Source organism: Gobius niger (genome assembly GCF_951799975.1).
Source record: "Gobius niger genome assembly, chromosome: 14".
Taxonomy (NCBI): domain Eukaryota; kingdom Metazoa; phylum Chordata; class Actinopteri; order Gobiiformes; family Gobiidae; genus Gobius; species Gobius niger.
The window spans coordinates 18078110-18150198 of record NC_136865.1 but is presented as its reverse complement, the minus strand read 5'-3'; the positions used below and the strand labels follow the sequence as shown (position 1 = coordinate 18150198).

Sequence of the window (72089 nt, the reverse complement as noted above, 5' to 3'; positions counted from 1 at the left end):
TGAAACTGAAGATACAAACGTTGTTTACCACCACCGCTTTGTGACCATGTCTGTGAAAGGCGCTATATAAATAAAGATCTTCTTCTTCTCAGTAGGTACGGTGCACTTTTGTGTTGTCAACAAGACCAAAGATGGCCAATGATGAAATTCTGCCAGGGTATGTAAACCTTTGAGCACAACTGTATGTCAATGTAAATGCAAATATCTGTTTAGATGTTAAATCAAACTGCACATTTATATGTTTTTATTCCACAGTAGTTATAACAAATTGTCTCTTCGCGATGTGATGTTAGTCTTTTCCGGGAGTTGTAAAGTATTCATAAAATCTATTAACTTCAAAGATTCTTCAAATGTGTGCTTAAAAAATGAACATCAAAGTGAAGACGCCGTAACTTTTCTGAACATTTTTGACAATGTTTCATTACCGGCGGGCAGGTCTATAATCTATTTCCTCTGAGACTTCTTCTTTAGTCGAGATCACACAATTATGAGAGCTCTCATTCTGACGCTTCGACGGAAAATTAATTAATAAATAAACACTGCATTTTTAACATTCATCAACATGCGGTAAGAATAGCTCTAATTATCACAGGTGAATTAACACTTTCATTTTTGTGTCAAAAAATTAATTGTATCCCTTAACAGCTATTCCCAGGGGAAGCTAAGGAAGAGGATGGGGAAGGTAAAAAGGAGAGGAAACACAGCCGCGCGGACCACCAGGAGTGCTAATTGCTGCTTTCAAAGCCTTGCGTCAGTGTTAGCGCTTTTGTACGAGAGAGGAGAGTGTCCCACAGAGAAAACCCATAGGTACGACCCTGTTACAAACACACCCATGTCAAGTCCTGATCCACGAGACCTGGCGCTGCTGAAGTTCTCTTTGTCTTCACTTAACCAGGCTGTATTTAAATCAGCGGCAGCCTGAGGTGAGGCGTTTGACGGAGAAACTTGGATTCAATGAGATACGATTACAACTTATTCAATAACAGTTTCCTTCTGGCTTTTGGACACTGAATCAAGCTCTCTGGACTTCATGTTGTATGGACTTGATTTATTGTTTTAACACTCTCTCAGAATACCTCCCACACATCCTGATTGTCCAAGTTTATTGAATGCATGTTTCAGCTGCATGTACCGCGTTGTCAGGTGGAGGAGTGAGAAATGCATTTTGCTGATTTAGACTCTTGCTTCTGCGATAGCGATCAATAGAAATGAGCCCTATTTAGATACTGACAGGGTTTGCGGCCTTTTTCTTGTACAAATGCTATGTTTTTGGCCAATGGTTGCAAAAGAAATTTACTCTGCTATGATTGAAAGAAATTGCCCCACCTTTAATGTATTGTTTGTTTATATTTAGGGTGACTTGGCTTTTTTTTCGTCCCCGCTGTTTTAGATCAATATTACATTTTCTAACCAGGAAGCAGTATACATGCCTTTCAGTCATGTGACTTTTACAGTTATGGTGGCCATTTTGAATACCGAAGTAGTAAGTAACAATATCTCTACTCAGGATATAAATGAAAGACAACTGATTGACAGTGGCATTTTTATGTACTTGCAATCATTGCTCGAGAAGGAAACAGTAAAAACACGGCCCCAGAGATGCACGTTTATGTGAAAAAAACAGTGAGTCAGGGTTTAAGCTGCTCAAGACGTTAGCATGCTACCGGTTAGCATTTAGCTTCAACAGCTCAGCTCTAACCAATCCGAGAGAAAGCCCTGAACCACAGTCCAAACATCTAGCCTTGGATACAACATGTGACAGAGGTCAGAGCTGAGCTGTTACTGTAGTATAATTGACAGTTGCTAACCGGTAGCATGCTAACGTCTTGAGCAACTCATACACTGACTCAGATGTCATTGGAAACGCATGTATATAGTGATAAAGATGTGTTTGAGGTTATTTACTGCTAAAAACATATTACCCCCTGTTTAACCTCTTAAAGTGCAGTTTCTCCAGTTCAGCTTTACCCAAATCTAAAAGTTTAGGGTCTTTAGGCCAGTGTCTTAAAAGCTAAGACCTACAAAACTCATTCAAACTTTTTACTTGCATAGTTGTCGCGTTGTAGTCACTTTTTTGACATGTCTTTTCATTGCTTTTTTGTTTATTTTTTGTCACTTTTCTGTTGCTCTTTTGTGGCGTATTTGTCACTTTTTCGTCACTTCTTTGTCACATTTTTGTCAGTTTGTTTGTCAAGCTTTTATTTGGGTAAAGCCAAACTGGAGAAAATGTGCTCTGTTCATGTGGGGGTTAAGAGGTTAAGAAACTGCTTTGGGACAAACTCTTTAAACGCTTTACTGTCAAGAAATAGTAGCTCGTCTACTGCTCATATCTATAATGAAAGAATGAATGAGATATTAGCCAAAGTGCATGGCTAATTCACATCTCCTGTCTGAGCGCACATTATCTGTGAGTGACACGCTGAGTAAGGCCCTGGGTGGGTGTCTTCAAGTCTCGTCCCTGTTTTGCCTGTTACTGTCTGAGTGAATATCCGTGTTTCTCTATGTGACTGAGTGACAGAGAGAGTTGGAGTGTGTGTGGTCATCCCTGCGGTGGATGGAGCTGCATTAGCGAGGCCATTAGCACGTTTAGCGCTGTGTAATGCCCGAGTGTTAGTGACACAGATGGGTCCCCTCTCTACTTAGGCTCTGCGGCTGACGGACAGCGCTGACATGCCAGGTGACAGGGCTGCCAAAGTGTAGCCGACGGCTCAAGAGACCGCATTGCATTGGCTTTGGTGGTCTTCAGTCTAGTTTTAAGTTAAGAAAGTTAGATACTCAAGCAGTGAGGGAAGGAGGCGTAGCTCATTAAAATTAAACACACTCTCGAAACTACACCAAAAACATTTGTAGAATTAAATGAATCGAGTTTAGATATAACAGTTTAATGGTTGGTGCCCTCTCCCCCCAGAACCTGAGTGTCTCTGCTCCGCCCCTGCATCCGCGACGCACTTCAACTCAGAAGAGTCTTCCCATATGCACCTTCCCTTCTTTCCTTTTTCACTTGCCGCTGTGAGCACAGGTACCAGAGAACAGTTCATGATGCAAAAGTTTTGCCAGGACATCTGAACTTAAGTCTGCAAATTAATTTACTCTGTTTGTATTAGGGGTGGGCCACATCGTATCGCATATCATTATTGTGATATCATTTTTTATATCGTTGTGGACATGATATAATTTATGTTAGGCTCAGCTCCATCAGAGCAGCATAAACACTGACTGTAGAACACGAGGACAGGTGCTTAAAAAGTAAAATGAGTAGGTCATATTTGCAAGGAAAATAGTATGCCATGAATAAAAAGAAAAGAAGAAAATATCACTGAATTAGTCTTCCCAATAGACGTAAGGCTGGGATTTTGAAGTAATTTGTCTGTTGTCAATCATATCATCAAATATATCGTTACCGTGATATTTCTTTTTTATATCGAGATTTTGATTTTAGGCCCTATCACCCTGCCCTAGTTTGTATGAACGGGCCGTGGGATGTCCACTTAAATAAAGGACTTTTAATTGTAAGTCAGTGTCTCAGAACTTCTCTCTTTTCCTGTCTTTAACAAGTATGATACCTGATCTTTGAAGAGCACCTGCGACTACATTTTTGATGCACTCTTTTTTTTTTCTGTTTTTGGGCGGCGCGTAAATTCTCCTCATGCAGCACAGGGAGTTCTATCATTGGTCACATTGGCCACATTTCTATTGCTCTTCTTTCTCATCGTTCTCATTGAATTATTATTTTGTCAGCTGCATAATAAAACAGCGGCATAAATACTGTATAATGCCATTCAATCACATTGGCCTCAGTGTGGTGCCCCTCAGAGACTTGATGCCCGACACACAGCGCTTTATGAACATATATGGAGCTGCGGTACTGTATTCAAGTGTCTAAGACCCGCTCAAGTTGCTGAATGGGTTGTCAACATCCATAATATAGATAACAGGATTTATGTGGAGAAAAAAAACTTCCTGTGTACTTTTGAGTGGTTAGCAGCAAGAAACCAGATTCATGTTTGTATCAAATGTCTATTACTGCCTAATGGGCCTAATGTTGGAGGTTTTACACCCTCTTTATTTTCCCAGATAACATCCCCCAAATATGTGGAGTTGAATTCACAAAAGTATCTTTAAAACATGCAGAATCACAAAAAGCTGCGTTTAGTGAGTCTGCGTTGAGTTTGTCTCCAAAATGGGACACAGATGCTGATCGTTAACTGTGAAAAAGTAATGCCAAGACTCACTCGATTCAGGTTTAGCCACAACCCTGAATGTTTTTCTTTACTTTTTTAAATATATATCTTGCACTCAAACTAATGACTTGTGTTGTAATCAAAAGTGAAAAGGGAACATTGGCTCTTGTGCCTCCCTTTGTCCCCTGTGCTCTGACCGCCTCACTGCCATCTTTACTCCGTGAGTGTAAATCCGCTCGTGAATGGGGTGAAGTAGTCCTCAATCTTGGCTCGATACACTGCATACAGCCAGTTAACCATAAATGAGGTCGTTTGATGAGCCAAGTTTGGACACAGGAGCGTAATGGCAGCCTTAAAGAGGAGACCTGCAGAATGGATGGCTGGACATCAGTCACTTTAATCACCTGTTTCATTATTCAGTGGACGGGTGCCACCTGGTCACACATGAAGGCTGTCAGTGTGGCCCGTAGACCTCAGGAAGTGCGGCTTTAGCAGAGTCCAGTCTGCAGCACTTCTCTATTTCAGGAAAAGCAACTGGCACATTTGTCTCACTGTGCGGCTGTGGGCTCTTTTTGAAAGATAGGAAATAAGAGAAATTGATTGTATCTGCATTCGTCCGATTCATCTTTGGAAATTAGGTCATTTTTTTTTTTCTAATCTAATCCGCTAGAGATTGCTCGTTATGATGAAAAACCAAAGAAAGTATGTTGGAGAAGCAGCAGTTTTACAATGTGTGCTGTGAGCATCTCTGATTGAATGATTGTGGCCAGTGCAGGTGCCTGTCCTATAGCTCTGAATGTGCTTCATACTAGTTTACCAGCTAAAGTACAGGGAACGTATCTCTTTTGAATTGTGTGATCTAATTTTGACTCTAGAATTGATTTAGTCTGTAAACATTTGAAAAGATTGTAAAGGTCAGAGGAGAGGAAAGGTGTGGAATGATCTATTCCCCTGCATTTCAATGCAGCTCTATGGTCCACTTTTCACAGGCACAACACAGAGACGATAAGGCAGAATAAGCTGTCAGCAGGCCGCTTCAGCAGCCCCTCTATATTCTTCACATTACTACAGAAGGAACAATGTGTCTGCGGTGGCAGGTGGCCATAGTTCATAATGTGCTGATGCTGACCAAGTGTCAGTTTGATCCATGGGAGCGGAGAGTGGGACAGGGCTGTATCTCCTGAATCCATAAGCAGCGACTGTGTGCTGCTCCTATGGGGGCAGTGCAGACATGATACAGATGAGAGCGGCAACTATCTGCCTAATGGCACCATAGACACAGCACAGAACTTGTGAAAGGGCAGGACAGGTGAAGGGTGGGGGCTGCATTTGCAAGAACCACAAACACAGATATGAACTCTTCAGTGGCATTATTTATCTGCAGAGAAGTGACATCTGTTTTACAGCCTGCCCCTTCAGTTTGAGGGCTTCTTTGTGTCAGGCACTTGGGTTGACTTTTGTTGAGCTTCTAACCTGTTTAGTTGATTGAGGTCATCCACATGTGCAATATGTGATATGAATGACTTTCCGTTGGAAGTGGTTTGTAAAAATGTTGAGACACAGCCGACCCTGTACAGACGGGTTGCTTTTGGCCAGAGGTGCCGCTCTGTATCCACCCCTCTGACATGTTAAATGCAGACCACAGCAGGCTAAACCCAGACTTACTTTTTCCCGCTGACGTGAATAAATTGAACTTGGGGAGGGACATTGTTGGGACACAGTTGTTTACCCGCTCACACTTTTCTTCCTCGAGGCGGGATCTGCAGCGGTGAGCCGAGAAAATGTGATCAAAGCCACAGAGCTCAGCGACGACACAGCGCCACATCTTCAGCAAAAAAATAAAAAAATGACTTCGACATTTTATCAGATCTGAGTGCATTTACATATTCAACTAACTGTCAGCCCCAGGCATTTGTTTGTAATATATTAAGTGATGAGTAAAATATTTACTGTGACAATACAGTGGTGTCACAGGAACACTGTGAACGGTGCCAGGCAGTATATTTTTTACAAGGTATGTGTGGATTTAATAAAATGTTGTAATGATTGTACTTTATGTCCCCTGTGTGTTGTAGACTCAATATCTTGTCAATGGACTCATAAAGGACATGAGTGTTTTAAGATAATTAGGGAGAGGACTGTCAGCGAGGCCGTATATCACATTCTTATAGAGGTGGAGTGAGCATAATGTACTCAAGTAAGTTCTGTACACAGTAATAATACACATACAAAGTACAAAAGTCACCTTTTTTTAATTCTTTTGTTGTTGATGATATTAGCATGCATTCTTTTACCATTTGCATTTACTTCCTGCTAATTAATGCTGACTCTACATTATAAAAAACACCATAATTTTCCAGTCATCACGATTTTCTATGAATTACCCTCAAGATGTTCTACTACTTCTATCTACACTGTTTAAATCACTACTCTTTCTACTTGAGTATTTGGAAAGAATATTGGAATGACACAGTTTGTATTTTATTTATGAACCCATCATTACAATTTAAATGTGATCATGTTAATAAAGAACATGTTGTTGCAATTCCATAATAGTAAATCCGTAATAGTGCAGCCCCAGTTTATTTCTCCTCAGTTTTGTGCTAACGCGAGCCCTTGATCTCTCCCTCTCTCCTTCCCTCTCTCCTTTGGTCTTCCTGTAGGATTTATTGCACGGGGCAGGCGGACAGCGCAGAAACCTCCCTGTATGGAGCGATCTGTCATCTCAACATTATCAGCCAAACACACTGCCTTCCATATTGTGCTACAAGGGCCCGGGCAAATTGCTATTTTTATTGGACATGATAAAGGAAATGCTACCTTATGTTCACATTTTTTACTGCCCCATGTTAGCGCGGGACATGCAGCGATCCACTACATCGGAGACTAGTTTGTGCCGAGCGTGTGACGTGCACTTGTGCGTGTGTGTGTGTGTGTGTGTGTGTGTGAGAGTGTGTGTGTTGCTGGGCGGAGGGGCTAAAAGAGACAAAAGCGAAAAGGCTGTAGTAAAAATGTCAAGCCTTAAACCCTTTTGCAATGGTATATTCAAGAGAGTCTTACAAACTTGTCACCTTATAAGCCACACATTGTGAACAAATACACAGTCGAGTCTGGCATTTGCTGTTTGTACAGTGCATAATACTGTCAACGTGCAGAATAATAGAGTAGCGAGTAGAGATAGTATTGAGAATAGTTAGGACCAACACATTGCAAAGGTTTGCAAATTTAAACAATGTTCACCTTAGATATACCATCAAGAATATGGCCCTGGTGCTATGGAAACATATTTTACAATTTTATGAAAAGTGTTGTATTTCAATTCGATGACAACATGATGTATTTATTATGTAGAACGACAAAAATGATTAAGTATAATTAACCATACTCTTATAAAGACACACATAGAATGTATTCGAATAAGATGAAAATCATTCCAAATAACCCAGTCTAGTTTCTAAAAGGAACTTTTTATTGGGAATTTTCTGATTCTGCTTTCTTTATTATCAGGTCTTGACATCAACAATATAGTCTGGTTCACTATGTTTCCACTGATGTGGGATTTTCGTGGAGAGTATGCAAACTATATATTTTTGGAAACCTTTTGGTATAAACAATGAGAAAAAACAATGTTTCCATTTGCCCTTGTCATTTAGTAAAATTATGCAATCCACATCCATTGTCCATTTTTCCATTAGAGTAAATGGGGAGTTGTGGTCATCACTACGGTAACTCCACGAAACATATGACAAGGGTTTCATTGACTTTTTTGATTGGAACGACCAAATGGAATTCTCTGCCAAATTTCGTAAATTTCCGGCACACTAACTTTTTAACTCGCCAGATGTCATTACCGCTATTATCGCACCTTTTATTTATTTAATTTTTTTTTACATATCAGAGCAAATGGAAACATTGTTTTTCTGATTGCTTGTTTAAAAACATTTTCAAAAATGTATAGTTTTGATACCATAAAAGTCCAGCAAAATTACATAGTGAACCTGACAAATATCCAGTCCAAGACATTCTTCTGATAAACTAAATGTATATTATTTTGTGTTTGAAGTGCGGCAATATACACATTTTTTTTATGCAGTACTTGTAATGTGCTTAGTTTTTTTTAGTGACCTTAAATTTCGTGGTATTTTACAATTAAAATAAATCCAACGGAATAACTAACAAATAGCAAAACACTGGTCGATCTCTCTCCTTCACAAGACACTTTAGCCAGTTGACTTCCTCTTCATCAGTCAGTTTTGTGTAAACCTTAGAAAATTAAACGTGGTTCATGTAGTTCCATGTTACACCATAATTCTGTTGTATTTCATATATTAAGCTACATATAATCATAAGGCTTTAATTATGATAAAGATTAGAAAAATGCCATAACTCATTTGGAGTTAGTATAAACATTAAGGGGGTCATTTACCAAGCTTTTGCTCATGTGCAAAACGAGTAGCATGTGCTAAAGTGGATCAGCAGCAGAGTAATTTATGCTTTTTTCTTCTTTTTTTTTGTCACGCAGCATTGCTTCATTTACATATCAGATTTGGGGCCTAAAACTGCATTACAGGCATTCGGTGCAACATGCCCACAGACAGCCAAATGCCATTTCCCAGGTGGTACCAGCTACTACTACCTGTCTTGATAAATGACCCCCTAAGTGGCTGTTAATATTAGGAAAAAAGACCAGCACGATGGTTAGTCAGCATAAAGAGTTAATGTCATGTCCATATTTTTATGCTTTATTTCATCTTATTGCTTTTGCCCTTGATTCCTTTCATTCCGAGAGAGACAAAAAGCTGGATCAAAGACTCGCGCTCTTACCCGTGATCCTGCGCAGGCGTCCTCTTGTTGACTTCCTTGTTTTCTCTCCTTCAATCCTTCCCTCAGCAAAACCCTGGGCGAGCCTGACAGCCAGCGCCGCACCGAACTGACAAGGCCTTCAAACCGCGGCCAAGAAAGCGAGCATTAATTAAGTCATTGCCGGACTGTAATTTCCTCGAGAAGTAAAAAAAAAAGAAAAAAGAAAAAATTCCCTCACACGCGAAAAGGTTACCAAGACCTTTACTGTGTCAAAATTACCATGCGTCATGAATATTAATGCGCCTAATGAAGACAACCTTTGCTTCATCAAGAATGTTCCAGAAGCAGGTGCCAAGCTGATAAACTCACTCGGGTCCGATGTGAGTGTGTGCGGGTTACTCTTTTCTCCATCTATCTCTCTCCTCTTTTCTCCGTTTTATGTCAGATGCTCCGAGAGTCAGATATTTAAATCAACACATCTGAATTTTATTATCAAATATCTGACGTTTGAATGCATTGCCTCTTTCACTTTCACATTCTTGTTTCTCATGACGTGGGTGAGATTTAAAATATCTGTTAAGGCTTTTTTCATTTCATAGTAACAGGTTGATCAAAAATTGCGCTCTCTTAGTCCACTTTTTGTATAATAACTGTGAAATGATTTTGAGCAAAATTAAGAAATAGCATCGTCAAAATGCAGTGTTCCACCTCACATTGCCTTAGCTTTGTCACTACACATGAACCAGCAGATTGTCATACCTATTTATACATTTCCTTCAGTGCTTTTAATTTTCAGAATCTTTCTAAAATAGTAAAACAAACACAAGTATTAATTAAATGCTTTTTATTATAGTCTGAAAAATTGTATTATTATATTTTATATTACTGAACATTGGGATATTTGTTTAATTCAAAAAATAGACTGTACTGAGCATATGGCTGCTAATTAGCCACTAAATGCACAAGTTTTCTGTTCAATAGATTGTAAACTGTTTTACCTGTTTGTGAAGCATTCCTCTGTCACCAAATATTGCTTGTTTCTCTAAGGACTCACAAATTGATTTAGCTTAAAGGGAATTAAGTATTTAGCCTAAAGGGAATTAAGTATTTTCCTCCCCCTACATGTTCCAGTATTATCCTAAGGTGTAGAATGAACCCAGACCTATTCACCGCAACTGCTTCTAAAATCCTGCACTGTCACTCAAAAAAATGTTACTTTGCCATCATGCACAAGCTTAATATGGAAGGTGCAGTTACACGTATGACCTGAGGTGGCAGTAGTGAGTATAAACCAACTTGCGTCAAGCCCCTTTAAAGTTGCATTATGCCACTTTTTATGTGGAAAGCAAAAGTTGATATTTGTGCCTATTTGACCTTGTAGTGACCCATGAGTGAGTGAGTGGTCAGCATGACGCCTTTACTTTCCATCACAGTTGTCTCTAGGACACTCCAGGATCAATTGTTTGGAAGGTTTCCTCAGCTGACGGACCCTCTCACCAGAAAACCTATAAAACAATTGATCCTGGAGCGTCCGAGAGACAACTGTGATGGAAAGTAAAGGCGCCATGCTGACCACTCATACAGCCGCCGGGTCACTACAAGGTCAAAGAGGCACAAATATCAACTCTTTTTTTTAAATAAAATGTTGCATAATGCACCTTTAAGTTTATACTTCTGAACCCTTTCTATTTTTCTAGGTTTGGGACCATTATCAACAAAACACTGCTGCAACTCACCAGGATCATGGCAATTAACCTAATTAATTGGATTTCCTCACACTTCAGCATTTTTCCCCTACCTTAAATGTCCTTCATCTGGTCACCAACAAGTCCTGCGCAACAGTTTCCTCAACACAGTTTGAGTTGCCATGTTTTCGCAGCTTGCCATTGCCTCCCATGATAACCAGCCTTGTCAGTGCGCCACGACTGTATAGAGTGGCCTACAAAACTTACATACATCCTTACGTAGCGCGGACATATGTAACTCCGAGTGCCACTGTATCTGTCTGGGAAACTTTGACTTGCCTGTGCGTCCTTTTGTTCGGATGTTCTTGCTGCTCGCGGATGACAAAGAAGTTGTCCTCCTGAGACAAAGGGACCTCATCCTCACATATGTGGACACACTGTCTCTCACTCCCTCACACGCGCACACACACACACACACACACACACACACACATAGCACTGGGGTCTGCCGTCATACACCTCTCATTAATTCCTACCTGTCAGCCGGCTCCCCCTACCGTGACAGCTTCCCGATGAGTGACAAAGGCTCTTTAGGTGATACCGAAGATCCCTAGCAACCACTGGCTTCTGTAAAGTGCCCCTCAAATGTCACTTCTGCTGCTCAGAGACGCGCGCGCACACACCCACACGCAGTATTTTTAAAACGGGGAAGGCCTGGGCTCTCAAGTCTTCAGCCATCTTTGACATCCACGGGCTACGGGTGTCACCAAGGCCTCAGCTCTTAAGGCTTTTAACATCCGAGAGAGATGGCGTTGTTTGACAGTGCTATCGCTTGGATGCTATTGTTGCGTGTCGTTTTTTTCCAGACCCCTCGAGTGCATTGGATTTGCTTGTTTTTTTTGTGTGCCAGTGCAAGAGGCGGATAAGGTAGAGCCAACTTTCCCCCTTGCGTGTCCGTTGGGTTGTCAGGTGCTGAATGGCAACAGCGAGCGCGGGTTATATCGGTGTTTTCTAGTCGTGTTCAGGTCACGTGCGAAAGAAACAGTCGCGGTTGTGTTGATGCCGCTCACCTGTCTGCAGTTATTCCTCACAGCACTCTTCGACATTTAAGTTTTATACACTTGATCTAGCAGTGAATATGCAGTTGTATTTCATAAAAAAAAATGCTGCCACAGCGATGACGGGTCTTGGTTAAAAGGGAGACTGCAATCTTTTCTGAAACTCTTGTACAACAGCTAATATTTTACCTCTTTAGTTGTTCATTTTTGGAGTGCTCTGGTGTTAGCCTATCAGTCTTCGTCGTCTGTCTCATCACTAAATACACTAACTACAATCCAGAATGCATAACTTATGAAATCTTGATGCTTTGATTGGAAAATGAGGAGGGACACGATGATCAAAATAATGAGCGTCACATGCTGAGACTAAAATGAAATTCACAACAGGGCATAACTGCTCCGAACAAACACCTCACGTTTGATTTTATTCAGGAAAACACAATATTTAATACTCACTACAATGCTGACCTGTGAAGAACGGACAATTTTAAGGATAAATGCTTGTGCTTTAGATCAGTAATTCTGATTTAGCGGAACTCTGTGAGAACATACTGTATCCTGAATTTCTAATTGCATATATTTTTTTTGGGGGGGTCATGGCTTGTCACAACCATCCAATTGCAACTGGCCTGGGCTGGCCCTTCTAGGGCCCTAAGCAAAAATCCACACGGGGGGCCCTACAATACGCATCCCATGGTTAGAAGAAAAGCCAATCCATTTACGGTCAAAAACAGTTCCACTGTACAATAGTGCAGGGCAGAAGTGGAAAATAATGACCTACATTCAGGCCCCGTCCCTCTGTGTTTGAACCACTAAGCCACTGTGAGACTGGGATTTAGGACTACTACGAGTCTATTTCCCAACTCTTTAAAATGGTAAATGGCAAATGGTCACATTCTCTCACCTCTGGTCCCTGACCCACAGTTTGGGAACCGCTGATTTAAAACTAACTGAAACCTGCACCTTAGACTGTGCACATTCAGAGAACCAGAGTTTCTGTAAGTAACTGTGTGCATGAGAACCGTGTAGATTCAACTAATCTTTGAGACAAATAGGCCCGTAACAACGCGTTGATTAATCAGTAAAACAACACTGTAGTTTGACTGAGATGCGGAGCCCTTGCGGCTGAGGGGGCCCTATGCACCTTGCATAGTTTGTCTACAGGAAAAAAAAACGTCTCTGGTCACAACTAAAAACATGGAAAGTCAGGTTCCCTCTAAGGCCAAGATTGCCATGAAAGAGATTCTCCTGCCCACACATGTTTACATACTGGCCTGTGACAATATGTAGTTGGATATTTCTACTATCAGGCCCAGCCGCTATTCCCTTTTTACCTCCTAAATCATAAAGTTGTTCCAGTGAAATTATCTTTGAACTTTGAAGGTGGACCCACCCCATCCATCTCTCTTTACAGTGACCACAGTTAAACCTTTAAAAATGTGGCAAATGTCACAAATATATGGCTCTGAGTCTGGAGCTGAAATTAATGATTTCACCTATTGTAGCGTAACACTAAAGTTCACGGTGCATGAAAACTTAATATGCGTGGCCTTCACCTTTTACAGCCTCGTAAAGAAGACCGGAGTTGTGCTTAATTTTGGGGGGGGGCGATAATTTATTAAGAGCGGCATATGTTAATACCAGGCCTCATGGGGAGGTCTGTAAAAGTTAGGCTTAAAGTGCACTTAAAATGACCAGACAAAGGATATTAATATGACGAAACACCACTTTTTAATTAGACTCAGTGGACGGCTTTAACAGAGTTTTAAGGCAATTGAGCAAATTTAAGTAATTTATTTTATATACTTGTTTTTACATCCTTTCAAAGCATGTAATCTTTCTAATTAGCTGTTAGACTGTTGGGTACAAGACTGGCTTTTTATATAAGAATTATTGCTTGTCTTGAAATGGCGTCATCTCTTTTTAAAACTTTGTTCGCACACATTTGAGACCTCTTAAACCTTAACCGAGCACATTTTTTCCAGTTTAACTTTACCCAAATCCATAAGGTCACAGCCTATATATATATTTGAAAGCTAAGACCTACAATACAAAAACATCCAAATGGATCTTTATCCTCACGCTGTCGTCACTTTATCACTTTATCGTCACATTTTCATCACTTTTTGTCACTTTATTGTTGCACTTTCGTCGCAACACGTTTGTGTTACTTTTTTTTTTTTCATCATTTTCGTCACGTTTCTGTTGCTCTTTTGTGGCTTTTTTGTCTCTTCATCACTTTTTTGTCACATTTTTGTCACTATTTTGACACTTTTTTCAAGAAGCTTTGGATAAAGCCAAACTGGGTTCAGGTGTGGGTTAAGCATCGGGCCTTTTAGATCTATTTTTCACCGTGATTTATTACGGTTAACGAGTTACATAGTTCTTCTTTAAGTTATTAAGAAAATCACTCAAACCAGTAAAGCGTCGCTTAGAGTTAGTCGTAGCTTTGTTGCTCTTATGATAAAAGTTGCATGTAGGAGTTGCAGGAGTTGGGGATGTCCAGATTTCTATGGGATTTTTATTTTTTGGTAAAGGTGATAAAAGGTTTGAGAACCCCTGGTTTAGGGATGATTTAGAAAACACTTTGCAAACACCTTATTGGAATTTCATGTGATTGGTGTTTCATTTTAAGAAGATTTAAGAAGATCATGAGCGTAACCAACTGACTGATGTTTTATTTAGTTGCAAAACATTTTTTTTTACTGCTAATGTTGACCTTTGAAAGCGGGGCAATCTAAGACAATGGATAGTTAGTCACATAGCTGGTAACAAGGTAGATAAGCCATTGGAGAAGCCATTAGAGAAATAGCGTCAGAAAAAACGTGGCTGTGTTATATTCAATAAGCATCATGCCACTCGAAAGCTAAGTAGATAATTTGATTACTTCAGTGAACAAACGGAAGTGAGAAAAACGCTTTCCTTTGGTTCTTTAATAGGAATTAATTTTTTTTAAACAGACCGAGATCAAATTAAGTGTATTTTTAGCCTCCCTTCCCCGACGTGACAGCTGTCTAATCTGTGTTCAAAATGTCTCCGTTTGTGTGCGTCAGTTGTGACAGTTGTAAAAGTGTTCTTGAAACAGACGCCCGACGTGGACACTCGAGGACGGCGCACGAAGAAAGATTTGCGCGGCTGTGATGTCTGTGTGTCAAATTACTTATCTCGCTGAGCATATGCCGCCACTTCACAATCAGATACTTCAAAAAGCGTCAAAAAAAAAAGAGGAAAAAAAATCTGTCTCATTCAACACATCAGTCATGTAGCCACCAGCGAAATGAGCGACTTGTCATTTGCACTCAACAAAACGCTCTTGACGGCGCTTTCAATTTGGAGAGACTGCTAATGATGTCGTCTTACTTTTTTTTTTCCAAGACAAAGATCACTTAGATGTGCTCTTTAGCAAAAGCTTTTCTGATTATCAATTTTTTAATATGACAATGAGTTAATCATTGCTCCAGCTGCTTTTGCACATTTGTGTATTCGGGGTATTTTGAATCAAAAAATAAAAATGGCCGACCCAATTCGTACTGTAGCAATAACATCTACTCTTCTTTTGTTTGGTTGCTTTTTCGCACCACGACCCCCATCGCTGCTTCTGGCACATATCGTTTCAAGTGTTACTGTGGGCTAAACTATTTCATTGCACTAATTGGCCAGTGTCAGGCCTGACGTTAGAATAAACAGAGGGAAAGAGGGCGAGCTGAGACAAATGGTGGCTAATTAAACTCTAGAAATGTGTGTGTGTGTGTGTGCGCGTGTGGAGGAGAGCAAAGAGGATCCAGCTGACAACAAAATGGACTGACGAAACACTCAGCGTGACAAAAGCAACAACTATTTCTAGCAAAGTTGGAGGAGAAAGTCATTTAATTGTGTTCATCGAGTTGCCGGAAGATATTTCTTGAATTTCGGATATGTGCGCTGCCATTCGAACCCCTCTGCCACCAAAATAGAGTATTACCCCAATCTTTCTGAAGATGAAACGCTTCAATTGAAAAGAAATGGGTTGGGTAATAAGCACAGTAGCCAAACAGTTATTGGTTGATTCCTTAGGCAACTCAGCCTCCTTAACGTGATTTAAAAAGTGTAATTTGTGAATTTGAGACTATCTCAGTGGTTCCCAGTCCCTTTTTCTGCTCCTGTTCTCATATGCAGCAGGTTCAGCAATAGTTGTAGTTATGGTGCCACAGGCCCTCATTTATCAAGCTTCAAAGCAAAAATCAGCATGGATAGATTAGGGCTGAATGATATGGACAAAATTTCATATCTCGAAATTCTTGCCAGATATCTCGATTTCGATACGATATAATATATGGGTTAGGTGAAAACCACAAAAGGGTACTGTTTTATTGATGAATCTATATCGTTTATACCTTGCATTTTCAATGTTCATATCTTGATATCAATACAATAACGATATATTTTGCTTTTTCGATATTAATATCTTGAATGTTCATATCTTGATATCGATACGACAACGATACATCTTTCAGCCCTAGTATAGATACAGACGCCATCTTTGGAATTGCCCATTTTTGGTCCTGTTCAAAGCAAAGGGGGAAAACAAAGATGAGGAAAAACTGATCTTTCTCCCATTTCACCACCATTACTCTACCAAATACTGAATTATGAATATATTTTTCTATACTGGATAAAGATGCAGAGACATGGAGAGGAGCAAAGTGATTCAATTAACTTAAAAAAACAACAACGCTTTTTTCCGCTTTACAACCCAGTTACGCCATGATCCCGCCCCCACATTGTTCTAACCAAAGTCTAACCAAATCTTTTTTCCTAACCCTAACCTTAATCCTAGCCTAACCTTAACCCTAACCTTAATCCTAATCCTAACCTTAACCCTAACCCAAACCTAACCTTAATACTAATCCTAATCCTAACCCTAACCTTAATTCCCAATGTTAAACACTTCTAAAAGGACAATACTAACTTAATAAAGCCAACTGAAAAAGCTGCATTTTGAATGACATCCAATGAGAATTCGCGGGGGCGTGACTTATGGCTTATGGCTTAACTATGTTGGAAATTGGAATGAGGCTTAAAAAACGGCAATGCTAACCAGGAAGCTACGATAACTTCATGCTGTATATGCTAACATGAGCAACGAGTGCTATTTTGTCGCTTTTACTGAACAGTTTGCTGTTGAAAACCATCCACGTGGACCTGATTTTGTCTTGACTTTGTTTGTGTGTGATAAATATGATTATGGAGAGGTTTTCTTCCCTCTCGGCTAGGCCACGCCCCCTTGTATGAATATGTATATTTGAGGTGTACCGTACAATCACCGGCTATCTCGGCAATATTGGAGCTGTACGAACAGGTTCATACACAGCCACGTGCCTCCAGCGTTCAATCAAAATACACCAAAATATAAACCACTCCGTGTGCAGTGTTGATAAATGAGGGCCACTGTGAGCACATCCAACAAACATTACCTTTAGGCTATAAAACATTGTCCCATTGAGATACACCACATAATTTCTCTTTCCTATATTTTAGAGTGTTCAAGCTATAATCGGATAACACGGCAGTGATAAAGCCTTGTCATGAGTCGAGATAACAAGAAAAGTGGAAAACAAAATAAGTGGACATGAATTTGAACTTAAACCCATGGGGGACATTTATTTTGTAGGCAGCACATTGACCAACCACATTACCCTCCGGAGATATCCACCTCTGTGCCCTGCTCTGTGGCTGACTCAGACTGCCCCCCCCCCCCCCCCCCCCCCCCCCCCCTCTCCTCACTGGCCTCTCCTGCGTTTGACCACTTGTCAGGGGATGTTTATGGCCTATTGTTTGCTGTGCTGATGATCATTGTCACGGGTTGATTCCATTACCCATAGGCCTCTGATGGATGGGGCCTACCCTGACGTCCACTGATACGGGTGTCCTTGACCACTGGGGCAGACACAATAGACAGACTGGGCCGGGGGGGAATACAACTGGCTCTGTTTTTCATTTTATATTAGAAATTTGACCTAGTGTTGCATTTTGAGTAACTAAATACTACCTCTTTCCAGATACTGAATTTTAGTTTTGCTCTTTCTTTCGCATTGGTTGGTCTCTCTTTTTAGGGTTCACCAAAACTTGCAGCATGAATACATGAAAGACATTCTATGAATACAGGGGCAAAGTAAGGTTAATGTATACTTTATTTTGTGAAATATATAGGGGAATGTGTACACCGCCCTGGCACTCATTTCTAGATCAGGAAGGGATGTCCTGAATCAAACCAGGAAAGGTCTTGCTGTGATGCAAGAGAGTCAACCACTCAGCCACCGTGCCACCAAGAGGAGCTCTGGTCACGGTTTTCCATTTATAAATAATATGATTCATGAAATATTGGATGCATGGGATTGTCATAAAATTCATTGGCTATTTTAGTATCTCTCGTTCACAAACATTTTGCAAAGTTCAGCAGAAGGTTAGTAAGTTTCAAGTGACTTCTGTTTGGTGTCACTACTATGAACTTACACATCCCATAATCCTCTGTTTATGTTATATGCAATGCAATTTGGAGGTTAATTGGGGGGCCTATAAACAATATAACTTTTTGAGTCATGCTAAAGAGGTGGGAGTCCTATCAGCTCAGTCTTTGAAGTTTTGTTGACAGACACTGACCTTACCCCACTTAATACAACTCTGTTAGCATGGTGTTAGCGCCAATTAGCTCTGTTTTACACTTGCCCCTAATCACATTATTACAGTGCTTGTAAACACACTGAGGGGTTGCCTGTGGTCGGGCCTCCCGCGGAGCCCAAGTGTCACAACACTATTTTTAAAAAATCCCCATGTCGTTTCGTTGGATTGCGACGGGAGGGAAACAGATGAGCGTGAAGCTAAGGAGTCATTCAGAAGTCACACATCAAATGGAGATAACTGCAATTACGGATGGGATGAGATGGGCTGGCTGGGATTAAAGCAGTGATGTAGTGTCAGTGCAGAGGCGGCCATGTTGGCTCAAAGGCTGCTGATAGCCAAAGCATTTACCCAGGAAGACGTAATACTTCACAAAGAGGATTGCCATTGATCAGGATGGTATCTGCTGGGAAACAATGGGTTTAACCAGCTTGTCCAGCATTTTCTGCTAAAGTGTGGCAGATTGAATGATTTTGAAAAACAGGGCAATGATTTATTTATCCTATCATCTATAAAAATGCATAACGTTGAATCTTTCAAATTTTCAATAAACATTGCTTTGTTCTTTGCTCTGAATATAAAATGTAGTATGAGGAGACACATTTCTAACATTTACTAAAATAATGGTTTCCTTTTCCTTTCTTTGTAGTATTGCTTTGTAGTACTCATGGTATATTTCAAGATTAATTTGGAAAGCACAGAATGTAGACAAGTGCAATTGCTGCTGGGGTGAGGTGGGAATTTAAGCCTTGATGTAGTGTCAGTGCATTCATGTCGGCTCATATGCAGCGGACAGTCAAAGTATTTCTCCAGGAAGACTTCATTTGTCACAAAGTGGACCACCATTGATCAGGATGGTATCTGCTTTAAAACAATGTCGTATATAAGGTTTAACAAGCATCTCCCGCATTTTCCAAAGAAATAGTCACACGAAGACTTCCCATGAATACTGTGAGCCAACACAGACTTGTTTTCTTCTGCTTAGATCTGTCTTTTGTCAACCGTCCTTGCCAGACACATTCGTTTTCTCAGGAAATAGCTTTTTTCAGCATCAGACAAAATAGTGTTCAAGGCCAAATGGTGGTCTTTTGATGTAGAAATTAGCTCCATTTTGTTAAAGTGTCCCAAGTCAAACTATTGGTGTAGGTATCATCCGGTTTGTTGACAAAAGACAGATTTGTCCCTGTCCCGTAAGGACAAAAAAAAAATAACAAGACAAGTCCGACAATAAAACTAACATTAATGGTGCGGCGATATGCAAACATATGCTAATTTTATTCACTCTGTCAACCTACATAGGGGCCGTTCCCGTCTCATTTCAAAAGATACGGACGTAATTAGGCGACAATTGATTGACTTGCGTTTTATGATTGTATTACTTTTGTCGCGCAATTTTTTGACAGTGTATTCACAAGATTAGTGGCCGCGTCTGACCCCAATATGAGCCAACGTATTTCAAACAAACTGTGTACTCCCAGTAAGGTTTGTAATCCTTTATCTATGGAGTTTTCTTTGAAAGGCTGTAGGCTCTTTATACCAAATGATTTGTGAGTGTGGGTGCCTGAGTGTTAGGTTTCACAGATTAGTGCTTTAATAGTTTGAATACGCATCATTTATTTTATTTTCAGTAATGATTTTGTACAGTGATTTGCCATTTTGAGATGGGGACTACGAAGAGCATTCACCCCTTAGAGATATTTGAGTGTATAGACTATGATGATATAATTGTGAGGTGCCTTGGTAGAAAACTTTAAAGCCCTGTACCCAATGTTTTTTGGTTTGTTTTTGGTTTACAAATGATGAAAGAGCTTGAGTAAGGTTAACACTCTTAGATTAACTTTCCTCACTCATTCCTAACATCCCAGTCCTACTATAAGTTTATAGGCTGGCTTCACAAATTTCAGGGAGCAAAGAAGGAGCAATAATGCAACAACTATCCTACTAGTTCATGATTGATAAAAATGCATTTAGATTAGATGCACATAGTGGCCTTTTTCACAAATGTCTGCTTTTACAGTATACTGAAAGACTAAAATGTCATTCCACTACAAGTATAAGTACAAAGCAGTACTAAGTAACTTATGCCCCGAGAGGCCAAAAACGCCACTGCAGGTGTCATAGCATTTTATGTTTTTTTACTCATTAATTGTCCGTGAGAGTAAATACTACGCTGACAGAAAAGACAAAGGGAGAGAGGGATATTGTACATCCAATTACACGATGGAGATTTTTTTTTTCATTCAAACTTGGCTGTAAATACTGTTTAAGTGGCGCTAGCCCGCAGTTAGCTTTGTCCGTTAGCCTGTGTATTGGTGACTCCGACCCAGCGGCAGGAAAGTTGCAATTGTGGTTTTCGATAATGAAAGACCCCCCAGTCATCCCATCAACGCTTGTATTACCTCTAGAGGGATTACGAAATGGATATATTATGGTAAATAAGTTACTTAGTACTGCTTTAAGTCAACATCTCCCAGTTACAAGTCAGGTCTGAGGGGAGATGAGCCGCTTACAGCAAGGACACTGTTCATTTTTCAGATATTTTTCAATAACAATATCTGTAATAAAATATTTGCTAGTATTTTATTATATATATAGGATGTGGCTTTAACAGCAAGGCCTGAAAATAATTATATGGTGTAAAGAGAACTGATCATTTAGCTTTGTGTGTGGGATTTCTGTGTCTCTTTGGAAGGCAGGGGAGCAGTTGATGAATCCTTAAGCAGATCTTACAGATAATTGTATTTCATATCTGTCATGTGGAGAAGCTCTGTCCACTGAGAAGCTATTTGTGTCACTGCCTCCGCCGTCTCCTGCCTCTTTCTCCTCTTCAATAAAACTCTGCTCCACGACACGGATTGTTAAGTCTACCTCCGAGATTATTAAATCCAAACGGAGAATTTATGGCTGACACTTGATAACAATTAATCCTCGATGCTTGATTAATAAAGTTCGCTCAACCCCCCGCGTTCGTCTGTAGCCATCAGTGAAGTCGAGTGGGATGGAGAGATTGGGTGGGGGGGTGGGGGGGGAGAGTGGCAGAGATGCTTGTCAGACACGACGTGAGTGTCATTCTTTTTGATTAATGGAGCATTGTGACCCCGCCTCCATCCCGCCTCTTCTTCTTCTTCTTTCTTTTTTCCCCCCTGAACATGCCCACTGCTCTCACCTCCAAGGAAAACCACCTTCACACCAGCCCCGTCAGGTAAAAATAGATGTGGGCCAACTTATGCTCGCAAGATGGTTCAGGGGGAAAAAAGATGACAAGATGAGATTGGAGAGATGAAATATAAGAGAAGTTACAACTTTTTCTGCTTTCACTTTATTAGACGCTGGGTAGTCCAAACACAAGGGGTCAATAAACATAGGTATCGGGTTCAATTTCTGAACTGTGTGGTTTTGGTTTAGGTTTAGATTTAGGTTTAGGTTTAGGTTTAGGTTTGGTTTAGGTTTAGGTTTAGGTTTAGGTTTAGTTTTAGGTTTAGGTTTAGGTTTAGGTAGAGTCTGTGGAGTTTCCATGTGCTCTCCAGGTGCACCAATTTCTAATCCTCATGCTAGTCCTCAACCTAAACTGGGCACCCTGGCTGCTGCTCTGTGATCACCCACTGTTGTACTGACAGGGTGCCCCAGCAGGATTAAAGCAGTGTTTCCCAAAACAGGGGTACGGGTACTTGAGCACAAAGCAGGGCGTGGAACTGAGTGGAATTTCAATATCAATTTCAAAGGAAAGTAAGTTTTGATTGTTATTTCAGTAAAAAGTTTGATTTTGAGAGTATTTTAGCTTAGCTTTTGAACACAATCACCCAAATATAAAAGCTTCCTGGAAAAAGCCTTTAAAAGAAATGACGAAAAAGTGATGAAAAGGCAACGAAACATGGCGACAAAAAAAGCAACTAAAAACGGGACAAAAAAGTGTCAAAAGTGCTGACAAAAAAGTGATGAAAAAGCAACAAAACTGGTGCCAAAAAAAAACGCAACTCAAAACAACAAAAGAAGCCAAGTAAAAGCGTTGAATTAGCGACAGAAACATGACAAAAACACAACGAAAAAGGGATGAAAAAGCGCCAAAAATATGACAAAAAAGTGACAACACAGCAGCAATGCAAGGAAAAATCTTAGATCAGTTTTGTAGGTCTTATCTTTCAAAAGAGGTGTTACTCTGGCCTATAGGCTGTAAGCTCCAGTCCAGAAGCTTTTAGATTTGGGTAAAACAGAACTGGAGAAAATGTGCTTGGTTAAGGCGTATGGTAAGAGGTTAGATACTGAATACATTTAGGTGGTCACTTTGGAGATTCTCGAGTTACGTTAAGGGGTAGCTGGAGTATAAATGAACGGCTCAAGGGCTACAAGGGGTAGGTCAAATGCAGTGTCGGGAAAGTTACTTAAAAATGGTAATATATTTCATATTAGTGATTACAGCTTTAAAAATGTCATAAGTTTGTATTACATATTACTGTTTCAAAAATGTTGCTGAGTTACACTACTTTGAGTTACTTTTGAGTTACTTTTGGAAAATTTAAGCAGAAAATAGTAATAAAGCTTTTTCCTTGGCTTTCCCCAATCTCTTAAATGCAGACACACCAGTGCTCTGCTGCATTTTATTGGAGGGGAGTTTGGCATTTTTTTGTTCGTACATTTAAATCCTCTTGTAACTCGAGCTACTTGAATTGTAATGACTAATATATTCCCGTATTTGGTGTAAGTAATATGTTATACTCCTTTGTTCCCCCAAACACTGGTCAAATGCATACCATGATTTAAATACTTACATGTTATAGTAATAGTATCCATCTTAAACCTGTCATCAATATGAAAATCCCTGCAGGTAGATCACTAAAGACAAAATGCCAAGAAGGTCAACCTCAACATAAGTTTGGAACTTAATCCTATTTGCTTAGTTATGTTGAAGTCTGACCAGCACATAACCACACATACCAATATAGTTATATCTTTCCATTTATGTAAAAACAAATATACATGTTTAAGTCTAGATTTCTATGTAATGCAGACCGGGGTCACAAATCAGTGATGAGAGATAAAGCCTCAACAGAAACAACATTGCCAGTGAGTGTACTATTCCTGTGATGATTCCCAAAATTACAGATGTCTTTCACAAAATGCTATTAGGTTATCAAATTCTTTCCCTCACAAAAATTAGGATGAAGTCGTACAAGAAAAACAACAAATTGAAAATGATTCAGAACGGGGGCAGAATGTCACATTTCTCTGGAGCGTCACCTGGCTAACCTTGTCACCATGTTAAGTCAGCTGAGATTAATTATCCAAGTGTGGCTGAACAATTAGGTCATGTGTTTGGATGCCTCCCGCACTTCTGCTCCTTGGTTAAAACTGCACTGCGAGCTAAAAAAAACCACACCAAATATCGCAGATATATAGCCTTTAAAGACAGAGGGGAATGTAATCGAGAAAACCTCTATAATTTCAGCTCAAAACGTTCCAATTTGAAGGAAGATAAGAAACCTTGAGACAAATCCTTGATGTAGTAAAGGCTTACAAAAGATCATATTTAACAATGATGGCTATATATTTCCCTTTTTGCAATTAAAGAGTCCCTGTGTGTAATTTAATGCGTCTTTTCAAGTGTCGGCTCCCCAGAGACTTGGCCTGTAGCTACGCCATCGCTCTTGGTGATTATCATTAATGAATGTCGGAGAGGACCATCCCTCAATGTGACTGGGGAAGGAAACACAAGCCCTAATTAAAGGTTCCTATTCATAAATATATGCCTGCAACTACTCGGATCGGGGGCTCGGGCGAGACGCGCACACACAAGTCATTTTAATGTCACAAAAAGCACCTTTTTAAGAGTATTTTCTCGCCTTGATGTACGGCACGGCGGCAAGGGCGGTGACAGATTTCACAGGCAAAAGCCGCGCAATGTGAGATTCACGAGATTTAAATTTAGGAGGAAAGCTGGAGATTAGGATGGTGTAATTTCACTTGGAGAATAGGGGGGGAAAGTGTTAACTACTGCTCACTTACTGTCTGCCTGAACAATGTATGTACGATTTTACTTGTAATCCACAGGGAGGCTTGATTTCTGATCGCAAAATATCTCTACACTGCAAAACCCAAATGTGCGTCTGACTGCACAGGCACACGAGTGAGGGAGAGGGGGGAATCTGCAAGAGTCTGCATTTGTTCCTTAAGGAATCAACTTAAAGTATAGAAACAGTATCATGAAATACAATATCAGTTATTTGAAGTGTTTTGTTTTTTTACTCTGGGCAGGTTTAGTTTAGTTTACTGAAAGGACAGTGTGCAGTTACATTAAAAAGATGGCTGTACCAGATTTAGTACTGCGCTAATTTCCATTTGTAGTCCTACACAATTAAAATTACACAACAAAATTGAGAATTACATATCACAGGCAACTTACAACTACAAGTGCGATAAACAAATAGTGCAGGTTACAAGGTGCAATATTGGTAAGTTACAAATCATTAAGTGCAGAATTATAAAGTGCAACAGTTTTTTCAAGTCTCTACAACACATACACAGATAACATCATTACACTAGTAAACTATATAGGTCACTATAAATTAGGCTAGATTAGGCAAAAATGCATGTCTTAATTCAAATATTCTTTTTCAATATTCACTTTATCAAACAATTGTAAGGAACATATATATTATTTTAATCAGCTTTCCAGAGCAATTGTGCCTATGTGATATCAAACATAACTGTTTTATAAACAGTTTTATGTTAAATGTCTATCAGGTGTTGAAAACCTACAGTTTCAGAGCCAAATGCTCTTCTTTAGACGGACTGCTAAAGTCCAGATCTGGTCCTTGTTTAGTCCTGCTCTGGAAAAGCTTTCAGAGAGAAACTCTTTGGATTGCAGATGACTGGTCTATCATGACACAACAACCCATATTGTTTATTTAGGTTTGAGACATGCATTTACCGAAAGTGGCCGAGGCGTCTTTAAAGAAAATTGGCTTCACTAAGTAAACTTGTGAAAAAATCCCAGATTCTTATGAAATACACATATGAACTGAATTTGCGTGACTTTCTGCCTTTTGTTAGTTTTGCAGTGTAGAAAAATCTGAAAAGATAAATATGTTTAACCAAAAGCAGGACGTCGCGAAAATAGAAGCTCATCATTTGGACTTAATCATTTTAATTGCTCTAAAACGCACACTGACAGATCCTCTCATAATTGGGTGTTTTGAAAATGGTAATTGTTGTGAGATGTTAACATTGACAATGATATTGAATCCGCCTTGACTGTTTTGTTGTTGTTGTTTTTTTTCTTTCTCCCCCTTACTCTACGAGAGTCAAAAAGTCTTGTCGGTAAAAGACGAGACAAACATTTGGCTTCCCTCTCTTTTTCCCCTTAATGGCTGAAAAATGCTAATTGGGGTGCACGTGTCAGAGAAAACAAAAGGGGAAGGAGGTGGAGAGGAAGGAGCAGCATGTCAGAGGCAGCCTGGTATTTGCGGGGAGAAAAAAAATCTGTCATTTTGTTCAGCTGAGTTGGTTAAGACATTTTTGCAAGATCCTATAAAGACAAAATGCGTCAATTGTGCTTTTATACAAGATGCATAATAATATTTGTTCATTTTCTTATTTATTTCAGTAGTGTAATACACTGATGTTGAAATAGCCAGGGCCTCGTGTACAGTATGGTCTATATGCCCACTTTGCTCTTTTTCTGTGATGCTTTTATAAAACACATTTTCAAATTCCTCCTACACTTGGAGCCTTCAACAAACCGGCGTCTGTCCCGGCAGCGCAGCATCCGTCCAGAGTGACAAAATCCAAACTCAGGTGGGGGATTACCGAGCTTTAATTGCTTTGTCAAAACTCAACCGCAACATATCGTTTTTTCAAAGCCCTACACATTAAACAAGTCACGGCAAAAGCGAATCTTCATAAAATATCGAAACCTCTTTCTCTCGGTGCTCCACACTTGGCATTTTAATTATGCAGCCTTATCTGATAGATGTGCAGAGATATAGCTCATGTCAAAGTTAGATTAATTTTTTATTATGTGTTCTTATATTCGGGCTGTCAATGAGTGTGGACAATCTGATAAGGCCCATCGATGATTGAAGATTATTTAAGATTATGAAGAGGAGCTGTTACCCCGCTTGAATGGCATTAAGAGAAAGAAATGCGCTTCAGTGGATAAGTTTAGTTTGCATTGTATCAGGTTTCTTTCAAAAGTAAAAGAGGAATACATTTTTCAAACGCTCAAAAGTATAGTTGGAAAAACCTCAGTCACACAGCTCTGCATTCGAGAAAATTATTAAATAGAAAAGCATTAGATATTGGACTCATTGTGCCTCATAATAGTGTAACTACTATGAAACTGCAATGTCGTATGCCAGGGGTAGGCAACGTCAGGCGCGGGGGCCAAATCCGGCCCTCCAGCATAAAGCTTTTGGCCCACAAGAGGATTTTGAAGAAATCATTTCATTAATCAGAGCCCAAATATGTGATAAAGTACTCTAAAATGTGGAAAATACTGTCAATATTTTCACATTTTCCGGCAAAACACCCCATTAGGTTATATAAAACTAATATTTGTAGAAAAAAATGTGCTTTACTTTGGGCTACAATTGTGAGCCCTTTGGCGTTTTGGCAATAAAGAAACAATGCAAACTTGCCTACCCCTGTCGTATACAGTGTGACAAATTTAGTAAAGCTTAATATTTGTGAGTTGTGGTCAAGCAACAAACTAAACTACTCAAATAGTGTATATTAAACCTGCCCAGCGTTTGCGTGTGTGTATGGGCGGGGGTTGGGTCACAGATATTACTCCTGAAAAAGTAAACTTTTGTAGATTTGGCTTCATGTGTGTAGAATGTACCTTGATTTTTGAGAATGTGTAAACACTCCTTTGCATTGTAATATTTCTGTTTCTCACAAAAACAGAGCTCCCCCTGAACCATATGCACTAATACACAGTGCTGTGTGCAGAGCCCAAACCTTTTGACATGAGAGGTTCACGGCTCTAAACCAGCTCTGACTCTGCGCCACGGGCCAAGAATATGCAGAGGGGCATTAACTATGGATGAGTATTAAAAGGTAGACATTAAACGCTTGGTTTCTGTCTGCACTGTTTTAGGTGGATACGCTTCGCCAAAAGGGAAAAAGCAAACCTTAAAACTTCACTGAGACGCTTCAGTGAAAACCTGTTCACACTCAAATCCCAGAAGAGAAAGTCTGTGTGTGTGTGTTTAAATCACTGAGTATCAAATGGTGCTTTTCAGTATGAAATGTGACGAAAACTTTTGTTTTTTTTCAATAAAAATACAAACGGCTAAACAGCATCTTTTAGTACCTTTTATTGTGAAAAATGGTAATCTTTTTCATATGACATTTGTTTCATTTACAGCATAACACCAAAATATAAATAGCTATGAATGTTCAGACAGTATGAAACTTCCACAACTGCAATGACATTATTCTCACATTTAGACATATGTGCAATTTGCACACAGTAAAAAGTACTTTTGTTGTTGAAACTTCCTCACCTGGTTACAGCCTGTGGCAAAAGTATCATTGTTCAGGACGTGGATAGATGGTCAGGGCACAGCCCTGAAAAACAGAGACAAAAGATCAGAAATATCCTTTCAGCCCCTTCGCAGGAGAGTTTACAGTACAAGAGGCATCTTTTATCTTAGTACTGGAACAAAGGAGCTTACTTCATTATTTACTGTTTATACTTTTGTCCCCACAGAGTCATTGGTAGTCATTGTACATAAGATACCACTATTTTACTATTTAATTTTTGTTTTGTTTATCTGTCTCACATGTTCTGCCTATTTGTGAGTGTTTCTAAGAGCTGAATGTAACAAGTACATTTCTCCATTGTGAGATCAATAAAGGCTATCTTATCTTATCTTATCTTATCTTACAGAACTGTGACAAATAATGTAAAAATGTAGACTGTATAATATGTATAATATACACCTCCAGAATTGTTAGTGTAATTAAATATTAATTTAACTTTGTGCAAAGGCTGCAGCGGTCATGATAATTACACATTACAGTGTTGAGGCATGAACACTGAGTGCTTTCCTATTATATTGATATAGTGATAGAGTTGATGTGAAAGATGTTTCAGGGAATAAAGTTGTATAGTTTCAAGTCACTAATGCTTCACTAAAGTATAGAAAAGAGAGGGAAGAAACTCATTGCAATTGAATTTTACTTTTACACCAGAAGAAAAGGGAACAAAGGCAGATTTGTTTAACAAAAAAAAACTTGCATGTGACACTGTTAATTTCAGATGTTTTAAGTCATATCAGATATGTTTAAGATTGAGCGAAATAATTGTAGATAAACAGTGTTTAATGAGAAAGAACCCTGTTGATTTTAATTTTACTGCAGTGAGACTCCCATCTGATGGCGCAGAGATGGGAGAGCGGTGCTGTAGCCTCTGTCCTGGACCACATGTCCCCCCCTGCTGGCCCAACAGCACATCTGAGGCTCCTCTCATCTGCAGCCTCTGTGCACACTGCCTTCACACAATACTCAATCATACAGGGCTTTTTATCTTATTTTTTATAGTACAGTATAGCGCTACATGTTACTGTTAATACTTTATTAATTTGGACTATTAAAAAAAACAGAGAGATGAGACATTTGTGGATAATATTTCCACCCTACTTTAAAAACAAAAGTCAACTTTTGCCTAATAGGACATTTATTTCAGCTGGTAAACAACATTTATTTGGTGAATAAATTTGCGAATAAACTTGTGAGAAATAGACTAACTGGAACTCTGTGCCTGCCATTAAAAAGTAAAAGAAGAAGAAAAGGAGAGAAAGGGCATTCGACTATGCGTTTTACTCCAATCAGCAATGTTCCCTTTCTTTTCTAGAATTGGCGTTGTTGTATTTTTATTTTGTTTTATCTGGAACGTGCATCCAGTCTGCGTGGCCAAGAGACTTTATACCAAACATAAATACTAAGATCTATCCTCTTTTATTTTGGCTTCTCTGTCCCCGTCGACGCACTAAAACCGAGCAGCGCCTCCGTCTCTCTCGGTGCGCACTGACTTTGAGTGGAAACACAGTGACGTAAGTGCTCTCCATCAATCAGCGCGCGGGCCTGCGTGACAGACAGCGACAGACAGATGTTGGGGCGGGTACTTTATTTCTTTCAGCTCATAATAAGCGACTCCAGACGTGCTCCCCGTGTAGATAATCCGTTTTGAAGACTGCCCGTCGCCTGAGAAATACCCAATAGACAGACGGAGACAGAGCAGCTTACGCGGGGAGGAAAGAGGGAGATGGGTGGCTACTTACCGGTGTTTCTTGAGTTGGTAAAAGTTCGTATTCCGTTATCCTTCCTCTTCTTCAGCCCTTATTTCTGTCCCTTGCGGGGAGAGTCAACTCCTGTGGCAGTCCAGTGGCTTTGGGGATAAATATTTGCCCAGTTTTTCTGATGGAAACTAGACGTAAAAACGCATAGGGAGAGGAAGAAAAAACCTAGATCAAGCTTCTCGTTTAAGTTAACATTTCATAGCCCGTGCCCTTTATAAACACTTTACGGTGCATAATAGTTAGGATGGAGAGTATAGGGCTATTAGTGGGCGCCTCTTGTGGATTCAGAGCCCCTCCCCTTCCCCCAGAAGCCGCTCTAAAAAGGTGGAACGAATCGATCTGCAGTCTCCTTTGTCCCATTAAAGAGGTCACCCCGAAATATCCACGTTTTTCGACAAGTTTGAACCGGAACGCACCCGGTTCTTTTGCGCTTCTCTCAATAGTCAACAAAACGGCACAGAGTTTGGTAAAGTTTTTTTTTTTTTTTTGGGCCAGAGATTGTGTGGAGAGGTTTGAACACAGGTTTGAAACTGGAGAAGGAAATGTTCTCCCTTGTGTTAAAAAAAATAAAAAAAATAAAAAAGTATGGATCACAGGCCAATACAATTTTGGAGTTGAAATGTATGTAGACGTGTCTGCGTAATTTGCCGTCAGCCTTTAAAAAAACGTATTATTATTATTATTATTATTATTATTATTATTATTATTATTATTATTATTATTATTATTATTATTATTATTATTATTAAGTATTATAAGTTGCTTGTTGCTATTTGATGTTGATTCATTTGCGCAAGATTAGCCCATCAATTAGCCTAAATGTTTCTATGTCTCCGCTGCTTTGGATACACGCTCACTGCTCTGCATTGCAAATGGGACCGGACTGCACGAAACGGCGCGCTTTTCTCGAAAACTACTCTCAAATTATCTTAAATGCATCTTGTAAACATGAAGCGATACACTCTTGAGTTTGAGTTCGGGGGGGTGCGCGCGCGCTCCGCTCTCGTTCGCAAACACGCCGCATTAAGGGACGGTGTGGTGACGCCGCGGATGGGGGGACAGGACGGGACAAGCAGCGAATGAAAGGCCGGGGAATGAGGAGCGGATTGACAGGTGGGCTCTGACTGTCAGGGTGACGCGCTCACGCGGAGGGGTGGAGTAAAGAGCCCCGGCCGAAGAGAGGCAGCTGCATGTGTCTGTCGATCAGAGAGAGCTGTCTGAACGGGGAGCGTGCATCTTCAATGTGCGAACGCCTCACGCTGCTGCTGCTGCGGTGCCCCCCGAAATCAACAATCATCAACAACAGAATAGTGAGACCGGGCATGTGCGTGCTCTTGGGATAGCGGGACAGGCTCGGGTGCAGTGTTGGGAGTTTTTTTTTTTTTTTTGTGGGGGGGGAGAGGAAGTGTCCGTGTCGACAACGGTGGAGATGTGAGTATTTACGCTGATCGCTGTAGGCTCTCTGTTTGAGTGATTGACGTGCAACTAAAGCGACTCAAGTGTCATTCTTTTTCTGTTTCCCCCCCTCACGTTTAGAGAGACATCCACCAGGACAGAGAGACAACACGGCTTTTGGACTCGATACTGTTCAGTTTGGCCGCATAAAGAGGCATGAGACTTGCCAGAAAGCGCGGCGAAGCTCTTCTTCTTCTTCTTCTTCGGCACGGGGCTCGTTCGGCAGCTGCCCGTACCTCTGCCCACTCTCCGGGGTTTTCCGCCTGTTTTCCGCCCGTCGACCGAACGATGAGTTACGACAGAAGTTAACGAAGCACTTCCTGTGATAATAACACGTTTGTGCGCCATTCCGAGCGGACATAACTATGATGGACAGGCGTGCGTAAAAGTGTGCGCTTGAAAGAACTTCGCGGGATCTGATTTAGTGACTTTTCTGCTTTACGACGTTTGAAGAAAGTGCGGGCGAGACGACACGGATTTGGTTTCTCCCCTGTCTCGGTTTCCTCTGCTGCTCGTCCACTCGTCGGCTTCCCTGCATGAAAAGTCTAGCGGAAAGTCCTGCAGCAGCATGCCGAGGAGAAAGCAGCAAGCGCCGCGGCGGTCAGCAGGTAAGCGCCCTCAGAGAGCTGCGAACACACGGTTAACTCTGGGTTAACTCTACATTCACGCAGACATGGGTGGTAGTCTCAAAGGGTTAATAATGAACTTATGCCACGACCTCAGATAGCCTTCTAGACAACGTAATTACACCACTACTACTACTACTACTACCACTACTACTTCTGCTGTCACTGCTACTACTACTAATACTACTACTACTGCTACAGCAATGACTATAATTCACATACACATATTTGCCTCTCGTTTCTGAATACACCAACATCAAATTAGAATGGAGCACAAGGCACAAAGTGAACTTACTGCATACCTCTTGATCTCTGACCAAATGCCCACTTTCCTGTTTTAGAGGAGTTTCCACACAAATGGGCCACACTTGTACATGACTGAGGGCATTCATTTTATTTATTGCACTGCAGCTTCTATAACTCTCCTCTATAGTGTTTCTACATCTCTGAAGCGTTAAATTAGTGTTTTGCACTTATCTGCTCTGGCATGTTTGACTGACAGTGGTATTGTTTCATTTACACGGCCAAGCTTCAATGCCAATTCTGCCTGAGAGAAATGAATGCTGCACTTCAGTTTCAGTTCTATAAAGCTGATCCTCAACGAGGTGCCAGCATCCAAGTTCTCCAAACAAAGCTCATCTTATCTCACTTCTACAGGCCAGCATGTTTGATGTGTTGGTGCCAGTAAAAACACTCGCATAAAGAAAGAAGTGGCGTATTTTGAGCTTGTGTTCCGCTCTGGGATTGCCATCCCTGATTTGATGCTTGATTGATCGCCTGTCATGCGACTGCCTTTGATCTATTCATTCCTGATAAACATCAGTAAATCATTCACCATAGAGACACGCATGCGCCCGGCAGCTGGACTCACTCAAAGGACAACTTTTCTCTTTTTTATTTGCCCCCAGTCGAGTGGAAAAAGAAAAGACAAATTGAAAGGAAAAAGTTCTCAAGCAGGGTAAATACTATGCGATTAATTCCCAAAGGGGAGGGACAGGGGGAGCTGGGAGTGTTGGTGCGGAGAGAGATCACACAGAGGATCATCTATTAGGAACAGCCCTCTAACACCACGGGCTGAAGCACTAATGGTCACTGCGGACTCTTAACCTGCCCTTTCAGAATCAGGAAGTGTTGGTAAATCCTCAGTCATTCTATAGACAGGCATCTCTTTGTTGTCTCTTAGCTACAAGCAAGTTGTTAAAACTTTAAAAATCAGCATTATGTACACTTGAATAAAAACAGGTAGATTTTAAAAGATATTTTCACTCATTCACAGGTGCCAATTTGCACCTCATCGATGAGCACAGGATTTTTGTTAGAGCAAGTCAATGTGGTGGACTTCTTTTGCAGACATTTAATTTTTCTCGTTGCTTCTGTGCTGACCCGAATATCACTGTTCTCCTGCTGAAAATGGGGGTGAATCACATGTTTTTGCCTGAATCCATTTGATGTCCCTGAGAGATGTGTGTGATTGACACACATTTCCAAATGACTTGCCTTTGAAGTGTGCGCCGTAATGACCAAAGCCGCATAAAACAGCAGCAGAATGCTAAACAGGCAGTGGAAATGTGAGGTTAAGCAGACTTAATCAAGGTTGTGACGAAAAAGACTTTGAACTCGGTGGGGCTGTAATTTCTAATTGACGCGAGGCTTTAGTGACGGATCGGGAGAAATGTGTTTGAAGAGGCAGAGAGCCGTATCAGTGAAATGAATTGTGCCAGTTCAGTGTGGACACTGGCGAAAATCCTTTACGAAAGACAAAAGTGTGAGTTTCTATGCTCCCACTTCTCCTGGTCAGCTCTGAAGTAGGCCCTTTCTCACTCGTCTTTTGAATGTAGCTAATGCTAATAATGTGTGCTATTTGAAACATATTGAGTCTTTTCTTAGGCACATGAAAACAGAATGCAATATTTCCAATAATCATAATGAATGCTGCACAATAGGAGAAAAAAGATACGATATTATTTGGATATAGATTCGATAACCATAACTATTTTATTGTGATCTTTTATCAAACCATTTTAATACCATACATTTCATTAAAGTTTAACAATAAGCAATTTGTTTTGCTTTTCATCTTATTGTGTTAAAACAAGAATGACATATTGAGAACTAAAACAAGGCTACATTTTTTCCAAATTCGTCATGGCTAAAACTTTTGCATATTTCTAAGTTATGGTGAGTTTTTGTTTTTGGCCGAGTTCTCAGTGATTTTGCTCTCTGTTGTGGTTCCCTGTGAAATTAATATTGCGTTACCTAATAATGCGATGACAATCATTTTCTGATATATTGTGCACCCCCAATCATAAGAAATATTCCCATTACAGTGTAATGCTGATATGTGACTCAATAAAGAAGGGATATATTTCTCTCTGCTTACTCGTCACAACTCAAACCTAAACAAAGACTTACTATAACAAGGCAAAATGATTAATCTGGACCTTTTTTTCATCCTATTGTCACAAAACATTTAAACTCTAAGAGAAAATAGTGTCTCTAGAACACAACCCTGATGCATTTAGTTCACTGTTTTTTTGTTTATCGCAGTACAAATTGTGTAGCCACCGAGATTGCAATCCAAATCGTTTATATTTCGCATGCATATTTCCACTAAAAAGAACTAAAGTGCCTGTTTCTGCCTGACCAAGCCCAGCTCTGAAGTGGCCTCATTCTCACTGCGCTTTTTGAATATTGATTTAATTGTCTGCTTGTGTGACAGACACATACATCACAGGCAGTAATGGTCAATCCGGGCTTGGCAGGCCTTGTCTCTGTATCATTTCCACAGCTATTTGCAGCATCCAAAACCTTTAACACCTTCAAGGATAGCAGTCTACATATGAGCTGCTACTGCTGCCTATAAACCCGCCTGTATTTTTCATAACACATCAGTAGATATTTCCACCAACCCAGATTCGTCAGTAAAACAAAGTGTTGCATGCTCCCCAGTGAGGAAGGTTTCAATGCCTCTTTGTATGCCATTTGAAATAGGCTTTGTTTCATCACTCATGTTGATGATTTTGAGACCCGGTAATGGCGCTGCTCCCTATCTACTTTATGACCAGTGACAATACATCAGTGTTCTTTGGTTTGGAACGGGATTACCGCATCTGTTAGTTTTGGCAGTCGAGTTCAATGCAGTGCAATTTGAGCAGCACGACTTTTGCTGCAGTCATTTGTCGTCATTTTCAATGTTGTATTTTTGTGTGTGTGTGTGTTTGTTTTAGTGCCTTTTGAAGAAGTTTGGGGTATTTTCTACCTTTGCAATTAATGGAAGGTAAACAATGCAATGATATGATGTATTGCAGAAAGGCTCAGATGAGAGAAGCGGTGGAGCATGTTAGGTTAGTAATTGAATTTTGTGCATCTCACATTACAGTTGAGATGGTTGCGGAAGTTTTAAGGTAAAGTTTGTTTGCGTGAACACAGATAGCCTTGTTGGTAAGACTAACAGTGTCGTGGGTTTGAGTCCTGGATCCAACAGTTTGCTGAGTATTTGCCCTATTTCACCCTGCGTTCTCATGTCCAAAAAAAAACCTACCGGCTAAAAAACAGGGGGTGGAAAGTTTGCTTGCAGTTTTTGTGACAAGATTCACTCATATCTAATTAAAGGCTCATCATACACAACCCCCAAAATATGCATTTGCTAAATTAATTTATATGAACAACCACTACTTGTTAGCCACTAGATAGCTTGCTAATTCCAAAACCGTATTCCTTCTAATTGCTTCTTGAAGTAAAACAGGAATACTTAAAGTACCGTAGGTCCCTCATAGTGCATGTAGTCACCACTTGCAAAAACACATTGATTTATAATTTGCAACATTTGGAGGGAACAGCTCATTCATCGGGAAGAAAAGCTCATGGCACCATTCTGTCTGTGTGCAAAAACTATTAAGATCTATACCAACCTTATTTGTAATTCACAGTATGAGTACAAAGGCCATCATTAGTGCTAAAAAGTGCGTTTAAGGACACAAAGTATACATTGTAATGCGGGATGAAAGTCACACATACCGCTTTTTCTCTTCTCCACTTTCTGTGCCAGCCACAAATCATGCACTGTCAGCAGGAGGAATGAATATGTCAACTAATCACTCAACTTTCCACAGAATTGATGGAGTTTCCTATTTATTTCACAGAGAGTTGAAAAGGTCGAGTTGCACAGTTGAGAATTTACTGATTTATCATAGTAGTTGTTTATATTTATACATTTATACAAGGGTGCAGTGCCTTGAGCTGACAATGGGAAAGCGTGTATTGCAATTTTGATACATGGGATACGTTGTTCATAGTGAAGCTTAAATCTTCAGCTGGACTGTTCTCCTATGATGAATACTGCCTGGACGACTGGGAGCCTTCACAAACTATTCATTCACGATACATACTACATTGACAGATCGTTCAATAAAAAACAGATAAACGATACATTTTTGGGCTCGATATTTATCGTCTGTACATTGATTAGCATTTCCTTCCATTCATTCTTTGTAAAACGTAGATCTTTCACTGAAGCACATTGAGTTTCAATATATTTCATGTTAATTGCAGCTTGTGTGGTATTTTAGGATAGGATGATTCACTTTTTGAACAAAGGTTGTCATTTTTATGCCTGAGAGTTGACAGTATCTAGTATCGCTAGAGGCAATAATATCGTTTATCGCGATACTTTCCTGCCTCAATATATCGAACTTCAAATCTGTTATCGTGACAGGCTTAATTCACAGTAACATTTTCATCCGTGTTTGACTATACTGACTTTACTGGTATACGTATGGGTTGAAAGCAGTGCCAGTCATTACAAATTTCAACTCTAGTTATTCCACCAAATGTACAGTGTGAACCCCAACGTCGAGGAGACTGCCCTTGTTTCTTTCTTCTCAGCCCGAATATCCACTTCCCTCTCAATCTTCCGCATGAAATTTCATTTGGCATATTTGATCCCCATCCTGCTCCTCGTCTTCTGCTGTCAGACAGAAAGAGCCGTACCCGTCCTGACAGAATTAGCGCGGGTCACGAGGAAGAAGAAGTGACATGCTGTGATACTGTCAAACCTGACTTTTGGAGATGTGTTCCTTCAAGCCCGGAGACCGTAATTAGTTTGCCTTTGTCTCCGGAGCAGACGCGTGTGATTGGCTCTCCATACATTGCCACCGCTCATTAAAAAGTTTAGCAGCGTAAACAGAAAGCGGAGTCTTGTATCAATAATTTTACTAGCGCTTTTTCAAAAGATCTCGATGGCTTTTTTTCTCCCCCCGCTTAGATCACTTACTTAAGGCGCAGTGACATTAGCAGACTCCTTTACACTGCCACGATTGCCACCTTGATGCAAAAAGTAGTCTCTTAATTACAAGTTGAAGGCAGATGAGGGGGAAGTGGCTCTGCGTCTTCTTCTTCTTCTTCTTTTTCAATGGCATCGTTAGCTGCGGCTCCCTAATTATCCAGGTAGCTGACGGATCAGTGACAGGGCCCCGGCGATTAATGCTGACAAATTCTGCAAAGTGTCAAGTCTGCAAGCTGCCTTTATATAATCAACTTGATGTTAGCCACTTCACGGATCTCCAACCTTGGTGTGTTTCTGTGTAAACTTGACAAATTCTTGTGGTTTCCAATGGTTAAAACATAGTAAAGTAGGAAATGAAGAATCAGTAGGTGTTTTTGAGAAATGGAAAGTGTTTAATATGATGCTGGCAAAGATTCCCTTGGTTTGATTTGGCGAACATTTGGTTGCAAGTTGCAGTGGCAGAGTGTTTAGCTCTTCTTTCTCTGAAGAAGACTTTGGTTATGTATTTGGTTAATCTAAAAATCCTTACGTGAATTAAGGTGTGAGATTTGTCACCTTAGGCCCATAGATTGCTGGGTTGTCATCAGCAACACCCAAATAAAAAAAAAACTCACTCATTTACTCTAATAGTGTTTTCTACTTAGCCATGGCTCTTTCCTAAAGGAACAGTCCACCGTTTTTCCACAATGAAATATGTTCTTACCTAAGCTTAGACGAGTTGATGCGTACCTATCCGGTCTTTGTGTGTGTGCTCAGTCAAGAAGAAGAAGATATTCGGACGTCGAAGTGCTTGCTTACAATATGGTACTCCTTTTTATCCGCTTACAAAATCGACATGTGTGTAACTATACTTGGATCGTGTAACAACTCAAGTAACTGTATTTAAAAAGGAAAAACGTAAGAGCTTGGTCACTTCTAACTCCACCCCCGTTTGGGTCCATAGGAATATACTGAAAGAAGCTAAATGCTAACATCATCTTTAGTCTTTTTGCATGACTGAGTGTACGCGTAAAGACCAGACAGGTACGCATCAACTCGTCTAATCTCAGGTAAGAACATATCTCAGTATGGAAAACCGGTGGCAAATCCAATCCAATCCAATCCACCATCCAAACCTAAAAGCTTCTTGACCAGAGAGCAACAGTGTAGTGCCTCATTTGAAAGCTAAGACCTCCAAAAGGGATTTGAACTTCATTGTAATGTTCTCGCCGTGTTTTTGTCACATTTTTGAAACGTTTTTATCATGTTCTCATCTCTTTTTGCGTCACTTTTTGTGGTTTTTTGTTGCCTTTTCATCAATGTTTTTCCTTGATTTTTTGCCACGTTTTTGTCACATTTTTGTTGCTTTTCCGGCACATTTTTTGTCACTCTTTTGTCACTTTTTGCTGCGTTTTCTGCCATGTTTTCTGTTGCTTTCTCATCCTCGTTTTCGTCCGTAATTTGATGCTCTTTTTACTTTATTTTTTCCAAGCTTTTATATTTGGGTAATGCCAAACGGGAGAGAATGTGCGCAGTTCAGGTGGGGGTTAAGAGGTTTACTAAGACATGCATAGTATCTACTACATATACATACATACATACATTATTCACCCACACATAATTCTGACTCTCACTCTTCGGGTCGGTCCCACCCACATCAGGGGGAGGGCATCAGGCACAAAGTCTCAAACCAAAGCATTTCATCACTGCCCAGTAGATATAACAATAAGATAAGTTGTAGTGGTGATCATGGGAGAGCAAACTAACAGACCTTGGCTGTGAGTGAATCTCCAAAAAATATTTCAATATCAAAATGCATATAAATAATTTCTTGTTGCTGTGTTGCGTTATGTTTCCTGCGCACAACAGCTGTCAAACAGTCCCAGCGATGACTATTAATCCTGTTGGTTTTATCAGACGCTTGTGATCAAGTATTTAACGACATTTGTCAGGCAGTGGCTTGGTCGCATTTGTGTTATTAGTGTGCAATATATGAGCGGTGCACCGGTGTGCATCAGCGACCCTGCGTTTGCAAAGATGCTGAATATTACGGGATGGCGCGATAAGGCAAGCCCGTGTAAAGTGTCATTAACAGGTGACATTGACTGAAGGAGTCGCTGGATGTATTTGCTATATCCCACACTCGGCTAATCCCGCTCTTTCATTTGCATGTGGTGGTGGTGGGTGTGTAGGGGGGGATCAAAAAAAAAAAAAAAGACGCCGAACCACACAACTGCGCGCTATGTCCTCATCTTCATGGAGGTTAAGTGACAAATGAAGATCGATGACTGCTCTTATGGAAAAGAGAGGGACCAATTGAAAATATGCGGTGAATTAGGTTTGGGGCAGTGCGTAAAAGGCGGGTGGTAAGTGGTAAAACTATCCCATGGCCTAATGAGGTTCAGACGAAAGCCGGAAAACCTGGATTTTCACTCAAGCAAAACACAAGGCGCTTTGATAGAGAAATAAAGAAAACAAGGTCATTCAGACACCAGCGTCCTGCAGGATAGAGGGCTATGTTTTTCCACGGACAAAGATCTCCTCGTTGGCCCGTGATTCTAAACAGCTGCACAACAAAAAGCACAATGCAGAAAAGCGGGGATGTAAAATAATACGAGGATTACGGCTATGAATGAAAGATCGCTCTGATTGCTAATTATTCTGAAGCATTAGAGGGTTTCAAATCCGCCCCGGTGATTGAGCGAAACAGGCTGCGGGGCAAAAGGACAAAAGCAAGCCGTTTTTTTTTTTACCCATGTTTACACAATTGGAAACATGCTTCAGTTTGATGGTTACAAAGCATTGTGGGATAATCTGTGAGGTATTTTGTGGCAAAAGCTATAAATATATCTCTCAAAAAAAGGATAGAGTGAGGTTGTGTTTACGGGATTTGATGGGCTTGACTTACAGATTGAGTTATAAAATTCTACTGTGTAATAGTTTGTAAAGTATTGCAAGAGCCCAGTTCCAGTGTTTTCTCGTAGCATCCGGCCAGTGCAGGACTTGATGAGGTCGTTGTGTATGTAAAGCGGTGCTGGAGACAACAGTGGATGAGATGAGTGTGTGTGTGTGAGAAAACCATATGAAAAGTGACTGATGAACAGGACTCCCCTGCAGCTGCTGTGAGCGCTGCCACTGCCCTGACAGGTGTCAATTAAGAATTACAGCCGCAGCCCTCCAGTCATCTGCCAGCGCCCAGCTGTCTGTCTCTGGGCCTTTTGGAGAAATAACACTTTACCCTTGTCACTGCACTAGTGCTTAGCCACCGTCGCCCCGCGAAATGAGTGCACGGTCGCCATGCTAATCGATAACCAGTGTATTAGCAATTATTTTGAGCATTGATTTATGGTGGGGTAGCGACTCTGACCGTGGTGCTATTAGTCTCTGATTATATGGGCTTGTGCCGCACATGTTCACTGGGCTGTAGCCAGGTAGATAAAATTACATTATTTCTTGTACATAAATACTATAATGGCATTGAAACCCTCAGTCTTTCCACCTCTTTGTTTGTTGCTCAGTTAAGCTGCCCATTTGTTCATTGAAGTTCATTTGAGTTTCATTTCTATGTATAATCCAGCAGTGTAAGTTAAAAGAGCTTCAGATCTGTTGTAAATGCAACAGGGCTCTGTAATGGGCAGAAGAGGAGAGATAATGAGCGGAGGTGAGAGTGCGGTTCAGTGCACAGCTGGGACAGCAAACAGACATCTGTCAATCAAAGTAATCACATGCAAAATGTTAGTGCTTAATAGAGCGCAATGATGGATGAGTTCATTTACTGTGCTCGCTTTTTGTGAACAGAGAATCTGTGTGGGGTTTTTTGTCAGCATTTCTCTGCTCTCATGTAATGTATTTATATACAACAAATTACTTTATAATGGAGCAAGAAAAAGGAATGGAGATTTGCAGCTACTGTCACGATAACAAATTTGAAGTTCGATATATTGAGGCAGGAAAGTATCGCGATATTATTGACTCTAATGATACGAGATACTGTCGACTTTCAAGCATAAAAATGACAGTAAACCTTTGTTCTAAAAGTGCATCATCACAAGCTCTCAAGCTGAATTAAACATGAAATATAATGTAACTCAATTTGCCTCTGTTAGAAATCAAAGTTTTACAAGAAAAAATAAGAGGAAATGCTGATAAATGTACAGACGATAAATATCGAGCCAAAAATGTATCGTTTAACTGTTATTTATTGAACGATAAGTCGATATAGTTATTATCATGACAGGCCTAACTGTACATAAAAGTGAGCAGTGTAATGGATACCTTATTTAACTCTTTTGTTAAGTTCTTTTCAACGAGGAAGCAAAGAATCTGAAGAAATTACATTTTGTGTTTTATTGTTTATGTGTTTGTTTCATACATTTCTGAGAGAATTATTAAATCTATTTTGTCATTTGTTATGCAGCGGTCGACTCGCCGGTCATCATCAGTCAGTGTAAGTCTCTGAAATGCCTAGCCCTGATTTGATAAGCAGTACGTATAATGGTGGACAGTGTAGTTTACTGAGATAAATCATATGTGAATAGGTACAGTTAACAGATGACATTTTGTCCTTGAGATCATACGCTGAGGATAGTGACTACACACACTATCCAGTCTCTCTCCTCTGCCCGTTTTTTTTTGGGGGGGGGATTACTGGCCTCCCGCCTGCTCCCTGTAAGCCTTTTCTCATCTTCCTATCTGTCATCAATCTGGATCTTACCGACTCAATTCTCCCGCAGCCCGCTCATATTTTCTTTCATCTCCGAGGCTGTCTCTAGGCCTCATCTATCGCTCTCTCACCGGATGCTCAGGAGTCAGTGAACTGGTTACAAGAACATGAAGTCTGAACATCTGAGAGGGGCAGGGCCGTAACACTGCCAACTCTTTCTGGCCCACTGGCTGACTGTGTTAACATATTTCCAGAAACCATTGTTACTACAGTCTCATTTTGTAGTCACAATGTTGTCTGGTGGTGAAAGACCCGGAGTTCACGGGGCAGAGCAGCAGGCTGTTGTCGTCTTTTAAGTCCTAACTCATCTGTCACATCATTTCTGGGGGCTGTTTCCACTTCCAACAAGATGGGTTATCCATAAAGCTCCCACTCTTGACTATAACACGTTCTGTTTTGCTTTTTAAGAGTTAGGGAGTGTATCTGAGTTACAGAAAGCCTCATGAAGCTATAGGCTGAACAAACTCTGACAGACAATCCTCCACTCACGTTTACTCGGCTCAACAGTGCCAGCCATCCACCCGGAAACTTTTACCATACCAGAATCTTCAGCTGCATGGTAACTATAGACCAGCTATTATTGTTATTGAAGAAAATACCAAATGCTTGAAACATGGCATAAGGTCTAAGGGAAACACGAAAAGGGGAGATTTTGAGGCGGGAGAGACTTTTGTGCTCCATTGGCTAAAAAAAATCATTTACGGTTATGGGTTATTTTACTTTGAGATGCACCGATCCAGCTTTTTTGCTACCGATACCAACACTGGGATTTGAGTGTCTGCCGATATTAACCGATACCAAGAGACTTTCTTAAAAGTGTGGACTTTTCTACTCTAAATATCCTTTGGTATATGACAGGCTTTAGGTTACATAAATATAAACATCTCACATGAAGTGATCAGTTATTTCTTAAACTAAAACACTTGGCTCAGTGGTGGGTTTTATTTTATTTGGCTACTACTAGGTATTTCTATCATAGTTTTTGACCCAGCCTTGATTAGTTTTCGTTAGCATTAGCATGCTCCCGCTAGTTTTAGCCGCGGCATTTTGTGCGGCGATCAAAAATACATGTGCGGAGGTGGAAACTAACTAAATTCTCCAGGATCTTAGCTTTAAAATGTTAATATATCCCATATTATCTTAGATTTAGGTGGTAAAAGTTGCGTTTTTAAGGTGTTAAGAGCCAAAACTGGTATCGGTTCAGTATCGGAAAATTGTAGCCGATACCCGATATCTTTTTTTTCCCAGTATCAGCTCCGATATCCGATACCCGGATCGGATCAGTGCATCCCTAATTTTGCTACAGTAGTGTCACATTCTGTAGCATTTTAATGGCTGTGCTTTAAAGACTACAATTGCAAGGGGTAACGTGTCCATCTTGCGTGACCGGCAGTAGAAAGACGATAAAACATCTAGGTATGAACATTCCCCCAGATCCACGACATAAAACGACAAATCCCTCCTGATCCAGTGTCCGCTCTTCAGACGGCGGCGCTCACGGGGGGTATGAGCTCAGCCCGGTCCCATAAGTCGACTGTCTCAGTGGGACAGCGGGAGGCCATGTACCCCCACAAATGTCCTGTCTGTCTGCGGCATCACTCTGTCCCACACTGAGAGACCCACCTGTTTGCCTGCGTCTTATCCGTCTCCTCGGCAGCTTGTGTTGTGAAGGCTGTCTGCGGCTGGACTTTACCTGTCCATCACCGTCTTTCTCCAGGTTCTGTCAGTGCTCTGTTGTAATGCATCCATGACACACTTTAAAAATGACAAGTCCACCCAGACTTAGTTGACAGCTTTAGTTGCATGTTACATTTACTGTCTTGGGATAGTTTTTTTTCTTTATGAAGTGCAGGAAAAAATGCATAAGCCGCCAATATTTTTCATACAGTTTTCATTATTATTTACATTTTTATGCAGTTTTTTTTCTTGTTAGCAGCAGGTAACGTAAGTAATTTTAACCATTTATAAGCTTATATAGTCTAAAAAAGTGGTTTCTTAAGTGGTGTGGCTTCAGGACCCACTATTACCCTTGGATGATGAGCTATATAAATATTGCATGTGCTTCGTAACATTCATTGTGTCTACTTGTGTTTCTAGTATAGCTTCCAGAGTTCATTTGGTCAGACACTAGAACACAAGGACACTAGGGCTGGCCTGCAGTTGGCAGCTGAAACATGTAAAGGTAAAGATTTCAACTCTCTAATCCTAGTGTCGGACCAATTGAACTCTGAAAGTTATACTAAATATTGTATGTATTTTTATTGAACAAGCAGTAGAGCCTTTAACTGCTTAACCCCCAGCTGAACCGAGCACATTTTCTCCAGTTTGGCTTTTTAATAAAGCGTCTGGAACAAAGAGTCAAAAGAGCGACAAAAACAAGGATGAAAATATAACAAAAAACATGATTAAAACGTGCCCAAAAAGCAAAGACAGAGCGTCAAAAAAAGCGACAAAGAACCAACCAAAGAGCAACAAAAACGAGCTGGAAAAGCAACAATAACACAATAAAAAAGTGACGAGAACGTGACAAAAAAGCGACGAAGAAAGCAACAAAAAATTGCAAAAACGAGAACAAAAAAATCGACAAAAATAGAGACGAAAACCAGATAAAAATGTGCCAAACGGCGACAACGGAAAAAACAAAAAAGCTCCAGTTGAGAAGGTTTTAGATTTGGGAATTGCTGAACTGGAGAAAAAGATATAAAGATAAAATATAGAAAATTCCCTGGAATAGACTTGCGACTCGCTGAAAATGGTTCCCAAATCTGGTGTAGAAACCTATCCAAACTTGTTGTATAGTTGTCCGAAAAATCTTCAACCGACTTTAGGGTCTCCAATCACCACTGTAATCGAAGGGCTGTGAGTCAGAATGGGCTGTCGGACAGTTTTTTTAATTGTACTGTTTATTAACATTGTGAAACATCTTTATGGATTTTTGTGGCTTGATAGACATAGACCTTTCTCAACAAGGGTTCAATCTTAAAATTTGCCCTAAGTTTTAGCCAACAACAACAGCAGTCCTGACGGCGAGTTTCGCAGGTCAGCCGGAGGATTTGATTTCTCTTGAATGGTTAAATATTTCCCTCTGGCTGTGTGGATGTTGTTTAGATTGGTGGAGCTCTCCTCTGCACATCACTGTCCTCTCCAGTTCCTGCTTACTGTCTCTTTGCTTGATTGTGGCTGGTTTACTGTTCCAGGGGCACGGTACCTGCTCAACGTATCTGTCACGTCACTGGATACTCGCGCCAGCTACGAAATGGAAGAGTTTCGTCGTAGCTGGAGAATGGCTGTTGTTTGGTGAATAATAGTTGTAGCTGTAGTTATGGTGTCAAGTTGATAGAAAATCTGCCTTTGTGCATTTTTGATTTCGGAGGTTATGTGATTTTCTGTTGTCATTAGATGCAACTTTTGTTTTTGTATTGTTTCGTTTCTAATGGACAATTTTTAGCGACGCCACGCCAAGAAGAAAGAGAGACAAGAGATGACACAAGTGGAAGAAATATGTGAAAAAACTCCTCCTCCTTTTGGGATGTTTGACATGTATTATGTATAGCGAAGCTGAGTGTCTACATGACCGGGGCCAAGAGAGCTATAGAGTGAGACGCTATTGTGTGTTTGAGGCAGTAAAAAAAATGTGAAGGGAAGGGGGGAAAGAGAGTGACAGCAGACAAAAAGAAGTGAAGGGGGAGTGGAAAAATGGCTGGAGGGGTTGGAGCGATGGAGAGAGGTGAATAAAGTATCAAGAGAGGGGAAAAAAAGGAAAGAGAGAAAAGGGGGAAGATGTCACCCATGGCTGCCACTCATCACTCACAGCTTAATGATCTCCGCTCTCTCGCGCAAGAAGAAGAAGGAGGAGGAGGAGGGGCCAGGAAGCTCGGCCAATCAAACGGGGTCACGCAGAGTTCACAACCTTCCAGGTGGGACTGTCCTCCGCGGGGGACGCTCAATGGTAGGGAAAGTCGGGAGCAGTTTAATAATGCAAAGGAAATATGGAGAAAAGGCGTCTTCGTTCGCAGCCCTGACAGTTTCATAAACATCGCTATGGTTTTGTTTGGATCACATGTCAGTTTTGTTTTCCAAGGTGCAAATACCTCGTCCGGAGATTTATGTTTACACGTCGGGAAGTTAATTTCAAGCAGGATTCTCGTCGCTGGACTCGTTCCTGTTGTAGCGTCATCGTGATCCGTCAGTTTGCGTGTTTGTGATAGCTCGGCAGCACCACTTGTCCTTTCAAACTTTGGGCCGTTTCTGGGAAGCATCAGCCATTAAAACTCAAACGGCAACTTTTTTTTCTTTTTCTTTCTGGGCCTACCCCCTTCGCTGGACTCCTCGCACCAAATTTGGAGAACAGCTGGGGCGGCCATGACGATGATTTGTCTCTTTCAGCCCGTACGCCTGACAGGTTGAGAGCAGCTACACACAGTGACACACAAACTCTTACTAATAGGTTGCATTCACATCCAGATTTAGATCCAACACAGGGAGTAAATGGTGTGTGGTTTAGATACTAGAAGAACTGTATTTGTATAGTGCCTTTCACAGACATAGTCACAAAGCGTACACAATTTCCAAAGACAATCCACTGTTCAACATGAAAAAGTCCACAAATGTTTATCTTGATACTGTTTTTAATGTCATGACCTTTTGATTCCACAGTTCAAAAGGAAATCTCTTTATCGAAGACAATGAGCTTTGTGACTATTTTTATTTGATGCATAAATCATCTCAAAACTCTTTTGAGTCTTGGTTAAAAAAACAGAATTCTACTTATTGTCAGTCTCAGCCCCTTCTGAACGTTGTGACATCTCACAAACACAACTTAAAGGGTTTACATGCACAATTACACACACAGACATAAACCGACACAACCGTGGACACCCGGAGAGGAGGCCATGTTCTCTGGGCGCTGCTAAAACACTCTGATTTCCCTTTGCCTCAGAGGCCATACATCAGCGTGGGGCCTCCCAGTCCGGATGGCAGGGGCTGACAGAATGACATGTGTCATTTATCAAACATGGGGCGCCAGGCCTGAGGAAAAGAACAGAGCTCCGTGTGACAAAGCCCCCTGAGAGCTCTCCTCCTCTGGCTACGAGGAAGTGTCCCGGGACAGACACTGACAAATCTGCACGCACTGAGGAAACACACTTGGAGAGATACTTCCACAGTCAACCCATGACCACTTTTGCCTTGTGAGAGCTTGTAAAACTGCCCAGGCAAAAATAAATATAGTTTATGAATTTGAATGTTCTGGCAGTGATTCCACACCCACACATATGATTCCCCTGCAGCCAGAGAGAGCTGGAGCCAAAGCCGACGCGGTTGCCAGCTCAGAGACTACTTAATGAATGGTCACTGGCGACAAAACACAAGTCCCTTAGTAACTGGCAACGTCGCTCCATCCACGCCACAGCAATAACATCCTCATGCCGTTCATGAGCTTCAGCCTCTGACGTTGAATTTATTCGCCGAAAGTTTGATCGAGGAGAACTTATTAATCTGCCATTAAATTAACGCGAAATATCAACATCATCATGTTTCTTTTAAGGCGCATCATTTTTGGCGCACTGACAAAAGGATAGTTCAAAACAAGTCAATCATTTTTACTGGCTCTCTGTACTAAACATAGACTTTTATGGACAACAACAATTTATCTGTCTGTGTCTGAAAAAGGCAACAATGTTTTTTTTTCTTTTTCATATTTCTGACTCCGAGATCACGTGGTTCATCTTAGCACCTTTATTATCCAAATTGTCCCAGGAGATGCACAAAGCCATTTTTTCCCACATACCTCCTTGCTTTTTTGTTTTCTTATTTTAAACATAAATAAAAAATCGTGTGAACCCGCCTCCGTTGCGTCTCCCTAATCCCCCGCTCTGTCCTGATCCCCTCCGCCCCCGTGTACTCTCTCCACGACCGTTCATTTGTCTTCATAAGCCTAATTTATTTTCACTGCCAGATGCGAGCTGACAGCCATCACTCTCCCCTGTTCACTCCCACGTTCAAAAACAGGCACACACCCCCCCCTTTCCAACGCCAGGATGCAAATCCAGCTCAAACATGTTGGGACACTATGTTACCTGTAAAGAAAACAAAATGAAAGTCTGTCAAGATGAATTACAGTAGAGTATAAACAAGTATGTAACACCTGTGTTACCATTTCACAAATGATTGAGCAACTAAAGGGGACGATGAAAGCAGAAACGCACAGGCTTCCCTCTCCCCAGACACTTTGCCTAGTTCCATCGGGAGTTCTGACATGTTACCAGGGCAGACACAGGACTCCATTTGCCAACCACAAATTATGGCATTGGATAGGGCTGCACAATATGAGAAAAAGTCATGTTCAATAACAGTCTTGAGTTACGATAACAATATCATTGCCATTTTTGGTTATTATATATTTGTCATTGTTTTGGATGTGTTGACAGATGGAAGACACCAGTAATTTTGCGATACATTGTGACTACTTTTAATATAAACATTGTGATATCTGATATTGCCATAACAATAATCTATATAAGTCTCTCTAAGTATTTAACTTTCATTTTTGAGTTTATAAGTCATAAGTAACAGGTAAGTGGAAATCCATTAATAATCCATAATCTATCAAAACATACACTTAAGTCAATTTTGTCTTGTCACTTTTAACCCCAAAGAAATGTACATATCAAGGAGTGAAGCTGTTTTTGTGAGATTTGCAATAACTCCGCACGCTCAAGTCCCACTCTCCCCTTTATTCATACTGTGTGAATCTACATTACCTCATACTGATCTGGGGTCAGCTCTGTCACCACGTAGCCTCTGCTTCACCCCTGTCCCCCCACCGGTCCCTCCCATTAACATGACCGAAGATGGACACGTCTCCTCAGATTGATTGCGGACGCAGAGTTATGGCGGCGGCGCCCGGTGTGTGTGTGTACGCGGGTGTTTGGAGGATGGAGGCACTTTGGGAGGGCAGGCCGTTCTCTCCCATTTCCAGAACCTTCCCAGCCGCTCATTGTCTGTCCGCGGCCCGATATTGTGCTCTGTTGACGGATGGCTTCCTTTCGGACTCCGTAGCTTCGCGCGCACTCCTCTTTCTCTCTCGCTCGCTCGCTCGCTCACACAAGCATGCATAGTCTTACACACAAGCACAATTAGGCCTGAGATGGCTACTGATACAAGCCCACTTTAAGAGAGCAGGACATAATTTACTGACTTTCTCCAGGGAGCTTTTTCAGCCCCTAATCCCTTCTCTCTTCGATCATTTCTTTCCATCCGTGGCTACAAACTGGTGAGGGAAATGTGTTGTTTTTAAGCACGATGGCGGTATCTAAGACGACCTAAACTTCCAGATGAAACAGTAGAAGGACTAAACCTAGACTTAACTAAAGTTCTTTACTCATTTTAGATCTTCCACAGAATAGAAACTGTCTTCACAAGCTAAACTACAAGGTCTCGAACTGCCAAAGACTCCACATGAAAAGAAGCTGTGCCCACCGCCAACACCGCCAGTACTCTCACCACAGTTTGAGAACCACCGCAGTAGAGTAGAGCGCTGTTTAATGGACTTGAGCCATAACTCCTCGTGTCATTGGGCAGAGAGAAAATGTGGCGATGCATAAAGGATAAGCGTATTGCACAATGACTGGAATTTCCCCCGTGACACGTGCAGTTAAAAGCAGTAAAATGTTTGGGGACATTTGGTCGTCAGTGCGAGCGCTCTTCTGCCCTGAGGGTTTGCGGATGGGAGGCTTGTTAATTATTTTCTTTATTGACTTTGGGAAGTTATGATTCCGGGTTGAGTCTCGGAGGTCCCGTTCTCACAAAATGGTCTTGTTTATCTGCTTTGAAACCTCTGTAAGCAGTTATATATATGTATGTGGAGCGGGGCAAAGTGACTGTACATTTATATCAGTCTTTTTTTGTTATAAGCTGTAGGGTGTTACAATATAATAAAAATACTGCGATATCTTGAATGTTGCCATAACAACATTGGGATATTTTGCTATCCAACACATTATGTTGCTTTTGTTAGGAATAAAAATCATTAGCATTTTATTTTGTATTGAATTATGTCTACATCAAGACAAAAAATACTAAATCAGGACCAAAACAAAGCTAACGTGGAACTAAATTTGGAGAATCATGACAAAGACTAAGTTAAAGATGTGCTGATCTCAGTCAGACCTCAGTGACCCAACGTTATTGATTTTGCATCACCTTAAATTGCAATAATGATAATTTGGCGATATGCGAAGATATTAAACATTCAATTTAAACATTATGTGGGAAGCATATTCTTAAATATTCTAAACAAAGCAAGTGTGGATACATTCATGTGGTGAGAATCTATGAAACACCCACTCAGCTCTGTAAGTACACGTTTTATTATTTTGATTTAAACACAACACGGCAGGAAATTCCCCGCAGCGAAGATCACATTAGTTAAAGTGTGTGTGTGTGTGCCTTTTTTTTTTCTTCCTCAGTGTCTGTTTTGTTCCCGTGTCGTACAAAGTGGATGGCCTCTGTGAATTGGGGAGGGCTGACAGTGCAGAGAAGCTTGATTGATGGCTTATTGTCCAACCGGACTGGGCTAGACTGAACTGGTTGGGTTGTGACCCTGTTCTGGCCCCGTGCCCTCTCATTTTCTCAGCTTTTCCTCTCTTGACTTCAACTTTTTTTTTCTCTTTCTTTCTCTCTCTCTCATCCCCCCATGTCGCTATGTCTGTCTTTACTGTAAATTTTAAATGCACATAGGGACTTCTCGCACACTTCCTGTTCATGCTTTTTGCCCTTTCGCCGCCTCCCCTCCGTCATAGCCTCATCACTCTTGCCATCCGTCAGTCTTGGTTGTTTCCTTTCTTCCTTCCTCGCACCAATTTGTTTTCTTTGTTTGCAGCTCCGTGAGGACAGGATTTTGTCCCGTGAGGCATCTTTTCTCAGTCAAGAATCTTAAAATAGTAGGTTAACAAGTACGTAGTATTTTGTGTGTTTTGACCGCATCATTTTGTCGAAATTCCGTCAAAAGTTTCAGGAAAGGGAACATTTGGTGGCCCTCAGTCGTCCAGGAAAGTTGCATCACAGTAGAGATTTTTAAATATTGTCAACTCGGCTGGGTTGCCTGTGCAGAGGATGTGTCATCTCTATATTCAGGCTTCTTTTTGCTCTTCAAGTCAGCGAGACTGGTCACCACAACCTAGGCCTATAATCAAGCTTGTGTGTTAACTAGTCTTACATTTGACCTGCAGGAGCGAGAACAAGCCTCTGAAGATAGAGGTGAAACGTCTTAAACTCAATCCATCCAGTCCACTTGACAATACTGGAAAATCTTTACTACAATTATTTACAGTTACAGCTTTAGCACTATATCATTGGATGAAAGGAACTCTTTCATCTTCTTGTTTGCAATATATCCTCTCTATATAAGTCCGATCCAAGTCGGTCTAAACATTAGGCGTGCTGGTTTTAAACTGCGGTTCAGCCTGCTTTTCTTCCCTACAATTATTTTCTGCTCCTATTCTCCACACAACCATAGTGATTTATGGTAATTATCCATCTTTGGGGTCATCCATCAACTGGTTGTTGCTAGGCGATGGGAGCAGCTGTTGTTTCAGGGGAGGCTTCACTGTCAGGGGCAGCGCAGGTGAACTCAAAATGATGGCATCCATGAAGAAAAGGAGGATGAAATTATAACATTTATTTAAGCATGACTCGGTGTTTGGGCTAGGGTACTATTTTTCTTTGGTACTGGTACTTTAATGGTACTTTATTTACTGTTATGGTGCCTGAACGCTTGCTTTTGGTACCTATACTCTACTCACTCTCAAGAATAAAATACAATGATAATGGTTTGTTTTGTTTCTTAAACTTCTCTTGTAAAAATAGTATTTTTATATATATATTTTTTAAGCTGGGCCACCCAAGTAACTCTGATGTCTCAAGACAACAGTGTACTTTGAGAAACTTATACAAGCACAATACAAGTGTAAGCAGTTATTACATTGGTCACATTACTCAATGATGTTTTATTTGAAAATAAAAAGTAAATTGAATACCTGTGGTATTTCAAATTATTTATCCGACCCGGCCCCGGATAAAGCGGAAGATAATGGATGGATGGATTTCAAATTAAAACAAAGTGTGATGACTTGATTACTATTTTTGGAAACCACTACAGTGAAACAAATGTGTGCCTGGAATCAAGTGTTGATCTTGTGGATATAGTCGTGGGGATGACTGCCAGGCTAGTAATCTCTACTTCATAATGAGGCCTGCAACATTTTGGTCTGGGTCATACACTTCTATGTCATAGCCAACCCGGCCCGGCCCGACAGTCAGGAACAATAATGTGGCCCCTAGAGAAAAAAGCTTAAGGACCCCTGTGCTAGATGATAAACAAATGCTGATATGTTTGTTTATTTTTTTTATGTCATGAATCAGCATATTCTAAATGAAAGCTATGAACTAATCAAATATTAGTTTCATTCTTGTTGTTCATTCTTGTTTTACCATATTTCTTATAGATATTAATTTTAGATATGTTTGCGTCACCGCTGCCACTTCTGTGTATCAGCTTAAAATTTAGGCTACGCAGCTGTTAGGAATATCTCTATATCAAAGGCCTGACAATGTTTCCTCTTCATCTGTTTGACGTGGCTTTCATCAAACTAGACCCCGGCATGTCTTGAGTAACTCTTAGCAACATCAACTCGAATTAGCGTTACTCTGGTTTGCTCAGAAAATAAAACAGATGGCCTCGAAATATCTTTGCTGCAGTCTTCTTCCATTGTTGGGTGTAGGGTTTTGGCAGAGGCGGTTAGAAAGCACTGGAGTCTGTCGCATTGATGATCTAATAGCAGTTGTTTTGGTCGTACAGGCATCCTGCGCTGACAGTCCAGGAAAAGGTGATTTATAGACCGCATTCACTGTCATGGCGTGTCAAAACTAGCTCTTGGGGGACAGATAACGCTTTGGCTGAGAGGGAGGAGAAAGGACAGGGCAAACAAAATATGTGAAACTTAAGGAGGGAGAATGTGCAGTACTTGTCGTGATTGATTCCCCATTTGATCATAACATTTTGCACTTCTCTTAGTGCGGTAATAAGCTTGGCCATGGGTAAAATGTCTATATGCCCCAGATAAAAGCCTATTAACATAATGTCTCACCAAGTAATTGCAAATTGCCTATGTGAAACCCCGCTAGACTCTAAATTTTAGCTATTTGCTCCAACTGTAAAGGGGACATTTCGCTCATCATTCACACTGTTTTGAGTAATCCTGGTTACTTAGGAAGTTTCTTGTTCCGAATCGAGTGTAGCATAATGGATTCTGATGTCCTATGAGCTGTTCTGCTCTCAAATTGAGTTTATCACTCTGCCATTGGTTTGTTAGCATGCCGATGGCAGAAAATAGTTGCTTGTATTTTGTTTTTATGATGTTTAGTTCCCCCTACTGCCTGCGGTTCCATGCAAGAGACGACTCTCCTAAGAAAGCAATGCTGATGTGCCGCAATTATGCCTGATAAAGAAAATATTTCTTTTCATTGAATGGGCAGTGATTGACTTCGCTATTTTAGCACAGCTTTAGCCACATCAGAGGAGCGGTGGAAGCTGGAGCTGGTGGGACTTGTATAACACATGTTATTAGAAACCCCGGAGCTGTTGTGCCATATGGCGGATTGTTCCATGTGGATATGGGTGGTTGGTGGGTTATACGGGGCCTATTAGGTTTTGGCTTTTATACAACAAACCAAGCGAGCTGCGAGTTAAAATATGGCTTCCAGTTTAGGTCTCTGGGGCAGCGTTAACCGCTTGCTGCTTCTCAAAAACATCATCAACAACCACAGCCTAACAAATAATAGTACACAAATTTGGCCGGCATTGTCTTTAAATAGAGATAGATTTTGCTCTTTTATAAAATCCTCAGCTCTTAATTGCATTGCCATTGTACATTGCACCAGCTCCCAGCGCAAGAACAGAGCGGGTTAGTGGGAAGAGCATCTGACATAAAAATCCATACCAGAGCGTGTATGAATGCTTGATGCAGTGTCCTCAGAAAGGCGTTTTGCTTTCCATTAAACTGAATGAAAAGCTCCATATGTCCGTAGTTGTTCGGGTTTATAACGGGCATCTTGTCTCTGCCAGCGCGACACAATGTATGTCTTCCAAAGAGCAGTCCATAAAGGGTGTCAGATCGGATGAAACCACAGCCACAGCTGAGGGAGCCGAGAAAAAGAAGGGTCAAAATAAAGAGGACGGGGCGAGCAGCGAGAGACAGAGATTGCCTGACATACTAAGCATTACCATAATTGGCTTTTCTACATGATAGGACAGGGGAAATAATGTCATTTTATTTACAGCCCCCACCTATTGGACGCTCACATACACACACTTGTGCACAGCGAACAGGTCAATGACACAGACTGATCAGGCCTGTCCAAAGCCATCAGAGGTGAGTGGCAGCAAATGGAGCGGCCGGTGACAAAGCGAAACGCGGCGAGAAATAAGACTGCCAGGCCCAAGCTCCTGTTTTGAAGGGCCACTAAACGGTGCGAGGAAGACCCCGTCCTGCAAACAGCGCGGGGCCACGAAGGCTAAATCAGCAGGTGAAGGCTGGAGGAATTGGACATTAGCACTGCAAATGAGAGCCGGGATTGCCCCTCTCTTCGCAGACAACATGAATAAATGAAGAAGCTATAGGAAGTGAAAGTTCCTCTTCTCGTGTGCACAGAGGAGGGGAATGGTCGGCGAAGATTGGCCCATTTGATCTGGTCCGAAATTACAAAATAAGTGCATTTATGTAGCGTTTTTTATCTTTTAATTTCAGCATCTTTAAGTATTGAACTATCAGTTACCAAGTAAGGATGATATTATTTGACCTATACATTTTCATCTTGTTTCACTTCATGTTGCGTGTGCGGCATCCGTTCTTTTACAGACCTCACACAGCTCTGTGCCTTAGGGGACTATTGGGAGTTTTAAGAAGGGGAATAAATGAGTGGGGGGTATGTGTGTGTGCGTGTATGTGCGTGACTGGAGAGATGTCCCACTGAGGTGTCACCTGTCTGCAGCACGAAATCCTGGACTCCGGGCACAACAATAGTGACAGGCCCCTCTCCGACGCAGATGGCTTTGCTTTTCCCCCCACTAGCCACATCGCATCCCCTGCTTGCAACTGACACAATGTGGCACTTGACTCGCAAACATAAAGTGATCATGCTGCACCATACCCTAGCATCCACAAAAATAGCAAGGGGGTGGGGGGGAATCAAGTATCTGATGCAAATTGTTGGCAGAAATGATCACTTTTTTCTTTTTCTTTTTTCATTATCGCCTGAATCAAACTTTTCACTCCAAGTACTACCACACCTAGATCAAGATCAAATCTGGACATAGCCGTGACACAAAGAACCAAAACACCAGAATACACCCTTTTGACCCATGAACCCCGGGCCTAGTATTCCTGTGTGAATTAAATTAATATATTTATAGTCATAATCATTAGTGCATGGTGTCTAGTGCGCTCCTGGTTAGTGCGTTTCTCCTCTTGCCGTTCTATCTTCTGAATCTGCATCTATTCAGAACCACACACTTACTTATTCGCTGGTCTAAACAAATCTCTTTTTCCCACTCTTTTCAAAACTTCCCCGCTCTTCCCCATCCTCTCTGACAGCACAAAGTGGGCTTACATTTTTGACTGACAACCACAACAGACACCTTCCTCCCCTGCACCCCTGTGTTAATCCCCACCCATCCCTAGAACCCCCCCCCCATTCCCCTCTCTCTCTCTCTCTCTCTCCCTGTCTCTCTCTCCTTCTTTTGTTCTGAGTGACGCTTGAAAGCCGCCGTGTCAGCATCTTTTCCATCTCTGATTGCCTTATTAGCCGCCGGTGGCACCCGCAGCTTTTCTGACACAGATGGTGAAGGAGGAGGCTGCAGAAGCTCGGGCTGGGCGAAGTGAGAGAAGGGTAGAGGGGGGGAGGGAGGGGGGGGGAAAAAATGGCTGACTCGTATTTGTTGTTGTTGAGTTCTCCTCCCACCTGCGCTCCGGCTTGTTGTTTGTGTGGACACTGACACCTTGGGGCTGACACGCGGACACACTCCTGACACTGAAGCCTGTCAAGTGAACATATGGAGTATGGCAGGGAGCGCCGCAGTTTAGCGTTGTGTTGTGCGAATGTGTTTGTGCTGCTGTCAGCTCTCCCTCACTCTGGGCATTAAACGGCTTTGTTTTAACCACACTTTGACTTTGAATGGGTCTGATTTAAACATTGTCTCACAAGATTGGACAAGAAAACTGTACAGCTGCACTGGTCAAAGTGTTTGTCACCGACTTTCTTGGGCTTTTTAGTTTGATTGATTGTTGTATAAAGCGTGCTCTTACTGGCAGGTGCTATTTTGTAATTCAGCCTTTTTTTCTTTTCTTTTTTTACTACATTCTCGTCTTGAATTAGTTGATGCAGGCAAGATACAATATTAACTACAGCCTTGTGTATATATTTTTCTTTATCGATTGTAAATTGGACAAATCACGAAGTGTAATCACTTTTAAGTTTCTCACACTGTCCAGTGACTTTGAATAGATTAGGTTTAAACATTGTTTCACAGAATTGGGTGTAGAAAAAAAAAGTAAGTAATTATTTTATTTGTCATTGTACAAGCGTACAACAAAATTGTGTTAAGGTGTTAGTCCTGAGCCGTTGCGACTGAGCCACAGTGGGCCAACCTGACCAGCGCTCAGTGCTCCCCTGATCCTCTGAAACGGGGCAGCGCCTGCTGGGTTTGTCTCTGTTTCAGAGCGTGGTGTTCTGCACAGATCAGCTCCACCTCCTCCTTCCTCTTCCTCCTGCGCAGCTCCCTCCGCTCCACAAAAGTCTTTCATAATCTTCTGGGAGGATCTTAGCATTTAATCTGTTTTATTCTCCAGTGAACGTCCATTAGCCAGAATACCACAGTAGTGGGGATAGAAGTCAGGTGTGGCTTAGCTTTGAGTCTTGCCTGAATACATCCTCCTTTGTCCCTATTATGTGCCTGTGCTGCAGGTTTATCATTTTGTTTTTTGTAATTAATTTGTCATTGCATTATGTCTACGCACATGATTATATTTTGAAACCGGATGAAACTTTAGTGTGACGCAAAAGGGACACTTTCCATCCAAGCATAATTTCAGTGTCTTTTTGTAGAGCTTTGTTCATTTGGCATGTAGTTCTCTTTTTTTTATACCTTACTTCCTAAGGGAGTACAGCCATTTCATATTGTGTCCGTTTGTGCATCATTCATCAAAGCAATTTAATTAACAAGAGCCAGGATGTGTCTCACTATGCTACACACACACACAGTGCAGCCGAGAGTTGCAGCTGTTAGACCTCCAGCTTCTCCCAGGCAGCAGTAACTGGCACCTCACAAACATCAGGTATTATGTCCATTCCGATTATGGGATAGAGAGCTACATGCTGTTTGAAGCTGACAGCACATCTGCCTCCTCGCTGGAGACTGATTCTGGCACCTCAGACAAGCATCTTATGAGCGATGGATTGTGGGAGCTGCCGTAGCATATTTAACCTGTGCTTTTCCATCCCTCTGCCTCACACTTCCTTCTTTATCAGCTTCCACCATCATATTTAAAACTGAAAAGTATGTTAGAAACTGAGTATAAGTTTGACAAGATAGACAGACATTTTTTGGTGGATGCTATAAATGTCTCTGTGTCTCTGTTCTTTCAAAATGGCACACTTGACGCTTTGAGCACTCAGGGAGCACAGGCAGTAACAACATGGCTTGTCATGTCCACTGGCCGCTTCCTCATATCACGCTGCGAGGACTTCCACAGCCAGTGCCAAGTTGACTCCAGCCAACCATAGCTTGGCAAGACTGATGCAGCTGGCATTTCCTCCCCTATCTCATATTTGTACATTCATAGGACTGTATGTGTGGTATGTTGGCAAACCGAATGTGCAATCTGAACCATGGTCCCTCTAATAAGGCGGTAGATAATTGAAAGATAACTAAAAAGATTTGGCTTCGGAAATGCTGGTATTTTAGATTACAGAGAAACAGCTCAGAAATATACTGTGCTTAATCCGAGTCCTGGATCAACCATTTTAGGGGAAGCTAGCAAACTAGACTGTCATCAGCATTTTTATATTTATTTCTATGTAGAACAACTCCGGTAGTTGATGGATCACCACTAGTAAACACATTTAATACACTGTAGTAACCACATGCTTTAATGTGAACAATAACTGCACCAGGAAACCCTGAAATTTCAGCCGTTTTGGCATTACAGTATGCATGCATCATATTATTGTATGTAGTCTATGATTGACCCTGATGTCATTCAGAAATTGCTCTTGATTATTTCTTTCCATTTTATTTTATTCGTAAATATTTCCCTTCTACCAACCGTGCCCTTGTGGGACTGAAGTGTTCGATACCTTCATTAGCCACTGCTGCAGTGTGGAAGACTATCTGTCACTGTCAAGATATGGATGTTGCCATTTTATTACTGCAAACCTGTGCCCTTTATAGGAACTATTGACAATATTCTCCTTCCACATACATTTCAGGGAGTAGGAGTGAAGGGTGAAGTGTGTTGAATGTCAATTAAACATTGTGTCTGTGTACATGTACTAAATGAAATGCCTCAATTGTGTTTTCTCCTCTGTGTTTTTCAGCATATGGATCTGAGGATGAATTAAATCTGGACAAGGCGGATGAAGAGGAGCAGATGCAAGATGACGGCCTCTCTCTGGACGGCCAAGACGCAGACTATCTCTTCAATGATGAGGAGGACCGGGACCATTTCAGCTGTCAGAACTCTCCTCTCAGCAATGGCACCAATCCCGACGCTGGATATGCTTCTCCACTCAGCAGCACCAGTGACCAGATGGGCGACCTCAAGTCCACGCCCTCCTTCAGTGACCAGGAAAAGCCAGAGGAGAAGCTGGTTGAAAAGACCGAGCTTGTCAATGGCATGTCCTTACAAGACAGTCTGGAAAAAATGAAGTCAGTCTATGCAAACCTAATCTCCGATGCCTCCTGGTCGAGCATTGCGTTGGACATGCTCAAAAGTAAACAAGGGACCAATTTAGTAGCCAATAACAACAATGGAGGCCATCACAAAGGAAGCAATGGGTTTATGAATAGTAATACTCCAAGCAGTGTCAATGTGAAAAGCAAGTGTAGCCCAATTAATGCATCAGGCACTTCTAATGTCACCAGCTGCACCACCACCACCAGGACAGTCACAAGCAACAGCAGCAGTGCTACAACCGCTAGCTCTGGTAACCCCAGCGGGCTGGCTTATGACTGGCACCAGGCTGCACTGGCCAAAACCTTACAGCACAACCCATACCACTTACTCCCTGAGCCAAGCCTCTTCAGCACCGTGCAGCTCTACAGGCAGAACAATAAACTCTACGGGCCGGTCTTTACTGGGGCCAGCAAGTTCAGGTGCAAGGACTGTAGTGGCGCGTATGACACTTTGGTGGGCCTGACGGTGCACATGAATGAAACAGGACACTACCGAGATGACAATAAAGACCCAGAGGATGACAGAAGTAAGAAGTGGTCGAAACCACGCAAACGCTCCCTGTTAGAAATGGAGGGGAAAGAAGATGCCCAAAAAGTGCTGAAATGCATGTACTGTGGCCATTCCTTTGAGTCATTGCAAGATCTTAGTGTTCACATGATCAAAACGAAACACTATCAGAAAGTGCCTCTAAAAGAACCAATGCCAGCCCTCACATCAAAGCTGGTACCCCCAACCAAAAAAAGAGCATTTCAAGATCTGATGTCTCCGAGTTCCCCCGAGTCTGTGTCCTCTAGCATCGCAATGGGAGAGTCTCCCAAAGACCAAAAAGTGTCCAACCCCTATGTCACCCCCAACAATCGGTACGGCTACCAAAATGGGGCGAGTTATACCTGGCAATTTGAGGCCCGTAAGGCGCAGATCCTGAAATGCATGGAGTGTGGCAGTTCACACGACACTTTGCAACAGCTGACGGCCCACATGATGGTCACAGGGCACTTTCTCAAAGTTACAAACACAGCTTCTAAGAAAGGAAAGCAGCTTGTTTTTGATCCAGTCGTTGAAGAAAAAATTCAGTCAATCCCTCTTCCACCGACAACAACACGACTACCAGCCCCTAATGGGAAGTCACCACCCGACTCTCCTATGCCGCCGACCAGCCCTGAAGAACAAATGGATGAGCTTAAAGAGGAAGAGGAAAAGATAGAAATGAAGGACACTGAGAGAAAAATTAAAGAAGAGAAAGACGATATGACTGAAAAGGAGGACAAACCAGAAAAGGTCAAACCATATGAGTATTTAACTGAAGAGGATCTGGAGGAGGCACCCAAAGGAGGCTTGGACATCCTTAAGTCTTTGGAGAATACGGTCTCTAGTGCAATCAGCAAGGCCCAGACAGGTGCTCCAACTTGGGGTGGGTATCCCAGCATTCACGCAGCCTACCAACTCCATGGATCCATAAAGTCAACCTTACCCTCATCTGCGCAGGTCCACCCACTGTTCAGCAACAATAGTTTAAAACTTATGTCTACTGATTTGGGGAAATTAATGCAGGCCTCAAACAGCCCCTCACCACCCCCAAGTCAAAAGAGCAATGTACTGGCCATGGAGGAGCTCGTGGAGAAAGTGACAGGTAAAAGCTCAGTGAAAAGTGAAAGAGAAGAAAAGGCAGTGGACAAGCATAGCAGAGCCACAAAGTCACCACTGACCGCCTCCAAAGACACACGGGGTACTCCCAGTCCTGAAAATTTGTCTAGGGCAGTGACAAAGATTGACAACAAGATAAAATGCAAAGAGGAAGCTCACACTGATGCACACATTAAAACTGAAGTTACTTCACCAAAAAAATCACTGAGCAACGGCTGCAGCAACTTAAGCATCATTACTGACCATTCCCCTGAACCGCCTGCCGTGAACCCTCTCAGTGCTCTGCAGTCCGTCATGAATAACCACCTGGGCAAAGCCTCAAAAGTAAACAAACCTTTTGTGGATCCTTTTGCAACTTTATATAAACTCAATAACAGCCCAGCTCAGATTAAGCAGGTGGAGCCGGTTAGTCAGTACCCAGAAGATGATGATCAACCCATAGATTTAACTAAGTCCAAGAGCACCAATGGGTGTTCAACAAAGAGCACTTCTGCCACATTGAACAACAGCAAACCCGTTTTTAAAACTTTCTCTCAGTCGCAATCACCTCTTCGGGAAAATGCACTCATGGATATATCTGACATGGTGAAAAATCTGACAGGCCGCTTGACACCAAAGTCCACCCCCTCCTCCATCTCTGAAAAGTCGGACATTGATGGGTGTACCTTTGAGGAGAGCCTGGAGGAGCTGTCTCCGATCCAAAGACGCAAAGGTCGACAGTCGAACTGGAACCCCCAGCACCTCCTCATCCTTCAGGCCGAATTTGCCTCAAGTCTCAAGGAAACTCCTGAAGGGAAATTTGTAATAAATGACCTAGGACCTCAAGAAAGAGTCCACATCTGTAAATTCACTGGTCTCTCCATGACTACTATCTCACATTGGCTGGCCAATGTAAAATACCAGTTAAAACGGACAGGAGGAACTAAGTTCCTAAAGAATATAGACTCTGGTCAGCCCCTGTTTCTGTGCAGTGACTGTGCATCCCAATACAGGACTCCGTCTTCATACATACATCACCTGGAGTCCCATCTTGGGTTTACTTTGAAGGACCTCTCAAAACTTTCCATTGACTTAATAGAGCAGCAGGTAAACAGGATAGAGGACAAGACCTCTGGACTCACAGAAGATGACACCGGCTCAGTGCATCAGTGCAAGCTGTGCAATCGGACATTTGTGAGCAAACATGCAATCAAACTGCACCTTTGTAAAACTCATGCAAAGTCTCCTGAGGACCACCTTGTCTTTGTGAAAGAGATGGAGAAGTTAAGTTAAACCATATGAAAGTTTATAGCCTGACAGATTACTGTTGCACTATATTTCTAACCTACAATCTGTCAGATAGTATACCAATTGGATCAAGTCTGTTAAACCAGTGGTATAGTAGCTTTAATGCCACTCAATGTAAGTAGTTGTTTATACAGAGGTGAACAGTGGGAATCTGTTGATTTTCATTTGCGGGTGCAAAGTCAGGGCACTACACATTCACTGACTGAGCGTTGCTTTTCTTAATGCACTGCATCTTACCTGAGCCTTTAGGAAATACTCTGATGAACTGGACATGCTCTTATTTTAAAGTTTTGATTTATATGCAACGCAACTTGCATTTTTGTTACGACTGTGCATGTTTTATGTGAACATATGTGACCCAATCAAAATTTCACTTTTCAAAGAAATGACAAAGAAATATGAATATGAGAAGCCAGTGGTAGATAACTTGTTAAATATTTACAATGAAATTAGCACTTTAAGAAAGTGTAAATGAATAAATGTGTGAATTCCAGACTTGACCCCAAACAATTATAATTTTGTATTTACTGAAATTCTCACAAGCTTCATGTTTTTGTTACTTGTACAATAACTTTAATTTCTGCATTGTTTCAACATGTACAGTATTTGTGTTATTAGGATATAATCTTTATTCATGTGACGCTACCATTTGATGAAGTTAAGATTTTACTGTATGAGTACTCGGCAAGTATGTGTACATGTATGTCAGCATATCTTGCTCTTTGCAATTCAATATTATTTGTACCGTGTGCATTTTTATAATGTTGTTTTCTAAACAAATAAGTGAAGGAATGTAAAAAGCTTCAAAATATTGTTGGACAGCTATGTCTTTTTCCTATTAATATATGGTCCCTCACAAGAATGGACTTTGTCTGATGTACATGAAGTGTACATAACATGGAAATTCTCACTCACACTTAGATTTGCAGATTTTATCACCTCAGTTATTCAGAATGGCATTCTTTTATTCTCTGTTGTAAAATAAAGTCCATGTTCTGAAGTAATTTTGACCTGTCATTCTTCAAACTGGAAACGTTTAAAATTATATTACTATAATGAATCCTGCATATTTACTTTCATATTATACAATGCAGCAGTTATACAAAGTCCCACATTCTACCAAAATACTGCACACGCTATTACTAAAGTCATTCAAGAGACCAGCAGTGTGATCTGTTTTTCAAAGGACACAACCGCACTATGAACTTGGGTGGATTCAAAGCACTACCTTCCATTTTAGAACAGCTGTTTGATCATTCCTGTCTCTCTTCCTCTAAAAATCATATGTATAAATAAATGTACATACACTTTCTCTGTATATCGAAGTTAAGCCCATATCAGATTCATGTAACATAAGTTAATCATAAATCAACAACAAAAAAATGCCAGGGTTAGTTTTACACCTTGGCTGACACTACAGACAATAGTGTCTTGCACAAAAATAGCCAAAGTTTCGCCTAAGAGGCGTCTTCTTGCCGTTCTGGACAGGGGCTTACCCAGAATGAGCAGGTTCCCCGTGGGCTTTCCAAAAACAAGATCCTTCAAACTCAGTCACATGCACAACCACAACACATGACTCTGGGCTAGCTCCAGTCTCCCCAGGTGTCAAGCGTCTCTGGTGTAAGCGATGGTGACAGTCCTTATGCAGTGGACCCTCTGAGCTTTGAGGAGGGTGAGGGAGGGGGCAGGTTTACTGGCTGCTACTGTGCTTTTGAATCTGGCCCAAAAGTGAGAGTGGGGGCCAACCAGTTCTGAAGAATGGCTCCAAATCCTTCGCCTGACAGATGCAATTAACAACATTATCTCAACAATAACGCCCTTATTCAGAACTAAAATGTGTTTTTCAGTCATAGTGATGAACATGTTGAAGTTTCATTACATGAAATTGTAAAAACTTACGATCAAGAAATTCAGTTTTGAACAAAGTAAGTTTGTACATTATTAATTTACTTTACTCTCAGTCTGTTCCATAAAGCCGCTGCTTTTCTCGAGCAGTTTTGTTTCCCATAGCCTCTTTGTCAAACAAACACACTAGATAGGTGAAGGTTCTTGAGTCATCTTCTGTACTCTGTAGTCTACACTTTGATGGACAACTCCTGTACGACTGAGAGCTTACACAGTAGATGGGTGTAGTGTTTTCCCAAGAATACTGTGGCGGTTTTTCTCTGTAATTTATGAGAAATGCTTACCAACATACGTGGCTGTGTATGACATTAAGTTTTGTCAACATTGTCAACAGGTCACTATTGTGAAAGATATTGGATCTCAATGGAACATGGTTAAATGAGGGATAAAAATAAAAATAAAAGCATAATAAGCATGGCATTTTTACTTTTCCACATTAGACTTTTTTGGCAAGCACTACAAGGTTATAGTACTTTCTAAGTAGTTATTCTAAACTCAGCAGCTCCACTTAGCAAAATCCTATTCCTATTTGAAATAAAGAGTATTTGAGTTAAGTACATGTCACTGCACCTGAAGTTTAGACATTACACAGAGCTTAAGCTTTTCTAGTGCAAAGAGAGACACCTGATAAAAGGGGCCATGGCATGTCTCCACTGAAGGTATTTAAGTCGACATGCTCCCACCTCACGCTGCTCTTGAACACTAGCCTGGGGCACTTTTTTCTCTATTGTCAAGAAACAATGGAGTTTCAGTGCCTCGCAGCGTGCTGTGTGGAGCAGAAACATTAGACGCTGCACAGACGGGCGCGCAGGAGGGACCCCCAATAAAAGTCAGAGAGCAACAGGCTGACTATTGCAGGTACAAACCAGTTATTGCAATGAGTAAGAAACAGTTTGGTTAGGTATTGTGCCATATACCTGTAGTCAGATAACTATCAATAGCCAACACAACTTAAACACAATGGGAATGTAAATGAAATCACAGGAACATATATTTCATGTGTTAAGAGAATGAATTAACAACAAAATAGCAATGTTTCAGACGCAGAATGTATAATTGTTTCTGCTCGGATTTACGATTAGGGCTGAGATTAGGGATAAGTGAGCATTAAGGTGGTTCACAATATGATAGTATAAGTAAAAGTTTTCCATATTTTGCCAGATCGCATTTGGCCTTGTCGCTATTGACATTTTAAACTTCTGTACCAATGTATCTCTTTCTCTCTCAGAAATGTGGAAAAACAGTAAATAGTAAATAGTGGTATCTTATATACAATGACTTCCAAGAACTTTATGGGGGGAAAAAATATAGACAGGGAGACTACACAAACTGGCACAGCTCACTCAGCACACTCAGTGCATTTATCAAATCTAAAATGGTTATCATCCTTCATTTTACTTATCGAACTATAAGTCGATGTAGTAATTATCGCCACAGGCCTAACGTTAACAATGTCAACATTGTGAAAACATGTGCCACCCCGAAATGTGCAGCAAAAGTAACAGTTGCTCAGTGAAATCAATAAGCCGAATAAAAATTTAAAAAACTTAATAAGAAACATGCTGTTAATGACCGGATAGACAGATAAAATGCTATTTTTGCTGTGGGTAATCAAAGAATGGATTAGGATGAGGACTTAACCTTTTTTTTTTTTCAAATAGATGGAGACGTCCCTGCTGCCAGTAAAGTTAGGTATTAGGAGAGGAGATTTGCTCACAGCAAAGACACATGTTTGTCTGTTCATTTTAGGTATTTTTCAACAATAAAAATAGCTGTAATAAAACAAATGCTTTTATTTTATTCTATTTATTGGGTGAAATGATGCAGAGTGTGGCTTTAAATAAGGGTTATAATCCTCTGTAGGGCAACATGACGGGACAAACATTGTTCCTAGTCAGTGGCATTTGATATATATTTGATATACAATATTACTTTTTACTTTGGAGCCTTAACTGAAATATACCGGTAGTATAGTAGAAAGTGTTACAATTAATTTATCTAGTGGAGTAGAAGTAATAAGTTCTCAACAAAAAATATTACTTAAGTAAAGAATAAAAAACTTGTAAAGTACATAAGTAAATGAGCTTTGTTACTGACCACCTCGGCTTGGTTCAGCTGTTCCCCAAAACCTTGGAAGGGGAACTGCAGGACTTTTTGAAAGTAAGGTACAGATATTTCCATGCGTTTGGGAGAACCAGCCATAGTAAAAGATGGGAGATCCTTCCCCCACCCTCTTCGGGAGATCCAGCCATAGACAAGGAGGTAGCATCAGTACTGACGAGCATAAGTAAGCTACACACCCATTTGGATGAAGTTTCAGACTTCAATACCAAATAAGACTTGTTTGTTTCACCTGATGTATTTCTCAGAAGCAACGTAGAAACCACCTAACTAAGAAGGATATACGTAATTGGAACTACACAGCGAGTGTCGCCAACACTGTGTGATTGGTATCGATCAGAGGCTGCTGATGTAGGTCGGCCGCCACAATTCCAACTAACTCAACTCCATGATAAAATAAAAGATGGCCCACTCATTCCTAACCGTCTCAGAGCCCTGAGAGAGATCCTGGTTTCCTAATGTGATGTTACGCAATATGAGCTGGAGCTACATGCTAACTGCGCTCACTGTCCTGTTCACATCACTTATTGCGATTAGAGCAACGCCACTAACACACGAAATGTTTCTGTTTCCCTTTCCAAGACGTGCTCGTGAACATCTTTGTCTTGTCACAGCGACACAAAAGCTCTCCGTACGGCTCTGTCAGACTCCACATGTTTTGTTTGTTCTCTCTTGACTCTTGTTTGCTTTAAAGCGAACACAAAATAAATTGGCTCAGTGTCATCGCCATTAGCAGCTGAACAGAGGCTCGTGAGACAGCCGCGCACCAATCCGACGCTCCACAAAAGGCTGTTTATGACAAGAGCCGTCGGGATAGAGGCTGTTATCCCTTTACAATAATCGCAACGGAAAAGCCCTGAGACGCTCTGAGCCGCCCCGCTAACATCAGTAAATACATCCACAGCATTACACGCAAGGAACTGCAGCCGTGGTGCAAATCATGTGTTAATGTAGGCAGAAAAACACAGTCAAATACACGTATAGACTGAAGGACTTCATACTTCTCAGCACAAAGCTTCTTGTTTGACCACCGGACTGGGCCTTTCTGTGTGGAGTTCTTCCCATGTCTGCATTTCCTCTGGATTCCCATATCACTAAATAGACCTATGTACAATAGGTTCCCTTTTGAGCCAGGACTCCTCTGGAAATGAGACACTCATCTCAGTCTGACTTTCCTGGTTAGATAAAGGTTAAATAAATAAAAAATGCCCATGTGGTAAATGACACTATGTCTATGGGAAATATATTACATTTAGTGCATCTCTCGTTCCAAGCAGTAACAGATGGAGTCGATGAAGTCAAATTTTTATTTTGTTTGGCCCCAACTTGTTTGTAGCTCTCACAACCCTTTCCTCGCACCCAGATTCTCCACAGGTTTAAACATGTTATACAATTTTTACACTATGAAACATAATTTGTTGTCACGACAATACTATCTAATCAAGTGTATGATACGTTCAGGTTTGCGATTGTTATAACAAAGTATAGAATACTAAGCAGACAGCATGCATTCAATAAGAGAGACTTGGACATGTCCACTTTTAAATCACACCTAAAACTAAAGGAAAACCAGGCCTGTCATCACTTTCAGAGCTGACCTGTTGTTTCTTGTATTTGTAGCCTATTTGTGTTTTATCCCTGTCACCCGCTGGACTATACTGTCGATGGAAACTGGCTCTAATCTGGAATAATCCAATCAAATAAATAAAAAATGTAGCAGCCTAATTTTTTTCTTTAATTACTGCTTTTATCATATATTGTATGAAGATATTTTACTCTGCAATATAAAGTTAGTTATAAAGGTCTTTAAAAGAGAACAAAAAGGTCATGGCTGAGAAGATTTCCAGTGAGAGCCCTTGACCAAAAGTCTTTTTGTAGCAAACTTTCTCTCCTCAGACTCAAACTACTTTATTTAGATTATGTTACCTGTTGTGTAAATTCATACTGTGGTATTTAATTAAAAAAGAAAAACCATGAAGGCGGTTTGGTTGTATTTATCATATTGTGTCTCTCTATGGTTTTGTATTGTAGGATTATTTCTTCTTTAAATAAAGATTGTTATCGGTGCTTTAAAACAAGAGTTGAAGAATAAAGTTCCTGTGTCTTTAAGAGTTAATTAACAGGTAACATTTTAATTACTTTCTCTCAGAAGCCTATTCCCATATTAGCTCAAATCAGTGCTATTGCAAGTCTGTCATTAGTTGTGAAGGTTGTGAGAGCCAGAGAGAGATCACAGTCAGTACAAATTAATTTTTCTACTTGCTGATATGAAGTTGTCAAGCTTGAGTTTCAAATAAATATTCATTGTTCCTTGGCAGGTGTCTAACCCGCTGAACATATGAGAACATGCAACAAATGCCGCAGATTCCTCCTCACTTTGTCGCATATACTGACAGCTAAACAATAACATAGCACCTTGAAAATTGTGAAGATATTAAGTTTTCGATAGTGAAGGATCCAAATCATGGGAGACATCTCGTCATGGACAGAGAGGCTGGATGTTGTTGCTTGTTGACACGTCTGTCCCGCTGAGATCGGCAGACAGAGGAGGCAGTCAGGGGCGTCTTGTAAAGTGTTGTGTACCTGTCAGGGATGAGGCTTGTTTCGAAGATACGCCCGACATAATTCATCAGGCCAAGAGAAGGGCTCCAGAAGAGAGAGGAGTGACAAAGTGGATTCTTAGGAGAATAATGACGGCTGCCAGGGCCTTGAATGGATTGAGAGTCTTTCAGGATCCATCAAAGACTTGTGCGTTTCCATGTGACGGTTCGGTGAGGCCCACAGGTGGTGTTGTCATAGCAACGTTTAGAAGTTTTATTTCCAGCAATTTCCCGCTTGCAGTTAAAGGTACATTATGGAACTTTTTATGTGAGAAAAAGACCTTGATATTAGTGCGTATTTGACCTTTCAGGGATCTGTATGAGTGGTTAGCATGGTGCCTTTGCTTTCCATCACTGTGGCCTCTGTGACACTCCAGAACCAGTTGTTTTTTAGGGTTTCAGTCATTTCAGGACATCTTTGAGTTGCCCAACCTTTGCACACCTTTTTCAAACTTCACAAAATAATGGCTATGGTAAATGGTCTCAATTTATAAAGTACCGCTCTACCTATTTTAGTCACTCAAAGCGCTATACAAGGAACCACTCACCTATTCACACTCTCATTCATACACCGGTAAGGTAAGGTGGATGAAGTGTTTTGCCCAAGGACACAACGACAAGGTGCACCTGTGGGAGCCAACATTTCGGTTATAGGACGACTCAATACCATCTGAGCTACTGTCGCCCAATAATCCTAAACAATACTGTATTTATTATAGTAATAACACGTTGGTTTTATATAGCGCTTTCCTGGACACTCAAAGATGCTTTATATTGCATAAACTATTCACTCCATACTTGGTGGTGGTAATACTATTGTAGCCACAGCTGCCCTGGAGTAGACAGGCTGAAGCGAGGCTGCCAATATGTGCCATCGGCCCCTCCAACCAAGACCAATCACTCACTCACTCACTCACTACGTTCTCCCAGGCTTCCTGGTGTTCCCAAACGGTGTCTCATCCAAGTATCAACCAGGTCCTACCTGCTAAGCTTCCGAGATCTGACGGGATCCTCAGAGCAAAGGCGGTATGGCCATATATGAAGAGAAAGTAAAGTGATTTACATAATTATATTGGTCAATCAACGAGAGCTTTGAATCTCTCTCCTTCGCTCAGGATTGGGGACCCATGGTTGTAGCCATGAAAAAGGCTTGGGGCATACTTTTGCAAACTTTCTAAAAATGTCTCTAAAAAGTGACTAGTTTGCAGGTTTGGCTTTACCCTCAGCCAGTCCTCTACTCATGTTATTTTAAAATCATTGTCAGTGTTTTACATAGAAAATCATATAGGCCTCAACACCCTATAACCTGTGATCTCTCAGGGCTGGGTTGGCTTTAATGTAGTATAAAGTGACACACAATATCTTACTCCTTATCCTTTTATGCACATGTGGCTGTTTTGAATGTTCAAGTCGGCGCATCATGTTGTCAAAAAACAAATCGCCGTCTCCCCCGCTGCCACTGTCTGATTTAGGACCTGAGCACGAGGTAAATAGGTTACACTCCCTCTACTCTAGTCCTATTCACAAATTCCTCATTATTTCCGACTATTCCTGGTTACAGTTGCCAGGTTTGAATGTCAAATGTCGTATTTATTTCATTGCGAGGAACCGCCGCTGCCGTACACACTCCGCGAGTTTACCTCCTTGGACAGTGTGACGAGTCTCATTCACATTCTTGTCCAAAGCTGCCATCATTTGCATTAAAATAACCGCCAAAACTCTGGGACCGGTGACACGTCCCAGACAGCGGATCACAACTCGCCTGTCACATTAGGCCGGTAAATTCAGGTGACATGAATCTGCTGTCCTCGTCTTAGGGCCAACCTGACAGAGGCTCATGTTCCCCGCTGTCTCCGTCTTTTCTATGGGGAGGGGGGGTATGCTTTTTAATCAGCGTGACGATCCCTGCCACCCCCATACCGCGCACACACGTATAGATAGGGGGGGGAGAGGGAGAGGGAGTGGGCACACGAGGCCAGTGGGCTGGACGCTGTGCCATCATTAGTCCAAGTTCCTCCACAGCCGGCTCCTGACATGTGTCGAAGCAGCGTCAGACGACCTACAGAAGGTGCATCCGCATTATGCAAAGGCAGCACTGTGTCTTTGTGCGCCGCGCGACTGTCACGGGCCTGAAGGAAGCGGGGAGTGCGAGTGGAGAGGAAGAGTGGGGGAGATCCGGGTTGGAGGGTGGGGAGGCAAGATGGAGGCGCAAATCAATACGAACAGGAAGCAGATCTCGCCAATGATCATTAATCCAAATATATCTGAAAGCATACGATCGGACCTTTCTCCCGGTTTTGAATGCAAGAATATCTTCTTCCTCTCATATATTTAGAAGAGTGCATTTCCGATGGGTCACAGCAGGCCAGTGCCAGTCCCAAGCCTGGATTAAGTGGGGAGGGTTGCGTCCAACTGCATGGAGTGAGGCCTTGTATTTTATATAAAGCACCAGCCTCAGACAAAAACCTCCACCTACTCCTGACCAAGATCTTGGCCCAAGATGTGGAGATGAGTCCCTTGGGCACTGCCTTCTGCTCCTGACAGATTGTTTTGAGGCACTGGCTGAAGGCTGAGTCAAATACAGGACAAAATTCCCTATCCGTGAACAATTAAGTCCATAAATTCGAATGCAAATTTCAAGAAGTACTGCTTGGAGTGAGGAAGGTGCTGTCTATGGTGACTTTATAGCAGAAGGCCCCAACTGAATGAGCTCAAGGTCCACCCAATCCAGGGGTGTAAAACATTAGCACAGCCTGTTTATTAAAAAAGAGAAGACATGATCTTAATATGTTAAGTATAGTGTTGATTTCAGTATACTGAGAGACTGAAAAGGCTTTGGGACTAAATCCTCTGAAGGTTTCGAGCTGGATTCAGGTTTACCACTTCAGGGCTTCTGCACTCTATACAAGAGATAAGTACAAAACAAAAAAAAGATGATTCAAACAACCAAACAAACTTATGGTAATTGTTTAGTAGTGTCTAATAATACCAATGAGTCATTTATGTGCCAGGCAAACTCCTACGGCTAAAATACCATACAGCAAATTGTCATTTTTCTTACCTTTTTGGGGGTCTAATTTTAAACCTGCTCTTTCCTTCTGTAAAAAGCATCCCATGTGAGCTGGAGAAGTCCCCGTGTGGGTAAAATATATACTGTAATGGGTTAGTTAGAGTGACTTGAACAGGCAGAGGAGTGGGCAGGTAAATCTGGAAATGGAGTGATGTGGGCTTTCCAAATCTAGTCCTCATAGTCATGCAAGAGAACTATGTGTATATGTTTTATAAAACTTACACCAGGCTCACTGCATTATTTTTGAAACATCTTTCAAATCAAGTTACTTTTACGGTAAAATAGTTAACAACATATTGTAAACTTGAATTCTGAAAGTTACTTCTATCAAGCACCTAGTCTAATAATCTCGGCTTCAAACTGTAAACTCTGGTCCTTCCCGAGTCCCTTAATGATACTAAACTCTGACCTTGCTGTTTGTAATGCACTTTCTTTTGTGTATTTGACCCTGCATGAGCACAATATGCTCTTACTGGCTACAGCACACTTCTGGCTTCCACTTCGACAGGGGTGTGTCCAGACTTTTTTAATGGGGTGTTCCGTGGGTGACTCTTTTAGTTATAGGGTGACAGTGGCCTGGGCCTTGTCTTTGAGGATTCAAGCTAAATCTTAATTGAGAATTAAACACTTTAATTCAGTATTCTCATTCACTTAGACGCATAAATGTGTTATTTCTATCGCACCATTTTTACTATTAAA

At 41.2% G+C, this 72089-nt stretch overlaps 1 protein-coding gene across 1 annotated transcript; it reads left to right on the top strand.

Moving 5' to 3' along the window:
* The first annotated feature begins 30681 nt into the window (after positions 1-30681).
* On the top strand, positions 30682-62662 carry LOC306974387 (teashirt homolog 1-like). The gene is made up of 3 exons (XM_079571618.1): positions 30682-31115; positions 31221-31747; positions 58405-62662. Exons 2-3 carry the CDS (start codon positions 31708-31710, stop codon positions 61677-61679), a joined length of 3315 nt encoding a protein of 1104 aa, XP_079427744.1. The 5' UTR covers positions 30682-31115; positions 31221-31707; the 3' UTR covers positions 61680-62662.
* Positions 62663-72089: the final 9427 nt, after the last annotated feature.

Coding starts and splice junctions, on each gene's coding strand:
- LOC306974387 (XM_079571618.1), top strand. CDS start 31,708: ATGCCGAGGAGAAAGCAGCAAGCGCCGCGGCGGTCAGCAG. Junction 31,748..58,404: donor AGCGCCGCGGCGGTCAGCAG/GTAAGCGCCCTC, acceptor TGTGTTTTTCAG/CATATGGATCTGAGGATGAA.